This window comes from Lactuca virosa, chromosome 9 (genome assembly GCF_052849685.1).
Source record: "Lactuca virosa cultivar CGN04683 chromosome 9, Lactuca_virosa_CGN04683_v6, whole genome shotgun sequence".
In the NCBI taxonomy this organism is placed as follows: domain Eukaryota; kingdom Viridiplantae; phylum Streptophyta; class Magnoliopsida; order Asterales; family Asteraceae; genus Lactuca; species Lactuca virosa.
Genome location: NC_136434.1, coordinates 5,411,880 through 5,483,968, shown reverse-complemented (window position 1 = coordinate 5,483,968; position 72,089 = coordinate 5,411,880). Strand labels below are relative to the sequence as shown.

Genomic DNA, 72,089 nt, shown 5'->3' with positions numbered 1-72,089 from the left:
CTTTGACTCCAAAACACAAACCAAGGGATCGAATTGCATAACCAATATTATCAACATCTAATAGGGTCTAAACCCTACCCTTGAAGCCCAAGGCCTTTACTTGATCCATTTTTTGTCCAAAATCCTGAAATAAGAAACTTCTCGAAATAGGATGTTACATTAAGCGTAAAGAAAAAGTTTAAATCGGTTCTGAATATTAGGGGATGTCACATTATCACCCGAGAACAACTCCCGAACAACATTTTCGATCACGTGTGCCAAAAACCCCTCAAAATGACAAAAGACTCTCGTATTTATACTATAGGCATCTCCACGTCGTGCCCATATGTGTGTCACGTCGTGTAGATCAAGTGAAGCATGGTTTTGCCACGTGTCACACTCTCCCGCCACGTGTCTCAGTGACTCAACTCATTCCACGTCGTGGAGATTAGATTGCCACGTGTTATTCACTGGTTGACACGTGTCTCGATGACTCACTCATTGCCATGTTGTGGTAAGCATACCTCCACGTCGTGGTGGTCAAAAGTTTGACAATTGACTTGACTTCCGTTGACTTTCTCAAAATAGCAACATACTATCATCTCAATCTTCAAACGACCATAACTTTCTCATACGAACTCTGTTTCGACGATCTTCATATCTACGAAATCCTCTCAACAAGATATACAACATCCTCAATTATCATTTGCTAAATAACATTTCTCAGTTGAAAGCAACTCAAAGCTTTATTCATTTACTCACTTCTTAACATTCACATCTCGTGAAATAATACATGTTATGAAAAAACCAGGTGGTACACTTAGGCACCCCATTGGAGATGTTTTAAGTTCAAATCTTGGGTGTTTCAATCAAATGATAATAAAAGAAGTTATTTAATATATTCGCCAAAGTTGAGCCATCTTCTCCAAATCTCACAATATCGTGGAGCCGCAGTGGACATCGCCGGTGGAGAACCCATTTCCTTTCAGAAATAAGAAAATTGTGGATCATCTTAAAAAATCAGAACATTTAATAATATGAACAAAAGACATAGAACTAAAGTTATAATTAAAAACAAAAAATTTCACATTTGATTCAATTCTTAAAAACAATAGTGTAATGACTCCAAGACAACTTTGGCATAATAATTGGGCATAAAATATTAAGAACACAAAATTACGTTAATCAATAAAGCCACAAGATAACAATAACATAATCAAATATTAAAAAGTAATCATAAGTGAGTGGTCGACTTGTATGGTTGGATAGTTAGGTTACACGTAACATAAATTATGAACATTGCCATGGTATCACCAAACCATTGAATAAATAATGTTCACACCTAATAAATTCGACAGTTGTCGCGCCTATATCTTAGAATATGATATATCATAAATATGAGTATTGTAATTATGAATTTAATAAATGATTAAAACTTTTAATCTGATATTTTAGACGTATTAAAAAGGATGGTTTTGCTTACATATGCATATCTTATTTCTTGATAAAGATTTTTTTTTTGATAAAATAGGTTAATTTCATTTCGTAATTTTCTTTAAAAGAGTTAGATATTTGCCGAATGTCCAAAATAGTCATTGATTATATAGATACTAGATGTGAGACTCGTGTATTACACGGGTTTATTAAAAAAATATAAACTTGTAAACCTTAGGCAATTTAAAAAGTAATAATTTTATATGTATAAAAAGCTTTGATGAATAAGTATATAAATGAATACAAAGTAATACAAATTTATGTAAAAATAAGTTTAAATTGAAAAAAGTTAATTTTGTGTAAATAATGAAAATAAAAAAGGAAAACAAATATGTTGAGACGTAACTTTGATGGAATTTATTATAATTTATTTTAAGAATGTATTGAATTAATTAAGTCAATGATTTTCACTAAAAATAAAATAGAACCAATAAATAAATTACATGTGGCAAATTAAAGGAGAAGATGACATGTGGCAATAAAATATTTATTAGGGAGGATTGTGTGCGAAAGAAATCATCAATAGACCGAGAAAAAATCGTTTGGGCAGTGAAAAAACCTTATTTGGTGATAAATATATTTTTTTCTCTTATCTCTTCGTTGAAGAAGAAATCATCAATATACCGAGAAAATATCGTTTGGGCAGTGAAAAAACCTTATATGGCCGCAACATGATAAATATATTGTTTCTTGTATTTCTTCGTTTTCATATCAATTTTTGAGTGAAAATTGTTTAAAAAACACTATTTTACATACTTAAACGTCTTTTTAGCTATGGAAAATTGGAAATGTTTTCGAAGATTTTTAACATTATAAAATGTTTGTTTTTTACTTCATGTAGATCATATTTTAGCAGTTAAGAATTTTTGTAGATTACAGTATATACAAACTTTTCTGATTTTTTATGGTATTTTTGTAGGTTAAAGTTACAATATAAAGCCCTTCTTTATTCTTGGAAATAGTTTTCAAAGATTTAATACAAAAACGAAACATATTGACAATTTTTTAAATTACCCTTCCGTACACGATGAGGTGTAGGAAGGATCTTTCCTTGGGCAATAAAGAATTCTAAGAAGATGCTTAGAGTTCAAGCAAACCGGTTGCTTAAGGAACAAACACGTTTTATTTATGACATTTTGTAATCAAATAGGATTCTAATTGTTACCTATATATAGATGCATATGATCGAGTAGGATCATATCGGACAAGAGAGTTACATAGATTTGATTGTAGCAAAGTTTTGAGATAGTTTCGTTGTTATAATAAGTATAATTCTCATTTCCTCGTGTTCTTATTTTCGTGTTTTGCCAATTATTTACAACAATTGGTATCAGAGCTAGATAACATCATAGTGATCCGCCAATCATGACGGGACCAAATCCAGGAATGTCCAAAACAAAGGAAGGTTCATCCTTGTCGCTCCATGTTCTGATGTTGTCAGCAACAAATTACACTGTATGGGCAATCTGTATGAAGGTGATCTTAAACGTACATCAAGTTTGGGATGTCGTCGATCCAGGAGCGAATGACCCGAAGAAGAATAACATCGCTATTACAGTTCTCTTCCAAGCAATTCCCGAAGACCGTATTTTGCAAGTCGGAGCAATGAGTATGACTAAAGAAATTTGGGATGCCATTAAAACTCGTCACCTTGGCGCAAATAGGGTAAGAGAAGCACGATTACAAACTCTAATCACGGAGTTTGATAACTTGAAGATGAAGGAATCAAGCACTATTGATGAATTTGCAAGCCAACGGTCAGGCATCTCATCAAAATCTGCATCCCTTTGTGAAACCCTAAGCGAAAGAAAACTCGTCAAGAAATTCCTTATCAGTTTGCTGAGAAGATTCATTCACATCGTTGCTTCGATTAAACAAGTTCTCGATCTCAACACAGTTGGTTTCGAAGATATAGTCGATTATTTAAAAGCTTTTAAAGAACGCATTTGTAAGGTTGAACCAACAAGTGATCAAAGCAAATTGATGTTTCACAAAATCAAAACATCAAACCGGGGCTCAGAATCGAACCGAGGAGGAAGAGGTGGCCGAGGAGCAGGACGTGGTGGTCGTGGAGGTGGAGGTCGCCACAATAATTCGCATCAACAACAAAATCGTTCTGTAACACCGGTCAACGGAGACTCCGATAAATCAAAAGGTAAGACTAAAGACCAATCTAAAGTGAAATGCTATATATGTGATAAATTTGGTCATTTTGCTTCACAATGTCCCGAATGAAAAGCAAAACAAAACAAGGATCATATGGACGAAGGGAAGAACATAACCCACATTTGCTTATGCACAAGACTCTTTATGAAATTATACTCCAAAATGAAGATCGTGTGATACCAAGTAGATACAAATCAAAAGATAGTGACGGAAACATATGGTATCTAGATAATGGAGCTAATAACCATATGACGGGAAACCTATCATTTTTCACAGAAATCAACAAACGAATAGGAGGAAGAGTCAAGTTCGGTGATGATTCATTTGTCGAGATTCAAGGCAAAGGGTCTATACTCTTTGAAGGAGAAAGTGGCAAACAAAAACTACTTAACGATGTTTATTATATTCCAAAACTTAAAGTTTAGGCCAAGCAACGGAAAACAGATGTGAAGTCTCCATGAAGAACGACTATTTACTGATACTTGATAGTCGAAACTCACTCATATTCTAAGTAAAGATATCACCGAATAGGCTTTACAAAACTAAAATTACAATTGGGAAACCGGTATGTCTACATAGACGGCTTAGCAATGAAGGGTGGTTATGGCATGCTAGACTTGGGCATACCAATTTCGATACAATCACTAAAATGAGCAAAAAGGAGTTAGTCATGGGTTTACCAAATATCATGGGAAACAATCAATTATGCCTGTCATTCCTAGTTAGAAAACAAACCCGAAAACCGTTCCCCAAGAGTTCTCAGTACCGAGCTAACAAGACGCTAGAACTTATCCATGGAGATCTATGTGGACCGATCTCTCCACCAACAAATGTCAGGAATAGGTACATTTTTGTGTTAATAGATGATTACTTGCGTTTTATGTGGTGCTATTTAATGAAGGAAAAGAGCGATTCAATAAACTACTTCAAGAAATTCAAGATGAAGGTAGAAAACGAATCCGGAAATAATATGCGAGTACTCCAAACGGATAGAGGCGGTGAATTTACATCTCATGAGTTTGGTAATCTTTGTGATGGTTATGGAATGTTGAGGCACCTTACGGCTCCATACACGCAACAACAAAATGACGTTGTAGAAAGACGAAACTGCACCCTTCTCGAGATGACCCGAAGCATGTTAAAAGCAAAGAAAGTTCCTAATTATTTTTGGGGTGAAACCGTACATCACACAACATATATAATAAATCGAATTATGAAAAGAGCGTTAATATATATGACTCCATATGAGATATACTATAATAAAAAACTACCAAATATTGCACATCTATGAGTATTTGGTTGTGTTCCCTACTCAAAAATCGTAGACCCAGATATAAAGAAGCTCGATGATCACTCCAGAAAAATAGTGCAATTTGGAATGGAACTAGGAACCAAAGCATAGCGACTCTACAATCCGGTAAACAAAAAAATTAGAGTATCACGAGACGTTATTTTTGACGAAAATTCAAGTTGGAATTAGGAAGAAAAATGTGATTCTACAATGAAGCCTGGGATGTTTTGGGTGCATTGGTCAAGTCTCGTCGACACCGGAGACGGACTAGTTACTCAAACACCGGAACAAGGTGGCGTCAGATTAGGTGGTAACAACAACAGAAGTGACGGTAGTGATGTAATTCCACAACAGTATCCCACAATCAATGAATATGTCGAGCATCACGAGCTTCAAATGTTGTGAAGATCAAATCAGGTGGGTCAAACGCCATGGAGATATGATGACTGAGAGATAAACTTTTATGTTGAAAATCTCGATCTACTACTTGCACTTAATGAAGATGAGCCATCACATTACCAAGAAGCCAAAGATAATCCAATGTGGATGAAAGCAATGAAAGAAGAAATCGAGTAGATTGAAAAAATGGATTGTGGAAATTGGTTCCAAAACGGAGTCACACAACCATTATTAGATTAAAGTTGGTGTTCAAAGTCAAGAGAGATGTAAATGGATTAATAAGTAAGTACAAGGCAAAATTGTTGCAAAAGGATATCTACAACAACCAGACGTTGACTTTGAAGAGGTATTTGCACCCGTTGCACACCTCGAGACAATATGAATATTAATAGCTCTTGCAACTTCAAAAAGGTGGGAATTACATCATTTTGATGTAAAATCTGCATGTTGAATTTGTATGCCCAAGAATCATCATTGAGTAACATTGCTAATAATATATGATCCTATAGGATCACACATTTATCAAGTTGACACATTTTGTATATTTATTATTAATACGATTATTAATAAATAACTAGATTATGACTCGCGTTAAACGCGAGAGAATATAAAAAAAATACATATCGTATTAACACGCGGCATTGTATTTGGTGGAATTTTAATAAAAAAATCTTAATTAGATTCATTTTTTGAGTTTTTTAACCAAACTTATTAAATAAAAATATTTAATTTTTATATTAGAGAAATTTGTTTTTTTAGAACAATAATATTTAACACAAATGATCCACATGATCTTTGTTTTTTGTTTTATCACAACTTGATGTGACTCATTGATTAAAACATGTTGTACAGTAGCTTTATGAACTAACTTTGTTTCAAGTAACAAACCCGTATTGACGGAACATATTCCGTCTGTTGGATCTAGTAAAGATGTACAAACATATAATGAATGGAAAAGCTGGATTTTTAGAGACAAACATCTAATGCGTGACCGAATTATAAAAAAACTGATAAGAAATAAAAGAAATATAAATTAATTTGATTAAACCCCGTATGGATACATCAACACCATAGATAAAGCTTTGAATTTTGTGATATGTCTCTGAATTGACAATTCCTCTGATTTAACATTATAGAAGAATTTTCATCTACTTAAATAGATAACTATGAAAAAACAAAGATCATTATTTATGATGAGTTTAGAAAAATGAAATATAAAGAATCAACTTATTAATGACCAAAAAAAGCTTTATTGAGGAAAATGAAGAAAAATATGGAACTTTAGCGAACATGGTATATGTATAGATTTCGAATCATAATACATCTCATTTTCATCAACATGTTCATTTGAAACATCATGCCCTTTTATATATTTTCATCATGTTTCTTCTTTTTCCTTCCAACCTTTCCTAGCATCTCCCCAAAATCATACATAGATAACCATGGTTCTTTCTTTAGAAGGTCATTGAAGTTTGTTGATTTTATAACCTAATGCTTAAAAAGGACATCGATCAATGAAGAATTTGGCAAAAAAATGATAATATAGTGCTTAAAGGTCGCATATAAATGAGTATTTATTTCTTTTTATGTGGATTCAGATGAAGCATATTTCAATCTCCAAAACCACATTTTGTGTGAAAAGGGAATTTAAATCAAAACAATCACCAAGTCTAATTAGCCAATCGATGTATCATGTCGATATTCGAGTAGGAAATTACCTATTATAAAGGAAAATGATTTGTGTGATGAGGTAAAGTCTGGATATAGGTATATAACTATTAGAGTTGGCATAACATCAAATCATAAAATAAAGCTTAGAATTATACTATCAGTTTTTAATATAGAACATAGATAGTTTTTAATATTGAACATAGATGGTTTTAATTTCAATCAAAACTTTGTTTTACGATTCTAATTATACTTTTGTTAGACGGAGTGGGGCAAAAGGTCAACAATTGATAATTTTAAATTAAATAAAACACATGAATTTATGGGGACATAATATTATTTGCAAATACAAAATATTTTGTAAACACTGAATTTACCCTTTTGAGCAAGTTTAAATCAGTATAAGTCCTTTCTTTTTTATATGTTAAGAAGTTACGTATTTTTGAAAGAGATATGTTAATAATGTAAGTAAAAATGGAAATTAAAGGCTAATACGACATAATTTTTATAACTTTTTTTAATGGGAAATTAATGGCTAGTATGACATCATTTTTATAACCTTTTTTTGATTATGATAAGTACTGTGTTGTTTTATGGACACTTGGTTAAATAAGAAATAAGACTAATGATTATTTTTATTAAACAAAACCAAAAAATAAAAAAAAAAATCATAGATGATATTAAACATAAGAAAAATGATTACAGTTTGACAATGGAATGTTTGTTGTTACTCAATACACACGAGGCAATACTGTAACGCCCGCAGATTCGGGCTAATCAATTTAGAGACAATGAACGTCAAAAATGACTTTTTGATGGAAGATTATTTAGAAGGATTAATCTTAACCAAGTTATAGTATATGTCACAAGGGTTCCGTACATATAAATAACGCCGAAATCCGAGTTATAACGAAGAAGTTATGACTCGTCGAAGTTTTACGGCAAAACCGGCACGACACCGGGAATCGTAAAAAGTGAATTTACGATAAGATACTTTCTAGCCTTAGCGATCTAAACGAAAGTCGTAGTATATGTTAAACCGAGAGTGTGCATAAAAAGAACGTCCAAATCTGACTTCGTATGAGGAAGTTATGATTTTTCTAAGATTTAGCACAGCAGTGCACAGCCCGAAATTCGAATTTTAGATCGGTCGATTTTTAATCAAAACAGTCTAAACGAGAATTGAAGATCTCGTTAATAGGAGCTCAACGATAAAAAGACAGTTGAAAACAGAGCTCGTATGCGAAAGACATGGATGAAACTTAGTCCCTACTCTTCAAGCGCGGCGAATTCGATACATTTTTGTAAATCTGAGATAGAGTGAGAATTAGCCGACAGGATCTAAATGAAAGTTGTAGTACTCGTAAATACCAACGCGTGGATATAAAGAACGTCAATAATAGAGCTCGTATACGAAAGATATGGACGAAACTTAGTCCCTACTCTTCGAGCGCGATAAATTCGATACAGTTTTGCAAATCGGAGATAGAATGAGAATTAGTCAACGAGGTCTAAATGAAAGTTGTATTACTCGTAAATACCAACACGTGGATATAAAGAACGTAGCAAACGGAGCTCGTACGCGGAAGATACAGACGAAACTTAGGGCCTACTCTACGATAAAACCCCTATAAATAAGAGATGAACTCTTCATATTTTCTTCACACCATAAGCCTTTCTTTCTCTCTCTAACTTCTCTCTAGACTCCCAAAACCATTGTAAATCCCTAGTAACCTCAAGTTGCTAGAGGAAAGACCCGGAGCACCCGAAGGCTCCGAGAAAAAGAGCTTTTCGGCTCAAAAGCTTTGCTCCAGCGGAACCCGGTTTTTAGCAAAACCCGCTGTAAGTGAGATACGCCTACCCTACTTTAAATATAGATTATATTTAAATATAATATCGTTATTATGAACCTATAAATAAGATTTATCAGTGATTCAAAGTCGTTATACTGATTGATCTACTTACGGGGATGATGTCGAGGCTGTGATTTAGTGAGGTGTTTAAAGTGGGATTTCCAAACAGTATACTTTGTATACCAAACGGACCCTACCTCCGATATGATCCTACCTGGTTGTTCCTTACGTGATAGATCATGAAGTAGACTCTGAGTTAATGACGAATCTAGACTAATAATTAGTCACAATAAATATTAGACTAAAATCTAGTGGTAATAATACTAGGTTTTGTCGAAGGAAATCATATTGTTAAGAAGCGAAGCGCTGCTAGAATATCGAGTCATCACTTTAACAAGTCACTGCATAGTTACTTTCATCTTACACATAGATATGAAACATTTTATATAAATTACGTGCTATGTGTACATATTATTTGAATACTTGCTTTCTATGCTGGATGAACGATTTTATACATGTTTTAAATGATTTAAACTGTATATGTATTATATATCTATGAATATGTTGGGTAAAACATGGGTAGATGAACGATGAGAGATGAAAGATGGTATGAGTAAACATTGACAGCTATAGACTTTAGTGCCTAATAAATAACATCGGCAGTTATGGACTTAGTGCCTATTGGATAAACGCTGGTAGCTATGGACTTAGTACCTGTTAGATAAACGTTGGTAGCTATGGCCTTAGTACCTATTAGATAAACATTGGTAGCTATGGATTTAGTACCCGATGAATGGAATTTAGCAGCTATGGAATTAGTGCTTCACGAACAAGCATTGGCAGTTATGGACTTGGTGTCTGTCATATAAACCCTGAAAGCAATGGACTTCGGAATGAACGAATGCAGGATAGATGACTCTTAGGGTAGACCTTAAGAGTAAGGAAGATAATGGGGATGAGTAATTGGGTTTATTGTTTGATGATTAAACTGAGAGATTAAAGAGATGTAGATCACTAGTGTAAATGAATGTAAGTTCTGTTTATGCTTATGTTTCTGTATTGACAATGACATCCCAAATGTTTTAAAATGACAAAAAAATACATTTCTTCGGAAATGCTTTGATAACGTATTTATCATGTTTTACTGGAAACAAATTCCGCAACATTTTTATCAAAAGAAGTACTCTGATTTTTATAAAGCATAAACAAAATCGGTCTTTTCTGGCCGTGAAAATGGGGATGTCACAAATACTACCTATAAAACCACAAGCATGGTACTAATATAGTGGGGAACTGTAACGCCCGGGTTTCGGGGCTACGCATTAATAGATGATGTTATAGTCTAGGTCAACTATTGTAACTCTTTTTGAAGTAATAAAGATGAATTATTTGAGTATTATGTGAATTATGTCCATTTACGTGCTTATTACTTATTTATAAATGTATAATAAATAAAGGATAAAAATAAGCGTCAAAATTAAAGTGTGAGATAAACCCGATATCTTTACATAAAGTTGTAGTGGTCAAAACAAGGATTCCGTGCATATAAAGAACGCCAAAATCCGAGTTATAACGAATGAGTTATGACCTGTCGAAGTTTCGCGACAGAACTGGCACGACACCGGGAGGCGTAAATAGTAAATTTATGATAGAGCGACCTTTAGCTTTAGGGATCTAAACGAAAGTCGTAGAATATGTTAAACCAAGAGCGTCCATAAAAAGAACGCCCAAATCTGACTTCGTCTGAGGAAGTTTTGATTTTTCGAAGTTTCGGCATAGCAGTGTACAACCCGGAGTTCGAATATTAGATCGAGCGGTTTTTAGCCGACACAACCTAAACGAGAATCGAAGATCTCGTTAATAGTAGCGTAACGATAAAAAGACAGACGAAAACGGACTTCGGATGAAGAAGTTATGAATTTTAAACGGACCTATCATGTCTCGGTCTGTTAAAAATATAACTTTAAAATAAAGTCAAAATTAGCCGACGGAGTCTAAACGAAAGTTGTAGAGTACGTTCCCGCCTACGCGTGGGTATAAAGAACGTCACAAAACGGAGCTCGTATGCGAAAGATACGAATTTTTGAAGTCGGAATGTGAATTTGCGAAGCCTGTTGCAAGAACGATGACGTAGCCGAATCCCAGCCGTCCATTGCTGATCAGAGTACCCGCTTCGGATCGTGACACGTCGCCTTCGGTACGCCCCGCGTACGAAGCTTGGAACGCGCCGCGTACGCCAGCCTTTCCTCGGCCCAGAAGCGACCACGTCGCCCCATCGAAGCCGTGCCACCTGTCGCCCTTATCCAAGTTACGCCCCGCGTAGCCGAGGGCTACGCCCAGCGTTGTCCGAGGCTGGCGCCTATAAATACCTTGCGAGGGCTGCCGAGTTTCATGCACCAAATCCTTCTTCCTTCTCTCTCTACTTTCTCTCACTACCCCCGTAACCCCCTAAGCCTAGGTAAACCCCCTAGCACCCGAAGGAAGCCTCGAGGCTCCCGGAGTCCCGAGAAAAAGGGTCTTTCGGTTCGGAAACGCTGCTCCAAGCGAACCCGGTTTTCGAGAAAACCCGTTGTAAGTGAGCTACGCCTACGCTATTTTAATATAGCTTTTAATTAATTATAGTAACGTTATTATGACCTTATAATAATTATTTAGACTATTATTATGAGTTATATAAGTGTCGTTATAATCTCTTTTTAACCACTCGCGGTACGGGGAATCTGGTTTAAAGGGCCGCATAGGGTTGTTGGATTTCAGAAGTGCTATATGCCAAAATGGTCCTGCCCTCCGGTGTTTTATGTCTGGCCCCTGTCTGTACATAGTGGGTGAAGAGTATTGTTTAACGCTTATATAATAGTAATAGCTAGACTATTAATTAGTCTCGGTGAATGTCAGACTAAACCCTAGTGGTAATGATACTAGGTTTTGTCCGAGGGAAATTGTTTTGAGATAACGAAGTGTTGTCCGAGTACCGAGTCACCCCCTTTTCAGGTGAGTGCATAGTCACTTTCATCTTACACATAGATATGAAGTATTTAATATAAATTACGTGCTGTGTGTGCATATTGTCTGAATAGTTGTTGTCTATGCTGATGAAAGATTTTTATACATGTTTTAAATGATTTAAACTGTATATGTATTTTATATCTACAAAAATGTTGGGGTAAAACATGGGTAGATATAATAGACGATGTGTGATAAAATGATGAGAGGTCTCGATGTTGTTGTTGTTGATTCTGTCATCTAGCGGAGTATAGATGAAGACCACAGACTCTTCTAGACAGTCCAGTGGAACGCTAGCAGGCTCGCAACCTGTAGGTTTTTGTGAACGATGTGTTCACCGGTGTACTCCATCCCCATCATGGTTGCCTTTAGAACATTTATTTCTGAGGAACCCCCTTAGCAGTAGTGTCCATCCCGATGATGATCCTTAGGCTAGGTCCCTTATGATAGGTGTTTAGGGACATAAAGTGAGGATAACGGGAACGGGTAATCGGGTTATCGTTGGCTGATGAAATTAAATAACTTATTTATTGTGGGTTGAAAATCCTATGTGCTCACCAGGCTCCCAAGCCTGACCCACTCAGTTTCATGTATTACAGGTAGTGGCGCTCGAGCATAGATGTGATGTTTTGGATGAGGGATTACGGATATAGGTCTGTAGATATGAATAAATGTAGTAAGGCTTATATTGTACTGTTTATGCTTTTGATCTGTATCGAACATGACATCCCGAGGTTTTTAATGAAATACATTTCTTCGGAAATGCTTTGATAAGTCTTTATCATATTTTATTTTGGGAACAAATTCCGCAACACTTTTATTTAAAATGTTACTCTGGTTTTCAAACAAAGCATAAACAAAATCGGTCTTTTCTGGCCGTGAAAATGGGGATGTCACAGTTGGTATCAGAGCAGTAGTTTAAGCGAACTAGGAATTTGTAGGATTCCTAGACTTAAAATTAGAATGCTAAGCGATGATTGTGAGATGTGAGCACTAGCTTATTTAGGAAAGATGCCTAAAATGCTTTTATGTGCTATATGCTATTATTTGTTCGGATATATGGTCTGTTGTCGACCAGATCTGGGAACCTTATGTGTTCAGGATTCTAAACGTATGACTACGATATTAGAACTAGCATGTAAACGTTTCGGAGCGTTAAGGATGATTTAAACGTCTATCCTAAATAAAGATCTAAATTCACCTTATTCGGTGTATAGATCAAAATGGTAAGAACCCGCAGTGGAGTTGGGAATGCAAACGGGAATAGGAATCAACCCCCAGTGATTCAGCAAATACTTGTTGTAGTAGAAGTTGCACCCGAGCCAATCACCATGGCTGGAGTACAAGCCATGATTCGGGCTATGTTAGCAGAACAAAGGGAGGAAATGAGGCAGATGTTGCACGAAAATAGGGACGAACCTACCATGCCCATTGAGCAACCCGAGCTGATTCCCCAGCAATCGGAGGAAGGGAACTATAGCCGTCATGTGAGTCAAGTTGGGACTCAAGGAGAACGAAGGAATGACCCTGAGAGGGGAAATGACAAGGATGGGCGGATGTATAAGAATTTCTTGGGTGCCAAGCCACCAAGCCTTTCAGGAAGCCCAAAGCCTGTTGAGATTATGGACTGGATATCTGAAATGGAGATGGTGTTCGAGAGCTGCAGCTGTAGCAAGAAACAAAAGACTGTATTTGCAGTTAGGCAACTGAAGACCGGAGTCTTGAGCTGGTGGAAGTTATTGGCAGATACGATTCCACGAGGAGAAGCCCTGAAGATGTCATGGGAAGAGTTCTTGGAACAACTGAAGATGCAGTACTGTTCAGAGATAGATCTGATTGATCTGAACAATGAGTTCCAAAACTTGAAGAAGGGGAGAATGTGTTGGATTAGTGTCTAAGCCCATAACTATAATTGGTATGTACTTGACCCGATTTGGCATGGTCCATTTGGGTTGCATGGCATCGGAACAATTGGATAGACAAAATGAGAAAAAAAGGATACTAGTGATTTATATTAATATATTATAAGTTCTAATATATTAATATGAAATCATATTATTTAATTAATATTGATCAAGAATTAATTTAGAATTAATCTAGTGATCAAAAGGAACTAATTAAATATGGACTCTTATATACGTGGTGGGCCAAGTTCATTTAGGTTGGGCTAAGCTTTCATGGATAGTCCATGGAGTGTTTAACCCATGGATCCTATGGAAATGAAAGGTCATGGGTATTAGGGTTTACATGAATGTAACCCTAATCCTCCACACTATATAAAGATGTTCCTAGTTCATGAAATGTGCACTAGTGTGTATACACAAGAGGGCAAAAACGGATTTGGTGCATGTATCCTTATTCTCTAGTTATTCCAAGGTTTCTTGGTGTTGTGTGAACCATTTGAGGTGTCACACTTGAGGCACTAGGCTCTTAAGCTCCATGGTATCAAGCTACTACATCAAAATGTATGTCATTCTACTAGATTCTTGTAGTATAGTTACTTCTTATTATGCTAGTTAGGATGAAACCTTGGAATATTGAATATTTGCATGTATAATAGAGAAAACATAGATCCAAGGTTTATAGGGTTGCATGTACACCATAGGAGTGTTAGAATGCTCAAAACCCATCAGTGGTATCAGAGCAAGGCTTGTTTTCTTTTATACTTGATGCAAATTGCTGAAAATCGAAGTTTATATGCTGTCTGGTCAGCTGACTCGACGAGTCCATGCCTAAATTCATCCAACTCGTCGAGTTGGTTCATGCACTCAACGAGTCGGACCCCCTGACAGCATATCTTCGAGTTTTAAGGCTGGAATTGGTCTAGAATCATTACCTTAAACTGTTTTGGACTCATAAAACCCGTTTTTTGATGTGGTAATGATTATGGTAAACCAATTTCAAAGTTGTTATCAAAATTTCAAACTTTATGTGTGTTTATGTAATTCTTGAAATTGTTGATATGATTGTTCATATACTTATGAGTTTTGGTAGATCATAGGAATTATTTTCAAAATTGTTTGTTAGTTAATTTTTGATCTAAATGTGTTTTAATGGAGTCCATAATTTGTCCTCAAGTTATGGATTACCAAAAGTCATTTCTTTTAAAGATCCATTAAAATTCAAAGGTTACAAAAGTTGAAGAGTCTTTTTGTTTTATGAACTCCATAACTTGTCCTCAAATTATGGATGTTCAAGAGTCTCTTCATTAAAGGTTTTAAAACCTTAATTAAACTCATAAGTTATGAAAATCCAAAAGTTTTTGAATAGTTCAAAACTTGCCCTCAAGTTTTGGAATTTGTAAAGTTTCCCCTCATGAATACTTTAATTCCAAGTAAATCCCTTAGAATTTTAAAAGTTAAAATTCAACCCTTATACTTTATAGTATTATAAGTTAATAATATATATATGTATAAGAGTAAGCCAGTCTTAACGTTAGTAGGCCTCATTCACGAAACCGGTCTATAAGGGGGGTATAAGGTTGTTGCCTATAAAATGGCAGCTTAATGGGTGTCCACTCTCACCCACCGCTTCCTTGACTGGTGGAGGGTCGTTAGCCGAACGGGTAGGACAAGGACTATAATTTTCATTATAAGTATAATGATAAATATATAGTAACTAAACCTTTTATAAATTCCCAATCTTAGTTACTTTAGGAAAATGTGAATTTGGTGCTAACCCATGAGATTACACTTTGCACTTTGCTTAAGTCATTAGTGGAGCGTGTGTGGTTAACCGGCACGCTAACCTGGATTTAACAAGGTAGGCAAAGGGTAACTTAATGTTTATCATAGGATCGGTGGAGCGCGTGTGGTTAATCGGCACATCGATTAAGTGATAAATATTTAGGGTACCAAGTATATTTGCATGGTTATTCACACCTTGTTTTGTGATCATCGGCATCCCAGTCACAAAACTTGAGAGGGAACAATCGAGATTGAAACATGTCATTGAAATTTTCAATGAATCTCAAAAGATCTAGGAGTTTCAAATCCAATTAAAACATAATATTTCTATTTCGTTTTTCATGGTGGAAATTGGCGAATCGTCATTCGCCTACCTTCAAATATTTTATAGCTTGGATTATGGCATCCCTCTTCCAAGTTATAAAAGTATTGTGTTGGGTCCTAGCCTTAATATTTCATATTGGGTGTTATATTAAGGACTTAAATCAACTAATGTGATTTTTGGATCCGAGAAGTCCAATTCTTGGGTCATGTGGTTAACCAAGAAGGGATAATGGTTGACCCAGCAAAGATCGAAGCTGTGATGAAGTGGGAACGACCTAAAAGTCCCACGGAGATTCGAAGCTTTCTGGGATTAGCTGGATATTACCGAAGGTTTATCCAAGGCTTTTCTTCGATAGCAGCTCCATTGACAACTTTGACCCATAAAGAAGCTACTTATACATGGAGTGAGAAGCACGAAGAAGCATTCGAGAAGCTAAAGAAGAAATTATGTGAAGCACCGATTCTTTCTCTACCCGATGGAGTTGAAGACTTCGCGATTTATAGTGACGCATCTGGAGTCGGGTTGGGTTGTGTTCTGACCCAAAGAGAAAAGGTGATAACATATGCATCTCGACAATTGAAGGAGCATGAAAAGAACTACCCTACTCATAATTTGGAGTTGGCAGCGGTAGTATTTGCCCTAAAGATATGGAGGCATTACCTCTAAGGCACGAAGTGCAAACTTTTCATTGATCATAAGAGTCTCCAGTATCTCTTTAATCAGAAAGAATTGAATATGAGGCAACGACGCTGGCTAGAGTTACTCAAGGACTACGACTGTGAGATACTTTACCACCCTGGTAAAGCAAATGTTGTCGCTGATGCTCTCAGTCGGAAGGTAAACCTTGAAAAGAAAAGGCCAAGAGCGTTGAAATATAGAAGTTGTTTAGACTATTGTGGAAAATATTAAGAAAGCTCAGGAAGAAGCTTCAGAGAAAAATGACCGAAAGGAAGAACGTTTGGGCAAAACATTGGAGTTCGGTACAAACAACCAACGGTTGAAGGTATTCCAAGACAGGATTTGGATACCTAAGACGGGAGGAGTAAGAGATCTTCTGATGGAAGAAGCACACAAGACCATGTACTCGATTCATCCCGGCAGCACTAAAATGTATAGGGACCTAAAACCCTACTACTGGTGGCCGACAATGAAGCTCGATGTTGCAAAGTATGTAGCCGAGTGTGTAACCTGTGCAAGAGTTAAGGCACAACATCAGAAGCCGTATGGGAGTTTGGAACCTTTACCTGTACCCATGGGTAAATGGGAAGACATCACCATGGATTTTGTGACTAAACTGCCCACGACGAAGAACGGTCACGACATGATTTGGGTGGTCGTGGATCGTTTCACTAAGAGTGCACACTTCATAGCAGCCAACGAGAGGTGGTCTATGGATAAGCTCGCAAATGCTTACGTGAAGGAGGTAGTAAGACTTCACGGTGTCCTCTTACGATTGTATCGGATCGTGATAGCCGTTTCACGTCAAGATTCTGGAGAAGTCTACAAGAGGAATTGGGTACGAAGTTGTGTTTAAGTACAACTTACCATCCGCAGACTGATGGCCAGAGTGAAAGAACGATACAAACACTTGAAGATATGCTGAGAGCATGTACCCTGGAATTCCAACGTAACTTGGATGAGCACTTACCTTTGGTAGAGTTTTCCTACAACAGTAGTTTCCACTCGAGCATCAAGATGGCACCTTATCAAGCTTTTTACGGACAAAAGTGTCGTACGCCGTCTTGTTGGCTTGAGGCTGGAGAAAAGCAGTTCATGGGCCCCGAGATAGTCCATGAGACTGTTGAGAAGTTAAAGGTGATCAGGGAGAGGATGTTAGCAGCTCAGGATCGACAAAAGAGCTATGCTGACAAGAAAAGACGATCGATGACATTTGAAGTTGGGGATTCAGTTTTGCTTAAAGTCTCACCATGGAAGGGACTTATAAGATTCGGAAAACGAGGAAAGTTGAGTCCAAGGTTTATTGGACCGTTCAAAGTTCTTCAAAAGATTGGGAACCAAGCTTACAAGCTGGAATTGCCCGAAGAACTCGATGGTATTCATAACACCTTCCATGTGTGTTATCTGAGGAAATTCAAGGGAGAAGTTCCCGACATAATTCCAATCTCAGAGTTAAGGATGGATGAGAATAAGAGGCTGATCGAAGAGCCTGAGGCAATTGTTGACCGTAAGACTAAGAAGTTACGTCGCAAGATGGTCAACCTAGTGCTAGTCCGATGGAAACATTCGAATGGGCCGAATCTCACTTGGGAAACGGAGAGTGACATGATGAGTCGCTACCCGCATCTGTTTGTTGATGCATGATTCCGGGACAGAATCATCCTAAGGGGGAGAGAATTGTAACGCCCGGGTTTCGGGGCTAAGCATTAATAGATGATGTAATAGTCTAGGTCAACTATTGTAACTCTTTTTGAAGTAATAAAGATGAATTATTTGAGTATTATGTGAATTATATGCATTTACGTGCTTATTACTTATTTATAAATGTATAATAAATAAAGGATAAAAATAAGCGTCAAAATTAAAGTGTGAGATAAACCCGATATCTTTACATAAAGTTGTAGTGGTCGAAACAAGGATTTCGGACATATAAAGAACGCCAAAATCCGAGTTATAACGAAGGAGTTATGAATTTTTAACGGACCAATCATGTCTCGAGCATAGATGTGATGTTTTAGATGAGGGATTATGGATATAGGCCTGTAGGTATGAATAAATGTAGTAAGGCTTATATTGTACTGTTTATGCTTTTGATCTGTATCGAACATGACATCCCGAGGTTTTTAATGAAATACATTTATTCGGAAATGCTTTGATAAATCTTTATCATATTTTATTTTGGGAACAAATTCCGCAACACTTTTATTTAAAATGTTACTCTGGTTTTCAAACAAAGCATAAACAAAATCGGTCTTTTCTGGCTGTGAAAATGGGGATGTCACAGGAACCCAACTTGTCCAAGTTTAAAAGGATGCTTCTTCAAAAAAAAAACACCCATGATACACTCCATAACTGTTTACACTTTATAATAGACAACTTAATAAAAACCTATTTCCACCACCTATATCAATCTTTATTCCAAAAAAATTGACCAGAAAAGAACAGGGCCTGATGAGTTGTCTGTAAAACATATAATTTTGTTAGTATGACTTTAAAGTATTATGAAATAGTTAAAAAAAATTAAAAACATTTATATAGTTACCAGTTTTAGTTCTATAAATGTTTTATCTTTCCACATGTATGGTAAAAAAAGAATATATTTTTATATTATTAAAAACTCAAAATATTGATCCATTAGTTTTATGAAGATTCCAATAAATACACTAATTACATCTTTCAGTATTTGGTTTGATAAACAAACCAATGTAAGTGTGTCATTATTTTTATTAGGATAAATGCTAAAAATAGCAACATACTTTCAAATATTTGTCTTGTCAAAACATAACATACACAGACACAAACATGCATAAAGCCATACACACATTACTTTTAAAAGCTATCTAATATAGCAATGTAGTTTCAAAGTATGATGATTTAATAAGAAAAAAGGCAAAAAAAAATCTAGAATTTTAAAAAGGTTACAAATCAGAAATAACAATGAACATGAATCTTTTGTAAAAATACCATATTGACTGCATATTGGTCATTCTCAACCAACTTTTGACCAATTTTAACATATTTTGACAACAATTTTTTGAAAAATGTCCTCACCACAGTTTAATAGTTGTAAAGTTTTCAAAATTTTAACTATTTTGACAACTCCTAATACTAATCATTGAACTTATACATCTATTACAAAATATTAACAATAAACTTATCCTTCCAACGGAATGGAGCACTTAACGAAAATAAAATATTCAAAATATTGAAAGCAAAAGGAACGGAAAGAACTCCACAGACATTGTTTCCCTAATCGAACATACAACCCTCCAATACCAAATTTCACAATAACCACGGAAGGCTAAGTGCACATCTGTTTACTTCATCTACATAGTTATACTATTCACGATCAAAACATAATTCCTTGACATCATGAACCAATCATATAGAGGCTCTTCAGTTAAATCTCCACAAAATACAGTAGTACACAAATTCATTTTTCTAACATCAAAAACCACTTCGAGTTTTCAATAAAGCAATTCAACTATATCAAATGCACATGAATAACAATCTTACGTAGTGTATATTAATATGCATCCTTATATTTAGTAACTTACTAAATAGTTAACGATATAAAGAACTAAAAGTGAAACCACATTATTTTACTTTTTGTTCCAATCAGCATCAAAATAACTACCAAATCATAGTAGAGAAGCTGCATAAAACCAATGACATTTCATCGAACAGTTAGTGCATATATATATTATTGGTATTCAAGAATGCAACAAAAGAAAGATAGAAAATATGGTTGTACCTCAAGCAACCATTTATCATTCATTGCATCTTCCTTAACAATGGTTAGCCAATCGACATTGGTATTCTCCACATGACCTACAAAATCTTCATTTTTAACTTTTAGGTTATGAAACCTTCAAGTTGCCTTACCCCTACTTTTGCTTTTTCATATAATTCCTATGCAGTTCGAAGCTAGAAAAAACATACAATAAGAGGATGTGAATATATGATAAATTTAGAAATATAGTAAACCAAATAATAAGGACTCTGTTTAATCAACCTGATCATTCTTTTTTTAAATAATAGAAAAATCGATGTTGTGGTTTACATACCAGAAGAAATGCATGATTGAAACACGACCATAAATCTTGTGTTGCATGGTAAATTGAAATCCATATAAGAACCAAACAATCAATGGATCAGTAAAAACCATAGGAAGAAAAATAAAAAAATCGATATATTTCTCGTGAACGTAGAAATTAATATAAAAAATCAAACCCAAATATAACCAGATTTTCAATTAAAAAACCACAAACATCAGGGGAAATGGATTTTCATGGTTTAATGGTAGAACAAAAAACAATCAAAGAAGGTTTAACTATTAAAAAAAAAGGAACCAAAACCGAATAACCTCTACAAAAGGGAGAATAACAAAAGAGGGAATAATAATTATTGAAGCCTTAATCGTAAACCTCTTTTTGAGTTGTATTAGAAATTTCTTCATCAAAATTGAAAGGAACAGAAGAAGAAAAAAACATAGACGATTTAAAATATGATGTATAGGGAAAAAAAAACCTTAAAATCAAACCCACAACCGTACCTGGACTCGACGGATCCACCTTCATAACTTCAAGTTGTCGTTGGATGTCAGATGGAAGTCTAAGATGAGGTGTAGCGGTGGTGAAGCAAAGATGGTGGGTTTAGCATATGATGAAGAAGCTAGGGTTTCGACGGCTTGGATGTTAGAGGAGATATGAGAAGAAACAAAGAATCCTAATTGATTATGAATATAAATAATGGGAGGATGAGTGCCAAACAGGAGGAGTTACGTAGTGGGGAAGAAGTTAAATTGGTAAATGATAGAAGGTGGGAGTCGGATGTTAAAGGAGTGTTGCAGAAGAGAAAGAGAGAAGGTAATAATTTATGGAAAAATCAAGAAATCAACCTGCAAGATTGAGGGAATTGCCGATTTAAAATTTTAAATTGTAGAAAAAAATAAGAAGACAATGAAGAATAAAGAAGAGGCGGGATTTAGGTTTCTACTTAATTTGGTTTAATTTGGTTAAGGATGATGTCATCAAAAAGATCCAATGGTGGAAAAGATAGGAATGAAATTTAATCAAGGGTTCATACTTCTTCAGTTTAGAATTAAGGGTTCTCTTTTAATAATATTTAGAGATATCAGTTATTGTATATTTAGTTAGAGAATAATTATTGTTTTATGAAAATAATAATTATAAGATAGTATTACTAGTTATTATTTCATATAGTATGAATTAATAAGTCATCCACAACCTTTTGGACTAGTTGGATTCTTTTGTCTTTCACCCAAAGACAAAGTTTATATTTTATAAACTTTTAGTTTATAAAAATTAAAGAATTCTTCTCTTTTCAAGTGGTATGGCCGAAAACATAGTTAAAGGAGTGGAGGTTGCTTTTCAACCTCCATACCTTGTCTCTCATGCTCCTTATACTAGCCATTACTTTAGAGTATTTTAATGGTTAGGTTTTACTTTTCATGAAGTATTTAAAGAAGTGTCTTGCATGACTTTTGAGCTAGTTTTTGCTTCTTACTTCATCACGGCTGAAATCCTAAGACACTCAAGTATACAAGAAGGAACTAGCATTTCAAGTGTCTTACTCTTGATGGTGGATAAACATAGAGAAATTATACTGTTGAATTATTCTATCTTCATCAACACCCCAAAACCAAGTGGGTTCAAAGGCTTCAAAGGATGTCATTCCAAAAACTTTTTGGTTGTTTTTATTTCATTCTAACCTCTATAAATGGATCCTTGATGGTTTGGTTTTGTTATAAACTAAAAATAAACTTGTTATTTTTATAAGACTTTCGTTGCGGTTTTTATGAAAAACAAACTTATATTTTGTATCACAACCCATCAACGGTATCAGAGCCATCTTTATATGTTAGAATGATTTTTTATGTTTGATAATCTTTGGTTTATGGAAAACTGTGACATCCCCATTTTTCACGGCCAGAAAAGACCGATTTTGTTTATGCTTGTTTGAAAATCTGAGTAACATTTTAAATAAAAGTGTTGCGGAATTTGTCCCAAAACAAAATATGATAAAGATTTATCAAAAGCATTTCCAAAGAAATGTATTTCATCAAAAGACACGGGATGTCATGTTCGATACAGATCAAAAGCATAAACAGTACAACATAAGCCTTACATTATTTCGTATTTACAGGCCTATAATCCCTTATCTCTCATCCAAACATCTATGCTCATGCGCCACTTCCTGTAATACAAGAAACTGAGTGGGTCAGGCTTGGGAGCCTGGTGAGCACATAGGGTTTTCAAACTACAATAAATAAATTTATTATTTTCATCAACCAAACAAACCCGATTACCCCTTCCCGTTATCCTCACTTTACGTCCCTAGAACATCTAACACAAGGGATCTAGTCTAAGGACTTTCATCGGGGTGACAACACATGCTTCGGGGGTTCCTCAGCAATTTATGTCAAATAAGGCAACCATGTGGGGGATGGAGTACTGCTGGTGAGCACACAGTTCAAATAAACACCTACAGGTTGCGAGCCTGCTAGCGTTCCACTGGACTGTCTAGAATAGTCTGTGGTGGTCATCTATACTCCGCTAGATGACTGGATCATCAATAACATCTATAACGAGGCCTCTCATTATTTTATTTTGTCACACAGCAACTATTACATCTACCCATGTTTTACCCAACACATTTTGTAGATATAAAATACATATACAATTTAAATCATTTAAAACATGTATAAAATCGTTCATCCAGCATAGATAGCAAGTATACAGATAATATGCACACGTAGCACGTAATTTATATAAAATACTTCATATCTATGTGTAAGATGAAAGTAACTATGCACTCACCTTAACGTTCGATAGACGATTAGTGTTCTGGAATGGATGCGAGAAGGTCGAGTAGTATTTCCGTGAATACGAATCTCCGAGAAAATTTAGTTTCCTAAGGAAATATTAATATAATTAATATTTGGAGGGTAGATTGGTAATTAACCAAGGTATAGGGTCCGTTATGTTAATTAAATAACTTAGTTGGACTAAATTATAAATATAATTTCCAAATGAGGGACCAATATGGAACATATACATCATAGTTTAGAGTTTAGGATCTGATTTGTAAGAGGTTTCCAAGGAAGGACCATTCGTGAATAAATAAATGAAGGTTTAAATGAATTAGGACCAAAAATGTTAAGAATTTCGAAATAGGGTATGGGGAATTAATTTGGAAACAAAGTTTGGCCAAGATATGTGCATTAGATTTGATGAGGAGGCATCACCCCCCTATCACGTCGAACTTGGACGCAAAAACACACACATGCACAAATGGATTTGTGGAGCTCAAACCGTCCGTCGAAATGGAAAACACAAAGAATGAAAAATGTTAAGCACTGACTTGGGAGTACCTAGGAACAAACGGGGTGGCTGGAGGTGGTGTATCGCGGTGGCATCAGCTATTTTTCTGGTGAGGCAGCAAGGTGGCCAATGTTGGCTGCTTTGCTTTTCTTCTTCGTTTCTCTTGCTGATTACGATGAGGGAAAGGTAGAGAGAAGAACTGAGATTTTTTTGGTGTGTCAATTAAGGATGAGAAGCTCCTTATTTATAGTAAGCATGCATACTCACAAGCTTACAATGGCCATGCTTCACCTCCATACTTGGTACCTTTGGATAAGAGTGCACACAACTAGGAAGGGTGAGAAGAAAGAAAGAATAAAGAAAAACGTGGGAAAAAGATGGAAATGAGCTGGACATGTTGTTCTATAAGTCTAGTGGGTCCCACAAAGTAGTTTAATTACTTAACTTGTCCAAAACGCTCATAGATTGATGAATCGAGATCCCGACATCGGATTGCGTTTTCGAAAATTTCTTATGAAAGAGGGTAATTCAAGGATTCCAGAAACCCGAACGGAATAATTTTTGGAGTTACGGAACTCCGGGAAATCGCACTTAAAGTTTTGCGTCTAAACGGCTCGCGGTGTCCGTTTTCGTGACTCTTGTAAATAGTTTCGTTAAAAATATTTCGAGTATGAAATCAAATACTAGACTATATCCTGAGTCCAAAAATGCTCTTGGAAATCCCGTCGGCAAAGATAAGTACCTCAAAGGTTCGATTCGGTTTTACGCGATTAAAGAAAAACACTGTTTTACTGTCTGATTTTCTTAAAACTGTCGTATCTTTTGCATACAAATTCCGTTTTCGACGTTCTTTATATCCACGCGTAGGCGGGAGCGTACTCTACAACTTTATGTAAAGATATCGGGCTTATCTCACACTTTAATTTTGACGCTTATTTTTATTCTTTATTAATTATACATTTATAATTAAATTATAAGCACACAAATACACATAATTCACATAGTATTCAAATATTTCATCTTTATTACTTCGAAAGAGTTACAATAGTTGACCTAGACTATTACATCATTACATCATCTGATAATGCTTAGCCCCGAAACCCGGGCGTTACAAAAACAAACATGGATTTCTTTTGGTTAAGAAAAAATCCATATTTGTCTTCTTTGGCAACTTCTTGGTTAAAATTGTTTATTTTTATATATAACAATTTTTCATGCATTTTGGTTGTATAAAAGTTGTCTTAGAAAAAACAAAGAGTTGTTTTTTATAATAGTTTGTAACGTCCTAAAAACAATGATAAAATTTTCATTTCTATTTTTAATAAAAAACCGTCAATATTCATAAGAAACCAACCAAAGTATGTCAAATAAGAGTAATTATCAGAGTATAAATCAAAATCATAAAGAAAATGCAGAACACGGGTGGATGCGCTAAGATCAAGTCAGGCTCTTCCCTTTCATACCGGAAGTACCTAAAACCACAAACAAAACTATAAGCACAAAGCTTAGTGAGCTTCCCCAAAATACCACATACATCATACACATAATATAACAACATGTGGCTGTGTCAGGTCTGTATCAACCCACGGGTCCGTATCAACCCCAAATAACAATAATTAGTTGTGTTGGGTCTGTATGAACCCCTGGGTCTGTATCAACCCCGAGTCCATAATGATTCCCAACCCATATTAGCTCCATACATAAATCATGCAATCACATCAATCAAAATCATACAATAGCATACATTTTACTCATACACTATAGTGGGCCGGCCTTGGTTCCTTCGACCCACTTAAGGTGGTAAGAAAAATCACCTCTCAGATAGACGAAATAATAGCTGAACGAGACTCTACTCCGAGATCAGCTCAATCGAACACCTACTCAATGACACTTGACCAAACTCAACTATAACTCAAAATACCCTTAAGTCAAACTCGATCAAGAATTCAAAAGTCAAAAAGTCAACCCAACTTAGAACGCAGAGCGTCCAAAATAGACGCATATCGTCTAGAACACATGGCGTTCTCTAGGGAACACATCGTATTCTCCAGCTGTTCCCTTTTTCTTCCATTGAGAGCTTAATCCTTAGGCTCTTTTGCTCAAATACCAGATCTAGCCCTAAACTAACGTCCTTAACCATAAAGTTTCCAACTTTATGGTCTTGCATGGCTAATAAGTGGTTAATATCGAAAACCCTCACTTCTTAACCCAATAAAACATCCTAGTTCATGCATGGAAGGAAACTAACGACCAAGACTTCATTTTTATGACTTATCACAACTTAAAACATCTGAAAGGACAACTCAAAGATCCTGGAGTATTCCATACACACAAGGATCAAGATTTGGGACAAAAAGGTGCTAACTTTAAGCTAAACTAGATCTAAATGAAATATTCATCAAGGTTGGAGCATTTTACCTCCATAATATGCACAAGGGATAGAAGATGTTGGATCCAAATCCTTAGGCGAAATACTACAACTTCTAGATTCTTTCTTCACCACCAAGAAGCTCCGAATCTCATATGGAGTCCTCGGAACCTCCCGTCGCATCACGGCCTCGATCTTGGCCGGATCGACCAATATACCCTTCTGGTTGACGATGTGCCCCAAGAACTGCACCTCGCGCAACCAGAACTCGCATTTAGAGAATTTGGCATACAGCCTCTCCCTCCTCAGGGTCGCCAACACCTCTCACAAGTTCTCCTCATGATGCTCCTTGGTCTTGGAGTAGCCCATGATATCATCAATAAATACTATTACCGACCTATCCAGCATCGACATGTAAACCTGGTTCATGAGATCCATGAACGATGCTGATGCATTGGTGAGCCCAAATGACATCGCCACGAACTTGTAATGACCATAACAAGTTCTGAAGGGCCACCTTCTGTACATCATCGTCCCTGACCCTCATCTGATGGTAACATGATCGCAAATCAATCTTCGAATACCAAGATGCACCCTGTAACCGGTCAAATAAATCGTCGATCCTCAGAAGTGGGTAACGGTTCTTCATTGTTAGCTTATTCAACTCCCGATAGTTAATGCACATCATGTGTGAGTTGTCCTTCTTTTTCACAAACAGGATCGGTGCTCCCCAAGGAGAGCTACTCGGCCGAATAAACCCCTTGTCTAGCAGCTCCTAAAGCTGCGTAGACAACTCTTGCATCTCTGGTGGTGCCAAGCGATACGGTGCCTTGGCTATCGGAGCCACACCAGGAACCAGATCAATTAACACGCCCCTCTTTGGATTGACTTATTAATCACATGGAACCAAATAATCGCCACATGTTTATCACCACATATATGTTTAATTGGCCAAATATCAGTCTACCTTTGGGTCGGCTAATACCCGCATTAATGAACACATAAACTATAGATTTTGATAATAAGAATTGACAATATATCATGTCAATTAATAAACCCCTCTTTGGATTGACTTATTAATGACATGTAACCTAAAAATTGTCTCAAATTTATCATCAAATATGTGTTTATCCGACCAAATATTAACCTACCTTTGGGTCGATTAATATCCGCATTAATAAACACAAACCAAAAAATTAAAGTTCATTGTAAATTAATTTCCACAAAAGAGATCACTTTGGCGATATATTGTGTTAATTAATTTACCCTTAAAATAAATAATATGTCATAAATGAAATTTATCAATAACCAAAAATTAAAATGTCATACATAAGATGGTGTCAAATTAACATAACAAAACATGTTATAACTATAGTTTGTTGACAACTTGAAATATTTGTCAAACTATGTCTTACTTTAGGCCGAACTCATTTTACATAAACAATATCGTATAATACTTAATGTATTTAAAGCCAAATTGATTAAAATAATAGAGGTTACTTTGGTAACAATCTTAAATCAATCACTAACCCACAACACAATATCCATAAGCCAAAACATTCAAGTATTCAATTAAAATATATCATGTCTTATAAAACGAAAAGGGAAATCTCCAAAAAAATCCTATAATTTTACTCTAACTTATGAAAAAGTCTCAAACTAATTTTTGTTTACAGAAAAGCACAAAATACTGGCTAAAACTTTGAAAAAACCCCTTTTGCCCGGTTTCATAGATTTAGTCGGTATTCTGTCCTTTTTCGTTAGTTTGCTCAAAATATTAGGATTTTTTTTGAAAATTACCCTATAACCAAAATATTGGGACTTTTTTAAAAATTACTATGAAATTAATGGATATTATTATTAATAAATCATTTATAAACATATAATTTTTTTATTATAAACAAAGAAAATACATTTTTAGCTAATTTCTAGGAATAGAATGGTCGATTATGTACTTTTCTATTGTTTGTTGACCACTTCAAAGTAGGGATGAAAATTTCACCCGACCCGGTGGGGAACCCGGTTGACCCGCCCCAATCGGGGACGGATATTCCCCGCCAAAACGGGTACCGGGTATGGGGCCAGGTATCCCCATTATGCTAAAACCGGAGATGGGGTCGGGGACGGGTATATCAATCCCGCAACCCGCCCCGTCCCCGCTTTGATGACTATATATATATATATATATATATATATATATATATATATATATATATATATATATATATATATATATATATATATATATATAGCGATCATTTATTGAATTTGAATTAAGTCCACTAAAATGAATTGATCTATATTAGACCATCAGAGATAGAGTCTGTATATCAAATTATGTTCCCAATTGCAAGAGTTCATTAATCGTCACTTTGTTCGACAATTTGTATACCAAATCGTCACTTTTCGTTTTGATGCTTGTTAAACTTTATGATTGATGTAAACAGAATCTGATTATGGCATCTGGTTTAGATCACTTATTAAACTTGGTTTTTTTGTGTAAGTTGAGTTTATTATGTTGATAGATTGGGGATGGGTTGGGATGGGCTGGGGAAAAACCCAAAATACAAAGGGGAGGGGATTTGATTCCCCGCATCCGTCGGGGATGGGGATGAGGTTAGACACTCGGGGATGGGGACAAGGATGGTCAACCCCACCCCAAACCTGCCCCATTTCCATCCCTACTTCAAAGCCCTTATGTTCCTCCTATGTATCGTTGTGGGTGTCATAGTAAGAAATAACTTGTTAGGCGTGACCAATACAAGATTTGTTAATATTTATTAATACACAAACAATAAGTGTCTACTTGCTATCAGGCATGACGCTATATGATCACATGTTATTAGAAAATATCATTACACAACGATTATTGAACATATAGATATTTTATTATGTTCTTTAACCTAATTACCACCTAACCTTTATACATTACCCGGTAACAACCATCAAATTACACACATCTATTGAGAGTGAAAAGTAAACTTTGAATGACAACTTAAATAGATAATCACCCTTCACTTGTTTCCATATAAACTATCATTCATGGATCACTTTTCGCATGTGTTTTTCTGTAAACAAAATTTAGTTTGAGATTTTTTCATAAATTGACCTAAAATTTTAGGAATTTTCTGGAGATTTCCCAAACGAAAATTGTTAATGTTGTTTCAACCAATAACTAAATAACAATGAGAATCAACGTTATCAAACTATGAAGATTTGATGTAACAATTATATCGACAAAAAAAGTATGAAATCTCAAAAGACACCGTAAAATGCTTGAACTAAAAAAAAAGTTTCTAAAACCCAAAATTTGATCTCTCTTGGATGATAAACTGTTAATATCTCATAATTTTTATTTATTGACAACCCAAACAATAATTTGGTGATTGAGACAATAACCAAGGAAAAATTTCAAAATCTTTTGAAATCATTTATTAATTTGAATATAATTGAAATTAATGACGACCAACAGTGAAGTCTCATTAAGAATATTAAATGTTTATATATACTAAACAAAGAGCATGGTAAACAAAAAGGAAAGCGGCAATGCTTAGTCTAAACACTGTCCAAAATCAAAAGGCAATAAAATATAATATTTGTTCCCTTTGGTTAATACCATGATTTGTTTAAAAGAAAATATTTACGACTACAAGACGACTAGGAGAATTAAGATCAATTGTTATTTCTTTTCTACTTCACATCGAAAAACATGGGTGTTTCTTTATTCTAGTAACAACTTTGAAGTTTCAAGAAATCTCATGGCCTTAGAGGTATGTTTAGTTCAAAGATTAACCAAATCCAAACCAAAATAAAATTCCGAATAATAGATTCGAGAAGGCTCTGATATCAATTGTTGGTTATTTTGATAACCAAAACATAAACATGGAAACATAAACTTTGGATTTTTAATCTCGAATCTTTAAACTTTTTGGATCTTTAATCTCAAATCTGATTAAAAGAAAACTTAAACATTAAAGAATGATTACATACCTGATTTTATTATGATCTTCGGATCTGAATAACTAGGTTTGGGTTTTCCAGTTGATCTCAAGAGCTCTCTCTAAAATCCCTCAGCAAACCCTAAACGATTTTACATGTATATTTCGTGTGTATTGATTTGTTTCTCATCGCATGTATTTATAGATGGATATAAACCCTAATGTGAGAGACAGGGCTGACTCAACCAATTTGGGGGCTCTATGCGAACCAAAAAGTTGGGGCCCTTTGACATGATTATTACTTATTTGAAGATATGGGTTAACCAATTAGGAATTTAGGATTATACTTGTTGCCTTGAGATTTGATAATAGAACTTTAGAAGATAATGGAAAGCTCCAATCTGGAAAACTGAAGTCTAAAAACTCAAATTCTAAAATTCGTTCAAACCTGATTCATATATTCTCTAATCTGTTGTAATCAATGAAGAGTAGAATAAAAAATCAGATAACTAAAAAAATAGAAACTGAAAAACATTATCCCTCAGCTTTAACATTATATTCTATTAACCCTAATTAGATAATCAGTTTTGATATCTCGGATTATAAGTATGTCCGATTCCAAAAACAATTTCAACAACACTGTGTGACAATGACACACCCTAATTAGATAATCAGATTCTAAGATTCAGATGACAGATAATGAAAAAAATAAAACTAAAACGTGAAAAAATTGAACATACCGTTTTCAGTGACAGCCTTGAATGATTATTCATCAGAATTTTTTGAACAATGGAGTGGAGAAGCCAAGAATGGAAAAGTTGGGAATGGAGAAAGAAGAAGAAGAACAGAAGGTGATGTGTGTATTTCAGCGGTTCTGAATCATTAATCAGAGTCCGATTTTTGAGCCGCCCCTAAGAAGAAGATGAAAAGAAGTGTGATCGTCGCTTGTAGAAGAAGAATCGATGAATCAAATGTTTGAGGCCTGTGCACAGCAAGTCAGCGATTCGACTAATATGGATTGTATTGGACATTGGACTGTATTGGGTATTTGGGTTAAATGGGGCCCTCTAGAAGTGGGGACCCTAAGCCCTAACTTTGTTTATCTACATATAGAGTCGGCCCTGGTGAGAGATGGAAGGGATATTGAGGATCTTGAGTCAAAAACCGAGAACTCAACCCACAATGTAAGTAAATATTATATAAATCGGTTCATCAATAATTTATATTCTTACCATAATAACTATATTTAATGATAAACATTACATATATATGATGTGGTCCCATAATTATCTAACACCAAAACCAGAGTTTTTTTTGTTTTACCCTTTAAATCTTATATAAAAAAAAGGATATTCTACCCTTAAATATATTTTTTTGGTTTCGCTATTTAGGGCTGTTTACTATTCGGATAAAACCGAATTATCCAATTGGACAATTTGGATTGAACTATTTGGTTCAGATATTCGGATTTTCGGATGAGTTTTCAACAAAACCGAATTATTATTTTGGATTTCGGATTGGTTTTGGTTTATAAAATCAGAACCGAATAGTCCAAAAAAACCGAATAAACATTTATAATTTATCTATTTATAATATATATCTATAGTTATTTATTAATTTTGTAATTTATTTTTTCAAATAGGTTCAAAACGTTTCACCCGATAAAAAAAAAACATTAATATGCATTTTCTCTCAAAAGTTTTATGTCTGTAAAATATTTAACTATAATATATCTTCTTATTAGTTGTTTATAAATTTCAAATCACAACTAAATAACATGTTTTTGTTTGTTGTGTAAAGTTAGGTAATATTATAATTATATGTCGTTTTAAAATGTTTCGGTTTTGTAAACCGATTTATAAAAACTGATCCAACCGAATTGTAATTGGTTCGGATCGGATCAGATTTGAATTTAGTTTGGACTATTCGGATACATGTTTTGAAAACCGAAATCAATTTGGATTCACTTGATTAGATCGGATCAAACCGATCCATCCAAGCGAACACCCCTACCGCTATTGTTATCATATATCGAAGAACCACGGGAAAACCGTGACTGTACGTACCAACCAACAATTTGGCGAAATGCCAAGCGAAGGCATCTCAAAAGCGAAGAAGAGTCGATCAAATTTTATAACTCTAATACAATATTAGCTTCAAATGCAAAATTTATTGAGTTTCAATTTATATTAAATTGTTATCCAACTAAAATCGTGGACGAAAGGTTTTGACCCGGTTGACGTTGGGAAAAGTTAGGTCAAGATTCAATAGCAAAAAGCAGAACGGCTCTTGTTCCTGGTGATGAACCAGGTCCAGGTGTCAATGAAACACTGACTGACTGACCCTTTCAATTATTCTCTGCCACCTCATTTACAAGTTTATTAATTGTTTTTTTAAAAAAAAATTGTTTTCGGTCACTTCCTAGTTCCTCCACGCGTTTACCATGTCATCTATAAATACCAAGGCGTTTCTCTTCATTTCTCATCATAATAAACCAGGTCCTTCGTGAACAGAAACCCTAAATAGCTCTACCTAAGTTTCCGTTCTTGAAGTATCTATAGCTGCAGAGTTCAAGTTTGTCTCTTTTTCATATTGTTCATTGAAAAAATGGCTCGATCTATCTCAAACGCTAAGTTTCTGTCATCGTTCCTTGTTGATCAACTTTCCGTTGTTGCCAGGTAACTTACTATAAACTGTAGAACATTTTACAAATTCTAGTTACGTGTATAATTGGTGTATAAAAGATGTATAATTCAACGATTTTAACTTTCGTCATGCATAGCTGCTCTGGTTTTTTTTTTTTTTTTTTTTCATCTTTTATGTTATAGAGATACGTTGGCTGATTATTCTGTCGGATTATTCATTTATAGACGTGGATACGCGGCGGCGACATCAAGTGGTAGTGTATCCGGAAGCGTGAGGGGAAGTGGAGTTGCAATGATGAAGAAAGGAGGCGAGGAGTCGAAGAAATCGAGTACTCCATGGGTTCCAGATCCAGTTACAGGTTATTACAAGCCAGAGGGTCAAACGAATCAAGTTGACGCTGCGGATCTGCGTGAACTGCTCTTGAAACAGAAAACTGGAAGACACTAATTAAAGATAATTTGGATAATCGGTCAAGAAATTGAAAGATGACGACGAATTAAAACGATAAATCTCATTCATTGAATATGCATTATCATATCGTGGCATAATTTCACAACACATACATATACATTCTTCAGCAACACAAAGGATTTGATCCGCTATAGCATAAATGGACTAGCTATCTGATATTCGTTTTACTATTATTAATTACCATATTTGTATCATTCTAGAATGAAATATCACTACTTATTAATTACTTACTGGTATTCCTGTACCTTTTATCATTATCGTTATAGACTTATAGTCCTTTTCAACTTTTCCGGTATCCGCGTTTTGAGCAAAGTATATGCAAGTCTATTAGTCTAACGCTTCTCCATGTAAAGTAAAATTGAAAATAATGCATATTAAAAGTACCTCTGTTAAAATCACTATAATTCCAACTTATGACAATCTTAAAAGACCTAGTTAAAGTCGGATGAAGCATACAATGAAGCCTAACGCAAACACTTGGATCACAATAACACAATTATTAAGTTAGAGATATAATGGTGTTTGGTCGACATGTGGCGTGAGGTGGTTTGCTTGTATGGAACATGTTTTCTTTACATGTGTGAGACACCCACCATACATCGTATGTGTGTGAGCTTTGATCCTCGACAACAATAATTGGGACACTTACCCAACATTTTATCTCCCTCGAAATAAAATCTTTTTTAAAACTAGGAATAACATAAAGAGATGCCATCATTTATTTATTTATTTATTTTTACTTTTTATCATTTTGGCATTTACACTATATATATATATATATATATATATATATATATATATATATATATATATATATATATATATATATATATATAATGTAAATTTTAGACCATCTGACCATTTTTGGTTGTTTGCTAGATTTGTTCAAAATTACAATTAATCCGGTTCTTAAGACGGTTGCCCACTCCCGTTATTGTGCCTCATAACACGTGATAACGCCAATGAACACCGCCCCTCCCTCCCGTTATTACATGTTAAAGGCTTTCGCGTTACTTCCCGATACCACGATCACATTTGGTAACGGCGTTTTTTTGTTTTTTAGCCTAGTAACTCGTGTGGGCGTTGCCTACACCCACCTCTCTAACTATACCCGCATGATAAATTTGGCACTCCATGCTTTTGACCCAGTAAATATCGTCTATTTTGGCGTTTATCAGTAGTGGTAACAAACAAATCAGTTTACGAACTAATGAATCATATCTTTAATAAGGATTGGTCTGGTCACACCTACAACCAAAATGAAAACCGAGTGAATCTCGTCTCAATCATTATTTATCATGCATTCATCACGGTTTCCCCAAGATATGACAAACAACTTGCAACATGGTGTTAGTTTGTTAGTACGTTTCCAGAAACTTCAAAAAAAAAAAAAAAAAAAAAAAAAAAAAAAAAAAAACCGGCTTTTATCATTTGTTTAATTTGTCGTCAAATAGCCCATACGGTGAACATCAACATATATAATATAATAGGCAAAGTTGATAGAAGACAAGAATATGTGAATAAAATAACTAGACATAATCATTTGGGTTTAAGCCATACATTTGGTGTTTAAAAGTATAATTAGTCTGTGTGGCCCCCATGCCATTAATTTGTTAATAAGTTGGTCATCTCATCGACGATTTGGCAATTTTGTTGTTTAACTACTTATTATCTTAAAATGACAAGGCGGTCTTCTCTTTAGAACGTCATTTTCAAATTAACATATTATCTTAAAATGCCATATTATAGAAAGACTGAATTTTCATAGCTGAGCATGGAAAACTTTCAGCATGGAATCATAATGTGAAGAAAAACAGAATAGTATAAACAAAGATTACAATTTAATTGTGAACTTAACCACCCCTCCTTCTGCTGATTTTAGTACATTTATAGTGGTGTGATTTACTCCCACATGATTGGCCTGAAAAGGTTTAAAATGGGCTGTTCTCATATGATACATTTTACCATTTTTTTAAAGATGTTAAAAGAAACTCTCAAAGGGAGCAATAGCTTGATTTGTTGTACCAAAGGGATAAACACTTGGACCCACATATACGTTGTGAGTTTAAGTCACGATCTACCATAGTCCATAGTTAGATTGTGGGTTTAAGGATTGTCAAAAAGAAGACTTTAATTTGTATTATAGTTGCTTCAAAGATCATCAAAAGAATCAAGATTCAAACTACATTGTAATAGGTCTAATTTTGGGTAGTGCCATAAATCTATTGTATTCATGAAGGGGCTCATATTATTGACAACTCTATCATGGACAAGAGAGCACTGTTATGATAATCCAAAAGTTGTACGAATACCACAAGAAGCTGAACTAAAATAAAGGTTCAAACTGGCCATTCAACAAGATCGACAACCTTTTGTTCCAAAAAGAATGCGTATTTCAAATAGCATAATCAATACCATAGTCTAAAACCATAAGACTTTTAGATGCTACATTGATCCCCAATCTCACACTTAAAAAAATACAAACATATAGACACCTCTCTATGCATTCTCTAGGAAACATCATTAATCTTTGTCAAAAACATAAAAAATCAACAAAGATCCAGAATGGTAGAGGCATCAATAAGGTTATAAAACTGAGCTATTTTATGGAGAGATCATCAAGTGTACAAAATTTAACTAAAAGAACCCAACATGGATTAATGACGCATAATTCATTTGCACATAATTCGCATGGGTGCAAGAAAACATATTGGGAATTAAAACATACAATGGAAAGAGGAAAAAAAGCTAAAGAAGAATGATAGTCTGTCTCTCTACGTGTAATTGAAATTGCAGATGATCTAATCTCTAGATTGAAGAAACAAAAGGGTTTGTTCTGATCTTCGTCGATTGCTTACCTCGAGGGTCGTCAACAACGCCATTGCAATCCATACCACATCCACATTGCGGACAATCCTCAAAATTATCGATCGGAAACCCAGCTGACGCAATGCCAACAGAAAAACCAAGCTCGTCTTCTGATGTATAAACCTCGACAATGTTGAGCCAAAAGAAAAACACCTTGACGCTAACCCCAGTAAGATCCTTTAACCTACCTTTCGATATGATCCCACCAATAGTTGATTTGTATTTAAGGTCATAGGAACCTTCGAGAGAGAAGCTACAAGAACCGTTGAAGAAAGCTTTGAATTTTCCGGTGGATTTGTCGAGTTCGTAGCCGGTGACGCCTATAGGGAGAATCCCCTTCGGAAACCCATACGATTGGATGATTTCATAGGCAGTGAGGTTGTCATGGTCTCCGTCGTCCGTGGTGTCGATTAGAGATGAGACTGTAAAGGGTGAAAACAGGAGGATGAAGAAAGTGAAGATGATGATCGAAGACATCACTGAAAATCTTTTAATTCTAGGGTTTTGGTGGGCTATTTTAGTTGTTAATTTGGGGGACTTTATGTGCTGTCAATTGCCCAGCACTTAAGGACGATGAGATCGGAATGCTAGAATATGATCGGAATTTTCGTCATTCGAAAAAGGTTTTATCTTTTTAGACTATCCGCAACTTTGATCTCCCCAACCAACCTACATCAAAAAAAAATTTTGACAATTTCATATATACCCTTATTAAACATCAAAATATCTAATTTGCCCAATCTAATTCCTAAATATCATATTTATCATCCACAAACATTCAAAATATCATATTTGTCCAAATACTTATTTTTATTATTTTTTAAATATATTATAATTATTTTAAATCCTTATTTTTATTAATTGACTATTATATCCTTATTATAACTTTAACTTCAAAATATCATTAATCTTCCAAATCATCTTTCGAATCATGAATATAAACAAAAAGTTAATTTTCAAATCATATGTTCGTGATCGTTGATTATGAACTTTGAAGAACAAATTGGATTCGAAGTAAATAATTGGTCAAACAACCTATGAGTAAGACTATAAGAGATTTCAATAAAACCATATCATAAAAGCTTCGAAGACTTAATTTACCTAATCTAAAGTATTAAGTGGGTTTCAATCCCAAAATTTAGTTGATGATTGGAAATGTATATTGGGAGTTTCCCACTTCAAACATAAAAAATTGTAAAAAGAAAAAAATATAAAGGATTAAGAAAGTGAATCTTCCATGCCAATTAATTACAATCTCGATCAAAATCCAAGAATCGCTTTCTAAAGTATATTCACACATATGGTTTTTGGGAGTTATGTGGAAAGCAAGAACCCTAATTTGATTAATGTCGATTTGCCTATATAACAACAAATTGTGATTGAAAAACCCTAAATTATGGATTGAATTTGGTTTCTTTCTCGAGCGTTGGTTGTGGTTAGTATTGGTATTCTAAATTTGGTTTATAAGAGGGTATAATAGACAATTAATATAAATAGAGATTTAAAATTATTAAAAAAATATTTAAAAATATTAAAAAATAAAATTTTGATAAATATGATATTTGAAAGTTTAGAAAGGATAAATATGATATTTGGAAATTAAGTTGGATAAATATGATATTTTAATGTTTAATAAGGATATATACGAAATTCTTTTATTTTTTTTTTAAAAAAGTAAAAAAATGTAAAACTATAAATGGGCCATCTTTCGCAAATTGGCTTGTGATACCCATATAGATCAAGATGTCATATTATATTTGTTCTTTTTTCTTCAAAATTCCAATTAAAATTATAAATCATAATGCTATCTTTATCTTTTAAAATAAACAAATATATAAAATTTGTGATTATATATAATATCTTCAAATAAAAAATACCAAAAAATAATACAATCTCATTAAAAAAAAAGTAGTTGTAAATAAAATCATTTTGTAATAAAAAATTGGGCTTGAGAGTGGGCTATGATAAGAGTTTATACTATAAAACTTTTGGCCCAGCCCATTTCTGGAAACCCTCCTACGCAAATCCCAATCTCTTCACGCATCCTCTCCGTAACGGAGATCCAGTTCATCTCCGATCAAAGTTTCTGCAGAAGCGCCGATCATATTTATTTAGTTTCTGTCACGAGAAGTTAATCGTAACAATGGCTCGCTCGTTCTCGAACGCTAAGCGCCTCTCGTCTTTCTTCGGCGACCAGCTTTCCGTTGTTATTTCCAAGTAATTTTACATGATTTTGCTAATTTTTATCGTTCTATTTATGTTAAGAAAGCAGATATTTTGATGTGCGTGAGTCCTTATTACAGATCCTACTGTTTATTAAGATCGGATATATCAATCGATGATTGTGTTTGTAATTGTTTTCCAGGCGTGGACTTGCTGCTGCCCCACAGAGCGGTGCATTGGGCGGCGGGGCTGCAATGATGAAGAAAGGAGATGAAAAATCGTCAAAATCGGCTTCTAGAGTTTCGGATCCCGCTGTAACCGGGAACCTCAGGCCAGAATTCCGATCGAACCAGGTTTACTCTTTTTTGAACTACACCCATCCGTTCTCTTCTCATGTGAATGTTTACAAGTCACAGATCCCTTCGATGTTCTCCTTTTACAATAGATTCGCTACGGTTGCGGCTCCATATGTTGCGAGTCCGTCAGCTAGTCACGCTCGCCCGTTATCTCCCCATCTTTCTATCTATAAGCCGCAGTCTTCTTCGATGTTTTCCATTTCCAATAGAATCGCTGCGTGCTTTCTATCCGCTGTGTCATTGTTGTTCTATCTTATCTGTATGAAAACTGGTTTGATTTGTTTCACCTACAATAGTTTCTATCAAATCTTCTTTGGATTGGCTGGGTTCACCGAGTTGATTTGCTATTCCTCAATTCCTCTCATCCTTCTCCACATCCTCCATGCAGTGAAGCACTAAACCTACAAAGGAAAAGAAAACGAATCCTCAAATCAAAAGAGCTATACATGATGATGGATTTTCATGTGTACTTGATGGATGGTAGTATCTGTTGTTTTCTTGATTTCCTGCAAAGTAATAAGTATATGCAAACCTCTAGTACTTTTTATCTTTTCATTGGCTAAATAAGTGTATGCTATGCTTGTTTCATGCAAGTGAAGTCTATAGCAAAGTAAATGATTTGTATGGAACAAGAATTCTTTTTGCTCATCTTGCTTCTTGGTAGAAATGTAACCACTTGAATCTGTGTGATAGGAAGCTAATAGAATGTTTTGTCTAGTTTACATAAGCTAACAATTGTGTGGGATTTATTATTTTAACCCTTAGCTCAATGCTATTAATTAAGTATTGACATAATACTATCTTTTTGTAGTAGAGGAGACTTGAAGCTATGATTGCTAGGAGTGTACTAAACTTATAATGATGTTCATATACTAGCTTACTTATGCTACTTAATTTGCTTATTGTTTAAGTTAGAAATTTCAACTGATCTAAGGAGTGTTGATTATGGTTTTAGGTTTTAAAGCATCAATTACATGTTAATTGCATTCAACATTGAACTTTCAAGTGCACAAGTATGTAATGGTATGTAGCTAATTTTCCTTACAGGTGTAGGGTAGATTCAGGGCTGATCTTTTGTAGCTGCTTTGGGTATTCTTTATAATCAATAGAGTAGGTGAATCGGTAGATCTAGTTTAGGTGAGTTGGGTATATCTTATATTTGTTGTTACATTTTGCATTGTTTTGGGATTTTTAGTGAGGTTAAATGGTTTTTAGGTCATTGGTTTTATGCTGTGCTGCTGTGTTTTGCATTTTGGGTCTTTCAGATGATGTGAAGCGTTAAAATTGTGGATCTTTTTTTTCCATCGTATCAAAATATCTAGATCGTTAAAATTGTTAATACTATAAAATACTTATCCAATTCAGTTTCCAAATACGTTATTAGGTGTGTTGGTTCTAAAGACAAAATTACACGAATGGTTCTTGTGGTTTATCAAAACTTATGTGGTGAGTATAGCTATCAAAATGCATACGTGTTTTATTCCTATTGATTTCATTTTGTTGTATGATTGGTTTTTTTGATGTTAAATTTGAATATCGAGCTGTTACTTTTTTTTAAATGATAAATATGCCTTTTTTAATAGTTTTAACTATTTGTTATTATTTATAATTATTTTTACACCTAACTCCCCGTTTTGGAAACCGCCCATGTCTTCTTCATCTTCCCTCTCCCGTTGCCTCACACCCTATACCCCTTTTTTTCTGATTGACAAATAAACGTGATATCTTAGTCCTCTCGTCTATGTGAAGTGTGAACCATCATAAAAAACTAAGCTTGATATTCATAATAAGGTTGACCTTATTTTTAAGGGCTTTAATTATAATACAGTTCTTAATTCCATTCAGCTCATCAATTTAAAGATCAAAACTCAAAAAAATAGTATGAGAATCTGTTCTAAAGCGAAACTCTGATTCCAATTTCAAAGTATGAAAAAAAATCGAAAAAACAAAAAATTACAAAAATATAACTAGATACATCCATGAATTGATTGTTGGTGCTATGAGTGTCAATCTTCTTGATATAATTGATGCATAACTAGAAAGGTTACCCCCGCTACGCGGGGGCCAGAAGCTTTCAATGTTGTTTCTGAATTGATAAATATGACAGACATAGAAAGTGCAAGGATGAAAACTCCGGGCTTTGCCCCGGACAAAAAATGTAAAAGTTTTGACTGCAAGGACCAGAAGTGTGAAAATGGCTAAAGAATTAAAGGGGTAGGAATTAGCAACTTTTTAGAAAAGGATCAAAGTTGTCAAACCGTTAAAGTTTTGTGGCCAAACTTTAAATATTAAAAGGTTCCAAAAAAGTGTAAAAATATTGATTGCAATGACAAAAAGTGTGAAAATGGGTAAAGAATAATGACCAAAGTTGCCAAAAAACATCCAAATTTAATATTCCTAACTTCCAACAATAATACAGGGACAATTCTGTCAAAAAAATGGGAAGTTGAACGGAACACAAACAAAAGGACATGAATAAATTAATTAAAGAAGTACAGGGACCGAATATGTAAATCAAGGGACCAAACCTGGACAAAGTATCACAACTTTACTATTCCTTTCTTCCACAACTTTAATATATATATATAATAATATCAATCATTGTAAATATTGTTTATATGAGTTATCCCAAAAAAAACCCAGTAACATCAAAACCTCGTTTATTGGGGTTGAAAGTTTGGATCTTTCCAAAAATCTTTATGAAAATCATTTATATGTGAATGAAATCAATCTTTGTGTAAATTGCCCCATCTTCACCATCGGCAGATATGTTGGCCGAGGGTGGATGTTTTAGTGACTCGGTTAAAGATATCTTTCAAAAAAAAAAAAAAAAGAATCATCCTAAAATCTATTTATATATGGTTGGAGTCGCATAAAGGGAATGAGATGAAAAAGAGTAAGGTTGTGTAGGGGATGGAGAGGGAATGTAGGTGGGTGCAGACGTGCGGTGAGGGTGAACGATGTGTTTGCATGCAGGTAGGCGCCCGAGGTGGTTCAGTTGGTTGTAGGTAGGCACCAGGTGATTGAAAGTAACATTTGGTGTTGGAAGGTAAAAGTGATTATGAGAGGGTGACAATGCGAGGGTGAAACATTATGGTTTTTTTTGAATTTTTTCTTTTTACTTTCAAAATAATGCAATAACATAAAGACAAAATTGCAAGAATGGTCCCTGTAGTATGTCAAAACTAGCAACTTTGGTCCAAAATGGGTTTGGCTTGCAAAGATGGTCCAATAGTTTCGTTTTGTTGCGAGTTTAGTCCAATTTCCTATGAACTTTTTTATAATGACGGATTTGCCCCTTATTATTTTATTTTCCAATTTTCTTTTATTACAATAATTAAAAATAAAACAAAAATAAAATCTCTCTCTCTCTCTCTCTCTCTCTCTCTCTCTCTCTCTCTCTCTCTCTCTCTCTCTCTCTCTCTCTCTCTCTCTCTCTCTCTCTCTCTCTCTCTCTCGGGAACTAGACAATATTAACCAAAATCACCACCACCAATCTCTCCTCCTCCCTAACGTCACTACCACCGTCTCCGAGAACCAGATGCGAGAACTAAAGAGAAGAAAATGAGGAAAGAAATCGACTTTCTTTAATTTCTACAACAAAGTGAAATCCTCCCCTCTTTGTTGACCTTTCTTCTTCACCATCACAACTTCATCTGTAGTTGCTTGTACAAGTATCGCTTGTAAATAAGAGATTCTCATCTCCTATTTGGCGTCTGGAAGTGAATCGATTTATGAAATTGTTTTATCTTCTACTTTGCTTAAATTGACTTCAGGGTTCCGATTCTCGATGAGAAGCGTTTCTTCCATGGGACCATGAGATTTTGGGGAAAAGAAAACTAAAAGACTGGAATCGGTAAACAAGAACGAAGAACACCCATTGTGGATTTGGATTTGGGATGTTGGATGGTGGTGGGTCATGACAGGGGGAGGCGGAGGAGCTGCCACAGTCGACGAGTCGGAGACGAAAGGGAGGTCGAGGAAGGGATTCTGACGACATCGGTTGTGGTGGGTGGTTGGGCTGTTGCAAAACGAGGGGAGGTGTTGCCCTTTTCCGGCGATGGAGAAGAGGGTGGATTAACGACAGCGATAGGCGGTGATAGCCGAAAATTATGAAGGCATTGGAGTATTCTTGATCGTAAGTGAAGTAGGAGGAGAGAGTTTTTTTTCTGATGAGAACTAACGAGATGAAGAGATGGTATTAGAGAGAGAGAGAGAGAGAGAGAGATTCTTTTTCTTTTTTTGATTTCTATAATAAAAAAATTAAAAACGGGAAAAATACCAAGGGCAAATCCGTCATTATAAAAAGTTTTAAAATTTTTGGACTAAACTCGCAACAAAACGAAACTATTGGACCATCCTTACGAGCCAAACCCATTTTGGACCAAAGTTGCTAGTTTTGACATACCACAGGGACCATTCTTGCAATTTTGTCTAACATAAAATACAAGGTTGTAGGTATTTCAGTCATTTTACTTAGACATAGTGTCTCATTTCTAAGGGAGTTAAACAAAAAGAACAATTGTGCAAGATTTTGAAACCATGAGGACCAACCGTGTAGGTGTTTTCAGAGTTGTCTTCATCATGTCAGATTTAACAAACCACAAAGACTGCTCATGTAGTTTTGTTTATACTAAATTATCTTTTTATGAAGTACCACTACTTTGTGCCTCTACTTGACCCCTTTGCAGTTAGGTCGTTTATATTTGTAGCGGTACCATACTTGTGAAATAAGTTTGTAAGAGCAAAATAGCAAATGGAGGGGTCTTATTGAGTTAAGCCTAATGTATTTGTGATATCAATTGTTGAAACTTCAACCGAGATTGTTAGGATGAGGATTTTACGTATGATACTTTTACTTGGAAGATCGTGATCGTAAAAATCGGATCTAGTAGTTTCTTCTTTATGAGTTGTACTTTATTTGATTATAAGTCATATTCACATAACAAATTGCACATGAACTTTAAAAATGTAGAGGAACACGAATCCAAGTTTCCAATATTAAGGAATAAACACATGCAACCCTAAAAAAATTCAACTCATAATCTACATCCATGAACATGCATAAAAAAGTTTATAGAATAGTAAGAGTAAATTACACGAATGGTCCATATGGTTTATTGATAATTTGCGTGTTTGATCTCTAACTTATTGTTTTAATATCGGTTGTCCTTATAGTTTGGTTTTGTTGCGTGTTGGTCTATGAGTGATCCAAAGAGACTATTATACTCTTGTATATTTCTTTTTTAATTTTTTGTTATTGATTATTTTATTTTAATTTTTTTAAGAGTAAATTACACGAATGGTCCCTATGGTTTAGGGTAATTTGCGCGTTTAGTCTCTAACTTATTTTTTTAACTCGGAAGGTTCCTACTGTTTGTTTTTGTTACGCGTTTGGTCCCTGTCTTACCTAAAAAAACTATTTTGCCCTTAATTTTTTAATTTATTTAAATAAACACACCCCAACCACAACCCTCTCACCTTATCTTACGTACCCCACCATTTTTTCCTATTTAAATAATAGTTTTTTTAGGTAAGACGGGGACCAAGCGCGTAACAAAAACAAACAGTAGGGACCAAACGCGTAACAAAAACAAACAGTAGGGACTTTCGGAGTTAAAAAATAAGTTAGGGACCAAGCACGCAAATTACCGCAAACCATAGGGACCATTCGTGTAATTTACTCTTTTTTTAAAAAACACACACACACAATAATCCTACCCATACACCATCCCCTAGAGGTCGCCACCCTCTTCTGCCAGACGTAATCGGACGTCGCATCTGCCGCCTGACGCCGCTACACACCTCTTTTTTACCACCTATAGATTTTTGGCACCATCCTCCATTTCATTTCTGCTCCATCATCAACCAATGGCTCGATTTTTGTATGATATCTCTCTCTCTCTCTCTCTCTCGTACGTGCTCACAAACGACCGCGTTTCAACACATCTCAGACAGCGACCATCTCATACCCACAGAGAAAAGGTTGTAGGTACAGATGGGTCGAAGAAACACTTATTGTGTGATTATGTTTGGTAGCCATTTTTCTGATGAGATTTCCAACAAGAAAAAAAGCAGGTAGGTAAACTCCCAATTATTTACGAGAAAAAAAAAGTCTGTCTTTTCCTTTCTCCGGTAAGTTTCTTGTCCATGTTCCATCCATCGTCGGAGAGATTAGTGAGACCTGAAACCTTTGGTTTTTCCGATAGAGACCTAAAAACTTTGGTTTTTTGTGGAGATCTAAATTGGTGGATCTAATAGTTGTTTTTGTAGATGGCGGGGGAGATGTCGAGGGTGAGTGGTGGTGGTTGGTTGATGGTGAGTGGCGACTGTAGAGATTCTTGAGTTAGGGTTTTCACTTTTAAGAGATGAGAAAGAGATCAATTAAATTGGTAAAACCTAAATATTAACTATAGATTTTGGAAAATTAAGTAATTTAACCATTACAAATGGGGTTTTCAAATAAAATAAGCATCTTTTTTCACTTTTTTTGAAAAATAACCACTATTCTTCGGAATGCCCTTATTCCAAAGTATTGTTCAAGAGTTTTTTTTTTTTGAAATCCAAAATTTTAGTCCGGAATCCGAAATGTTGCTCCAAAATCAGTCAAAAAAATGTTTTTTCTTGGTCTGGAATACCCATTCCGGACCAAATGGTTATTTTTGCTAAAAAAAAAATTTAGTTATTTTTTTCAAATACACATTAAAAAGTTATTAGATTACTTAATTTCCAATGGTTTTTCATTAATATATAAATCTATTTAAAATGTTTTCTTGCATGAATAAATTTCATTTTATTGATGATTTTTAAACTTTTTACAATATATAAATATTTTTAACGATTATGACTTTACAATCTTATTAATGATCCAATGATTTTACCCTTAAATCTTATCTTATAGGATCATGATATTTTTTTTATGATAAAACCGTAAGATCATATAAAAACTATGATTTTAACAACATCAGTGAGTTTCTTTTTATTGTGGTTATACTTGTGGGTAGATAGGAGATCTTGTACTCCAATAATACTAATAATTTAATATTATTAATTTGTTTAATTATTTGTTGATATAATAATGATTTAATTATCCTAAACGGAGAGTTTAAAAAGATTAGAGTAAAGAACTAAAGATAACCAAAAGAAGTTTTCTTTTAAATAAACATCAAAAACTAATTATACATTCTTGTGACATGGAAGAGACTTGTCGAAATAATTAACGGGAAAACGTTTTCTTAGAAAATTTGCAAAAATGAGCTCAAGTTGATCAGAATTCCTCTTCACGTTCTTAATATTGAACCAAATCAAAGATATTTTCACCTTCACGCCACTTAATCCTTCAATTTAATTTTGGGATATGACACCTGTAATCATGGGGCTGTATTTCACCTTATATTTCCCTATATGGAAGTTACAATAACCACCGAGATTAACAGAAAACATATGAATATTGGGATCCAAATTGTAGCCAACAACACCTTGGGGAAGAACACCAATTGGAAGGTTGTAGCTCTTTATTACATCATATGCCGACGGTGGATTGTCCGTAATAACTGATGATGAAAATACAAGACAAAGAGATAAACAGATAATAATCACTCTAGTTGGCATTTTATTGGTTTGGTGATGTTTTTTTTGCTTAAAATGAAGATGTAAAAATACATCCAAAGTATATATCAGCTTTTATTACGTAAATTTTAGTGATAACTATTTATATTGTATTCTGAAAATGTGCATTTTAATTACAATAATAAACGTGGGACTAGCCCACTTGGTAGAGGGGAAAGTCTTAGATTGGAAGTCTCATGTTCAAATTCGCGTATAAACGAATAAGTAATTTGATGAATTTAACATCTAACCACTAACCAGTTGCTTAAAAAAATTACAATAATAACTCAATCCACAAGTTGTGAAATATAAATTAGATTTTCTCAAAGAATACAAACCGTTGAAAATAAGTTGGTTATGATATTTATAATGTTACAATTAGTTAAATATTATGTCTTTCATGATTGTTATCATTTTTTATGTAATTTTTAGCAACTTGTTATTTATTAGTATATCTTATATAACTATTTTTACTATTTTAACAGTTAAACACAATAGTATAAACATGAATATAATTTTGTATTTTTACATCCTAATATTATGAATTTTTGTTAGTGTTTAATTTATGTGTTCTATTATTGTGTAATACAAAAATCAAATTTATATTTGAAAACATTGTGAAGAGGCTGATAGATCTACTGCTTATACGTCCAAGAGCTTCTATTAGAGGTATCAAGTTTGAACCTTTCTCTTTTATTTGAGTAGATCTCTCATTTTGAAGATTAGGGCTTCTTTTCTTTATATTTTGGGACTTTGAGGATTTGGGGTTCATGAGGAGGCTTGAACTCCAGATCTGGACCTTAGGAGGTCCCTCGCATCTAAAGGTTCCTGCTTTATTCAGCCTTGATGGAATTTATGAGTGAAAACCCCATTTAGATCATGTTCTTGGCATTTCATGCCCAAAATGCCATGCATGGATGTAAAGTCTATGACTTTACGTGGTAAATGAGCCCTGAGAGTATGGATCTGGAGTTTGGGAAAGTATCATGCCTTAAAGTCGTCTGAATGCAAGTTGAGTCTGAATGGACTCGCCGAGTTGATGAACCGGCTCGGCGAGTAGATTAGGGTTGTCCCGATTAGCTGGATCAGGCGAGAGCTCGGCGAGTTAGGGGTTGACTCAACGGGCTGGACCTTCATGAGATTGTCGAGAATCGATGGGACTCGACGAGTCGCACGAGTGCACTCAGCGAGTCTGGTCAATTTGGACTGTTGACTGGAATTGACTTCTGTTGACTTAGGGGTTGGTCAAATGAGTGATGAGGGTCAGGAAGGGGTAAAATGGTCTTTTACCCATTTCTAAGACTAGAGTGTAAGAGAGAGAAACGTTTGGTGTAATTGATTATATGGAGAGAATTAATTAGATATATTATCCTTGTGATAGGCAGAGGCTAGATCGAGGATTCCGGGCACAAGACTTTTACTTACTAGCTTACGAGGTGAGTCTTCTCACTATACTTTACCTAGAGTTGTATGTATCTGTGACCAGAGGGTCTTATATGTTTATTTGAGTATTGTGATATTATTGCATTATGTCTGTGTGATTTATGCTATGTGTTATTCAGAGTTTACAGGGTTAGGACCGGAGGGTCCACAGAGTTAGGACCGGAAGGTCCATCAGAGTTGTGAGACTGGAGGGTCCCACTGAGATACATTGACCGGAGGGTCTTACAGAGTTATAGCCTCGAGTGGCTAATTTGTTGTATGTGGTATTTTGGGGAACTCACTAATCTTCGTGCTTACCGTGTTGAGTGTTATGTGTTTCAGGTACTTCCGATGATCGCGGGAAGGCCCCGACTTGATTGTACACACACTCGCTTTGGAGATATACTTTGGAGGATCCCGGTTTATGTGATAAACAACTTTTGATAAATAAATTGTATTAATGTGGATACTTGAGATTTTTGGGAAATATGACATGTGATTTTTATGTTTGAAATGAAAAATTCGGTTTGAAAATTTTACGTTGTTACATGAGAAAAAGAAAATCGCTAAAGAGAAAAGCATTCATAGAAAGGAAAAAAAATGACATAAGTTGGAGTTTTGAGCACCTGATAGCGTTCGGTTATATCAACAAGAAATCCCAATACATGTCCATTAGGAAGAATGGCTAAACCCAAGGATGTGACTGGTATAAGGATGTAGTTCTAGTCCCACACCCCCATGCATCAGTATCCCAAATAAAAACTTGTGTTTATTGCATCTATTATGATAGTCTAATATTTGTTATGAGAGAAAAAAAATTGAAAATCAACCCTTTTTCCTGTTCTTTCAAGTTGTTCAATAATTTCACCTCTTCAATAATATGAGGTTCCAGCCCACCAATTACCATATTCGTGAGCTTTAGTGAGATGGTAGATGAAAGTAAAATGAATAGGAATATAAGATAAAGAGTTATCGAATGTACCCCTCATCCCACCACCAAGAAGATTGAACATTTCACTTAAAGTTGCCTTGTCAAGCGTACTCTGTTCTAACTTAGGTACACCATCAAAGGATGTTATGTCTCCCACAATAGCTTTAAAATTCAGATTATATTATTAGTTTTGGACCCTGCAAAAATATATCATAGTCAGTTTATTACACCATTAATGTAAAACAGCAAAAGTACACTTACAATATTTTTTACTCTCGACCTCCCAGCGTTGGATGTTTCTTTCCCTATTTGTTTCAATTTGAATTACATCATCTACAGGTTTTGACCCTCTTACAGTAGAATAAACATCTTCTTTTTCTTTGTTCATTTGGAAACATGTAACTACTTCCATGGAAGAATCAGTGTCTAGTCTTTGAGCAGTGTGAAAATAACATCGCATCTGCATAAATTCCAAATTTAAACACAGATACACATTAGAATACAGAAAAAAAAATCAAAAGACAATCTCAATTTTTAGGAATAAAGATTATACCTTTTGATAAACAATCGAATTCCCATCTAACAACCATATTATGTTTCTGGCAAATCCATGTTGCTCAACTGAACAAAAGTTTGCAAACTGAAATATGCATATTAAAGTTTTTAAGTGCATTCATTGAGAAAAAAGAAGGTTAGTTGGAGATTGGATTTTGTAACTCAAAATCTGTGGAAAGCAAATGAGTATGTCACCTCTGACAGGTTTAGGTGGTTTGCAAACGGCCTGCTGGGTGAGTAAGTTCTCATGTCAATATAACTCCGAATATAAGTAAACTAATATCTTATGACAATTTTACCTTGTTGCTCATGAAAAGTAGTTCTTCTCTACGCCCGTTCTTCCAAGAAATAAGTTGATCAAAAAAATCTCTAAGGACCACAAGAAAATGCATAGATATCCCACAAAGTTGGCCATTTTGACCCCAACAATGCAGTAAAAAGTAAAAACAACACATCTATGTAAATTAAAGCAACTTGTATTATCAAGTACAACTTAAATAACATGTGAGACTAATATCAAGGTTGAGTATATGAATGGGAAGATGATCTTTCATAACAGTAAGTGAAAGATCAGATTAACCTAGAAAATAACTAATGAAAATTCTTCTCATAGCAGTACTTTGGTAGGTACAACAATACGATATTGCCTATCAACTTGAACCGTCATGAAGTGAAGAATTAAATAAAGCAAAAAAAAAGTAAAAACTATAAAAGTAGAGTAATTGTGTGTCAGAAAGAAAAGAATATAAATGAAGGGCATCTTAGCTTTTTAAATATTTTTCACAAACAGAGCATTAAAAGCGTAAAAGGAAAACACAAGGTATACAATCAGATATCCGTGATGTAAAGGAGATTGACCTTGGTAGATGCCTCGGTTGTCAAAACGGAACTGCAACCATCTTCATTGGTAAGGTGAAACTAAATACAATGACTATAAATCAGAAAGAATGATGTAGTATAAGAAAGATCAATCAACCATCTATAATAACAAAGTAGTTAACACATCAAATATTAAAATAACCATTAATCAGATCCTAAATTACCTAACTAAAACTTTATAATCAAAGCAAAAAGTACTGGATGCAAAGAGTCATAGAGTTGGTACATAACCATATAGATCTTCTTAACATTAATCTCAAAGCTTTAACGAATATCATTGAAACATTCAATCATCTTTTAAAGTCAATGTTAAAATTTTGTCTACACTCTAGTCTATAGTAAATGTAGTAATATTTTAAAGTCAATGCTCAAATTCCGATTAGTGTTATTATAATGGGAAGACATACCTAATTGGTAGCAGTTGACCGACTTGTATTCATAGTCATAATCACCAAGCACGGATAGGTTTGGCTAGGTTTGTTTGATTGCTTCTTCCCAAATTCTTCATCAGGTCAATATAGGTCTGATCAGAAAAAAAATGTTTTCATAGAGTCAAAGATAGTGAATTCTTTCAATATTTGGTCGTTTTAATCAAAATAAGGAAAGGAATCAAATCTACGGCGGAGTAGAAGTTAGGTTTTGACACACCACCAAAAAAAACATCATGAACACTTCTGGTTGACGTCAAATCATAAGTATAATCTCTAATAACAGAAAATCTCCATGAAAAAACTCCCATTAACAATTGAGTAGAAACAAAAGCGGTGAGGAAGAAAGGTTGGTGAGTACCAGGTTGCTGTCGTAGTTACTGTGACCCTAAAACTGAAATCAAACAATCTGGCCCCCATCGATGGTACAGCCCCAAAATCATTTTTACCTTGAACTTTAAACCCCAAAATCAAGTTCGTGGGTATTACGGAGCCGTTCACCTCAGCACTCGAAATCAACCGGTGTGGTGGAGTCGGTGTTTTCTGCTTCCCCTTTGATCTTGCGGCAAGTAAAGTCATTGATTTGATTTCGTGGAGATAAGAGAGAGAAGAAGGATTTAGGGCGTCGAAGCACCAGCCACAGAACATAGAAAGAATGAAAGAGGATAAACAAATAACCTGAAATTGTGGTTTTAAATACAAAATTAATGAGAAACACGAGACGATCGAAGCAGGAGTCACATGGAGCTGGTAGAAGGAGAGGGAAGCGCTGGTTTGTGAAAAACACTTCAAGTCGCCAGACCATCGTCTCCAACAGAAAGCAATCTACAGAAAGGGTTCGTAAAACGGGAACGCTTGCAAGAAAGAATTCCCGACATCAAATAATTGTATAAGAGGAATTATACATACCTAAAGAAGGAAAACAGAGGCGTAAGAACAGACGAACAGGGAATCGCGAGAAAGACATTAAGAGATTTAGAGAAGGATGGCATCGAAGGCGGCAATTGCAAGTGAAAAATAGAAGATAACGATAACAAAATTGTTAAGGCGGTTTGTGACATAAAAATAAAAAATAGAAGTGTCGGCCAAGTGAAAAGAAGCAAATAGTCGGTTGGCCAAATTAAAAAGCAAGCAGTGTGGCAAAAGTTGTAAACGAAGGAAAAAGTGTGGCACAAATGCAAAATGTCAAAGATTAGTGTTCACCAAGTTTTTAACAATTAATAGTATATATAATATTGAAGGGTTAATTTAAATCGAAATTTCAAAAAAACTTAAAAAAAAATCCATATATTATTTTGTAAATAAATGAAAGTAAAAAAGTATTAGAATAATTATTCTAATACTTTTTCACCTCCAAAACTACTAGATTTCTTATTTTTCACTTTTTCATTCCCACCTCACAATTATTACTTTTTCAACTTAGTGTTTCAATTTAGCATAACACGACATATTTACAAAATCTAAATTCTAAGAGTATACGGTATGGGTCACAACGATAAACGAATTGGGTGAATTGGCACACGAAAACGGCGTCACGACGCGAGGAACACAACCCCCCCCCCCCCCCCCAACTCGTTGAAGCTAGTTATGGCGAATCTCGTGGGCGTTAAGACGGATTGCAACGTATAAATTCGAACGTTTTCTTCACTCGACCGTTTGAAAACGGTCAAAATTAAATAATAATAAAAAATTACCTTTTATCCTTATTATAAATACTACTTTTAAACCATTTTTTTAAACCTTTCTCTCATTCTCTCTATATCTTATACACATATCTTTTTTAAAAATTTTAAAAAATGGAGCAAAACCCAAACACCCCCCCTCCATCATCAAACCCAAACACAACCTCGCCTCTCGGATTCGCGGGTTATGAAAATTATTTCAACCTGTTATCGTCACAAGGCTCACCACAAATCCCATACGAAGGTGCCGCTTTCAATCCCGCTTCACCGCCACTGCAATTTCCCAACTCACCTTACCTTCAACAAAATCAATTTGGTCAAACCCCAAATTTACAACAAAATATTTTCCCTACTTTTGCTTCGATGCAACAAACAAGCAACCAACCATCACCTACGACACAACAATCGGTTGAAGTGGAAGCGGGAGGTAGTAGGAGAGGGAAAGGGAAAGGAAAATCGAAAGGGAAATCGATAGCGGTAGAAACAGAAAATGCAGACGTTCCACAATGGTGGACACCGGAGGAGGAATACGCTTTGACGGCGGCTTGGTGTGCTACTTCAAAAAACGAACTTCGCGGAAATGGAATGAAAAAAGGAGCTTATTGGGGGGCGGTGCTCGACAAGTTTCACGTTATTTTAAAGAAAAATCTGTATCGCAACAATGACATATTGAGCACCAAATGGGGTCAAATAACTAAGCGGTGCAACAAATTCAATGGTATTTACAACCGGCTTGAGGCGCAACAACAAAGCGGAACCAACGACTTCGATTTGTTCAAATCTGCTAAGGAACAATATCGGGTTGAAATGGGTCATGTTTTCGACTTTGAAAAATCATAAGAATTGTTGCGAGCGGATCCAAAGTGGAATAAAACGCCTACATCGTCGGAGGTTCAACCCAAAAGGTCTTGCAATTCTAGCTCGGTCGACGTGTCGGACGCACGGACTAACATCGACCTAAACGCCGACGACGATGAGATCCCGGATGATATCCAAGAGATATCCCCACCACGACGACCGCCCGGACGCGACAAAGCGAGGCGCGCTGCAAGACATGCGGGGGAGGTAGAGACGAGAGCAAAAGAAGCGGCGGAAATGAGAGCGAAATTCAACGAGCACAATTTATTAATAAATGAAAAAAATGAGTTGAAACGTCGTCATTTGGAGTTCCTGGAAAGGCAAGCACGGGAGAAGCAGGAGCAAAAAGAAAGGGAACTAATGACACATTAGTTGTCAATTCTTCAGACAAGCGAAGAGGGTTTGGCGCCTGCTGATCTAGCGGTGCTACAAACGATGAAGGAACAAATTAGGAAGAAATATTTGGGTTAATTAGGATTGTTATGTGGTTTTAGTAGTAATTTGAATGATATTTTAGTTATGATTTTAGGTTTAAAATTATGTTTTTTTTATTGTAATCGTAAATTTAGATTTTAAATATTATGTCTTTTTTTTGTTTTTAAAATTTTATGTTTTATAAAAAATATATTAATGTTAGTGATTAAAAAAAATGCAAAAACGAAAAAAACGAAAAAGAAAAAAAAAGTAAAAAAAAAAACCCAAATTCAAAAAAAAAATAAAAATAAAACATATTTATTTTCAAAAAGTTGGTATTGCATCTTGTTGCTCATTTCCCCACTTGGTGTTATAACACCACTTGCTTACGTGGCATGTGAGGTGACACAACTTGATGTTGCACCTTGTTGCCCACACCCAATGCTCTAAACCTAAACCATACAAGATAATTAAACGGATCGGGTTAAGACGAAGATATCTCAATCCGAAACGAACATGGCACGTTTTCAACCGCTAATCAGTCTATTAAAATAAAACATCACAAAAATAATAAGACATACATATCTCAAATAGTTATCAAAATTTTGTTTGGTATTACAAGCTCGAAGAGCTCACAAATAACCTATAAGAACTACATTCCATAAAACAAGGATTAATAAAAAAAGGAAAAGAGTTGAACATTCACTTAAAGATTATATTATCATTAATTAATTCATCTTACTAATCAACTCATTGATTTGATCTTCACGATTCCCAGAGTCACCGCCATCCTTGTACACCTTCTTCTTACCATGCAACGCCTTCTCCGGTTTATTCAGATTGAATGGACACAAAAAACTGCACACCTCCTTGAAATGTGGACCCACATTTGCTATCTCCTTCACTATGTCTTCTATGCATATAATTCCATGTTCACTCATTGCCTGCAATAACCACCATTAACTCACCTCAATATTCATTTAAACATTTCCAAAAAAAAATGGCAAAAATCCTGCATACCTGTTCAATGATGTTGTTATCTGTCAATGGAAATACTTGTTTGTTGATTTTTGCCAAACCCTTCTTGTATATCAGTTCATTCACACTCTTCAGGTTAGGATACCTTTCAAAAGCATAAACAAAATGAAAATTAAAAACAATTTGTCCAAATTAAGTGCTTAACTCATTAAGCCCATTAAGTCAAAAAGACATAAAACCCCTTTGATAGACTTGCAGTGCTACTCACCCATAAGTGACAAATGGCTCGACTTTCTGTAAAATTTCCATGATTCTATCATTTGCCTTGACAAAAACACCAGTAAACATTCTCCTTAATCTCAGAGAGTACAACAGTTTTCTTGTGTGTGGATGCATGTCATTTTTACTGAAAATCAAAACCAGAAAATGTAAGCAAAAAAACAAATGATAAAACTGAAGAAATAAAATACATTGTAATAAGTATATAATGGTCACATATGACATACCCCTGTATACGTATTATAAAAAGTAGTTTTGATTGAGGAAATATTGATGCTTTTATTGGTCGTTTTCCTCGATATTTCATTTTAATGAGATCTGACTCCTGGATAAAAGCATCAAGTGAATGTTAATTATCAGAGTGTTAGTCCATTAAACATACAAACAATAGAAAAAAAAATTATTTGAAAATGTTTACTTTATCGCGGAATTCTCTGATAAACTGTTCGGGTTTCTTGATAACAAAATTGTCACTTTTAGACTTTTTCACCCTTTGCTCCAACTGCTCTTTCCTTCTATTTGCCCAGTCTTCATTGCTTTTCCTCTTCTTTAATACAATTTCTGACACATAATTTAGAGGCTTTGCTTCTTCATCAGCCATGATGGTTGATGCTATCTGATAAAGCCATGTACCCAAAAAAATATCAAAACCAAATCAGTCACAGAATCGAAACCAACTCAAAATTCAACATGTTGGTCTTATTACATCTAAAAGTTTGCACTCAAGTTTTCTTTCTATCACTTGATCCAAAAACATGGTTGAAGAAAAGAGAAAAAGGTTTTCATTTAAAACCTAAAAGAGGAGGCTTTTCACAAAAATATCCAACAACCAAATGCGTACAGAGGAATTGCACTCAAGTTTTCACTTTGTCTGGCTAATAGAAAGTAAGAAATCAATTCTTACTCGACTCTTTCTTTAGGAATAACAAACAAAACTGAAATTGGAGTTGGAATTGGAATTGCCTAAATCCCTTCTAAACATAAACCCTCTTTTTACAGCTACCGATAAGTTCTAGACGTTTTTCAGTTCTCCAACTTAATAAATGAGATATGAGCTGATCAGTACACTAACCAAGCAGACTATGCATAAACAACTTCATTAGTCAAGCAAAAAAAGTATGCTTATCGTTTCTCTTGTTCTTGTAATTTGGCATTAGGGTTTCAAACTTTCAGTATAATTGGACGGCAACACAAACACAACAGGTTCAGGATTCAAAAGGTAGAAAAACTTACCACGAGAAATCAACAGGTTGAAGATGAAGCCGTATGAGAAGCAATAACAGCCAAGCGGGGAGAAGTGAGTCCTTAGGTGGAAGCCGAAAGACGGAAAAACTTTAGGTTTTCAGTTTTTCACAATGCAGAGTGCAAACAAAGACCAATATGGTAGTATGGTATTGGACTATTGGTATGGTAGGGTAGACGGAACAAAATCAGCCCAAATTAAAACCAGCCCAATTTGACCCATTACTTAAACTGTTGGGTTTTGCATGGCCCACGAGCCACAACCAAGGCTAAAAAATAGGTCGTTCCTTCTTTTCTAGATGATTTTTGTAAGCATTAGTATTTAGTAGGGAGAATGAAACACATTATTACGGTCGAATTAAAAAAAAATTGTATGAAATCGATATATATATATATATATATATATATATATATATATATATATATATATATATATATATATATATATACTAGGTATGTTTTAGGCCCGTGCTTAGCATGGTCCATGAAGGGTAATTTGGGTATTTTCCTTAACACAATCCAAATGTACTATTAAAGTGGAATCTATAAAACTTATGCACATACCGAGAAGAAAAATGGAAGTGCAAAGTTATAATCAAATAGATTTTTTGAATGTACAAATGTAGTCAAAGAATTTGAAACAAGTTCTTGTTTTGCTTGTGATATGTACCTAATTGAAGCATTATTAAGCTTTAATTCAGACACAAAACTATTTTAAATAGATATATTTGCATTTATATACATTGGGGATCCATGTTAGCTAACTATAAATCTAGTTTTTGAAAATCTGATGGACTGTTTGCACAAGCATCCATGTGGCTGGTCTTTTCAACCTCACCCACTACTGTTGGCATGTCGTTAATACCTATTGAGACCACATCAGTATGTGTCAACACCTCTTAAGTTTATTAATTTTCTTGATTCGTTTTGGAAGAATATAAGATTCATCACTCACCAAAACAACTTTGGGAGGGTCACGGTAGCCGGTCAGAAGTGCATATACACAGTTGTCCATTATGAGAAGCCTGAAGGTAGAGAAAAAACTAAGAATCTACTAACAAAATGGCAAAAGTCAAACACGGTCATGTATTACCTTTGTGATAAGAGTATTGGGTTGAGGAACTTTCAATGACATCATCATAATTGTTCAGTTTTGACCTTTTCAAATGATCCCATTTAGGCACAATTGCACAAACACATAGCATGCTAATTAGTGTTGCTACAATAGATTTGATCCATTGTAAAACCATTTTATTAAATAGAGAAAATGCATCAGCATAATGCCCCAGAATGTGTATAAGATGAAATTAATATGTTCTAAGTAATAATTTTCTTATTTGTCTTACAAAAGAGATTCCTTATCATTGATTCTCCGGTGTTAGCATATATGTCTATGAGTGGATTTGACACAGATCTGTCATCGGCCTCTTGTGAGCATAACCAGGAAGAGACCTAAATCGGTAATTAAACCAAACAATTTGACAAAAAAATACCTCCATTTGTTTTTTGTTATGTTTTGAGCTAATGGTTGTGGCTTTCACAAAAATAAATAAATAAATAAATCACATCGATAAAATATACTTTTTACATAAATGATCAATGGAAAACAAAACTTCCAGGTCATGAACATCACAAATAACTGTGTCATAAATTAACATTGATAGCACTTGTTGGTTAAGATTATTTGTTCTTGGGCCTATGGGGCAACATCTGATGGTATATATTTCCTATAAATTAACATCACAAATAACTGTCATTAACATGTAAGTAATATGTTGTACCTTTGTATGTTATTTTAAGTAATTAAAACACAGAAAACTAATTATACCATACAAAATCACAATAAAAATTAACCAATAATTAAATTAACTTTGAAGTGGAATCATGTGAGCATGAAGCCAAAAAATGATATTCATCAAGGTCTCAAACTTATACTTAAATAGTTAAATTAAAAAAATATATATTTATGTCCACAAAAATTCTACAAATACATAGACAAGGTTATCTGACATTCCAGTTTTGTATCAGATCCATGTGTAGCTCAAAATATCAATTCACGTACTCCTGCAAACAGAAGAAACAGTGATCTTCTTTACGTGACTACCAGTTTGAGGCCTGTAATGTTGTCATTTGTATATTCGCATACCTGATTATCCCCAAAAGTTGGCTTATTACCAATGTGTTCACAGATCAAATCCGATTTCCTGAATGCTATGGAGAATATGAAGCCAACAATCTAAAAAATCATTTCTTAAATAGGAAATTAACAAAACATCAAAATCAAACCTCCAATATTTCAATTTGTTCGTCATGTGAAAAACATTACCAGTATTTCTATTGGCTTTCAAGTACCCTTCACTATAAAATGCGGATATATAACTAAAAAAGCGGATTACGGGTCAGGGAAATCAACCACAAAAACTACCAAGAATTCATCATACACAAAGGAATTAAATTAATAAATTTCAAAGAAAACAATTATTAATTTTAACTTATCTTGAAATCCAAAATCAAGAAATTCTTAGACCATCTCCAACCCATCTCCATTTTTCTCCCCATAAATGGAGTAAAAAATGGGGTAAATAGTGTTTCATCTCCAACCCTCCTCCATTTTCTACCCCATATTTTACCCCAAAAAGTATATTCCTAGAATATTCTATTTTTATAACTTATATATATTGTCAAATATACCTATCTACTAATTAGATTTTAAAAAATATATATTATATTTTTTTCATTACAAAAATATTTCAAATTATATTATAATAAATAAAATGTTTATATATAATAAATTTAAATTAATTATTACTTTATTATAAATAATTATTAAATAAATAAGATTATATTTATAATAAATATATCAAGATCACGATCGTATTTGTTTACTATATTTATAAATTATGTTACTGTGTTTCAATTTTTAATATATATTAATTTTTTATATGAATTCAATAAATAAATATTAAACTTTATTTAAGATTAATTAATATAAATTAGTATATAACATGATATTATAAATATTAAATATTGCATTTAAATTATAATTCTAATCAGGTGGCATATGGAACCAGAAGTAAAAAAAACGTAAGAAACAAAAACAAAACCCTAAAAATGACACAATCAATACCACCTTTTATCATAACGGAAAGTTGTTAATTGTTGTTGACGAACAATAGGGTTCTCACGCAGCCAATTGTTGATGCAGAAGGACAGAGATGAATGAATTACCAACCGGTCATAGACAAAGAATTGGGGTTAGGAGAATCCAACATGAAGCAGTGGCTAGTGAACTTTAAAGGAATATGGTGCCATTACAAAAGCGTCAGTACCCATCGATCGAACTGCATGAATTCACATGAACCCGACCAAATGCACTCATTTAAGAACCCTTCAAGATGGAGGTGCATTTGTCGTGGATTGATTTCAGAATGTTGAGAACACCAAATCGGTCGAAGGCGAGAAAGAGAAAGAGAGAACGGCAGGGCATTGTTGATGGAGGATGCAGTGTATTGGGAATCGATGCATCGTTTTTCTGGAAGCAGTGGGGAAAACTGTGTGGACATTAGATCGAAATATGTTGTTTTAGAAATATGTCTCACGAACTGTCCGCGCTCTAATATATATATATATATATATATATATATATATATATATATATATATATATATATATATATATAGCCCCGTGCCGTTTTTTATGAAAAAATATAAAACTTTTTACTATAAGGACCAAAAGTGTCAAAATGGCTAAATAATTAAAGGGGTTGGAATTAGCAAGTTTTTAGAAAAACAACCAAAGTTGTCAATTCCTTAAAGTTTTGTGGCCAAACTTTAAATATTAAAAGGTTCTAAAAAATGTAAAAATTTTGATTGCAATGACCGAAAGTGTCAAAATGTAAAATTTGACTGTAAGGACCAAAAGTGTCAAAATGGCTAAAGAATTAAAGGGGTTGGAATTAGCAAGTTTTTAGAAAATGGACCTAAGTTTTCAATTCCTTAAAGTTTTGTGACCAAACTTTGAATATTAAAATGTTCCTAAAAAATGAAAAAAAAATTTGATTGTAATGACCAAAAATGTCAAAATGGCTAAAGTTGAGGGGCAAAGTTGACAAAAAAACGTACAAATTTACTATTCATAAGAGAACAAAGTTTTAATATATATATATATATATATATATATATATATATATATATAAAAGGTTAGGTTTATGTAAGACGACCTAATTTTGTGAGACCGTGAGACACAATCATAGCCACTCATTGTGTAGATAGAAAAAAACATTTTTAAAATGCAAAATAATTGAAAATTTACGAAAAAAAAAATTTCAAATATTATTTTCGTCATTTATATTTTCCAAAAAAAATTTAAAAAAATACCGAAAAAAAAATAAAAAAATAAATAAGGAAAATACTCTTTTTTTTTTATATATTCTAATAGAATATTAGAATATTTTACATATGTGACAAATCTAATAGAATATTCTAACTTTCTAAAAATCACATTAGAATATTTACAGTGTAATATTCTATTAAAATACTTCACGTATTTTTCAAAAAAAAACAGTAATATTTTTTTTTATTATTTTTTATTATTTTTAGGTAATTAAATACGAAAATAATAATTAAAAAAAGAATTTTCGGATTTTTCCTTTTATTTTGCATTTTAAAATTATTTTTAGATATGGTCTCACGGTCTCACAAAATTAGCATGGTCTCAAATGAAACTGAACCTCTATATATATATATATATATATATATATATATATATATATATATATATATATATATATATATACTTGAAAGGCGTCCTCGAGTCCCCTGTCCCTGCACCCGTCATGTTCTTCTCTCTCCAATAATTTACGTTCTACAATATTGGCAAGGTTGTACCAATAACCCATCATGCCCCTCTTATTTCCATGCATTATGGTGTCAAGGTGCGTTTTTTTCATGGATTAGGGTTATAAACCTTTAATACGACGTGATGGACAGGTACATCGCTTCATAGACAATTGTTATGCAAACCACCGGTTCATCAAGTTCTATTCATATGGACATTGATTCATTACAAAATTACACTCCAAATTGGATAAATTCTTCTGTTCAGCCACCGATTCTCATTCTCTTCAAACCGTAAGAGGTTAGAATTCATTTACTTTACTTTTCATTTCATTCTTCTTTTTTACCCTATGTTTACTGTCACGTTCCCCTCTCTATTATATTGTTAATAGGAAATTCTATATATATGTAATGGAAGAAATAGAAGCCCAAACCTTCAACAAGTAGTAAAAAATCTTAAAACAACCCAGGACAATGACCAGTCAGAAAATCTTATGACCAACATCACTACTATGAGTTTCTGTATTGTACATATATGGTAGGAAATCACATAGGCAGTGTAAGGAATGTCTTTTTGTTTTCCCAGTTACCAACTACAGAATAATCTTAAGGGTGGACCATGTTAGCAATGTTTTTGACCAGAAAGGCTTCATCAGATATGTGACGAGCAAACTTGAGAATCCAAAAATGCAAATACAAAAAACTGCATTCTAATTCAAACAAAAACCTCAAATCAGAGCATGAATTCGATACTTGTGACACATGAAAAAATAGAATATAATTTAGGGCAAATTTTGTCAATATAAACCTGAACGGGTAGCAAAATCCAACTATTGGGTTAACACTAACAAATAGATAAGATCAAAATCAAATTAGGGTTTGTGAAGATAATGTACCAATAGCAAACATGGTGACAGCAGATGGAACGATTGAAGCGTTCCTCTTTGGCTCCGCATTCAACAAGATCACCGAGGATAATTTCAAACTGTGAAAATTAGGATTTTTTTGGGGGGGGTGATGTAATTTAAGTGAGAACCGAATGAAATATTACCTGTTTTGAAGATTCAAGGACTAACAATCAATCCACAATTGGCAGAAATGACTTGATGAATATTTACACAACGAATTAGGTTTTTTTTTTTAGTGGATGATGTGTCGGATTCCTTTTGTGCGTAAAATCGGACGTTTAGCGAAAGAGATGGGGGAATTGGTGGATATGTCGATGTGTAGAAGGGAGGCGTAGAAGTTGAAGAGAACAGGAGATGGATTGAATCAACGTAATGAGCTACTGATAAATTACGTCGATCGGTGAGGGTGGGTTACGTGGCGATTTTGGAATCGTGTTAATTTGCTTTTGGCGACTTCAGAATAAAAGGGTCTTTTATATATATATATATATATATATATATATATATATATATATATATATATATATATATATATATATATATATATATATATATATATGTTCAGGTTCATTTGAGACCATGCTAATTTTGTGAGACCGTGACGCAATCTAAAAATAATTTTAAAATGCAAAATAAAAGGAAAAATCCGAACTCTTTTTTTTTAATTATTATTTTTGTCACTATAATTACCTAAAAAAATTACCGTTTTTTTAAATACGTGAAAAATTCTAATAGAATATTACACTGTAAATATTCTAATGTGATTTTTAGAATGTTAGAATATTCTATTAGATTTGTCAGATATGTAAAATATTCTAATATTCTACTAGAATTTATAAAAAAACGGTATTTTTTTTATTTTTTTTTATATTTTTGGTTTTTTTTTTGAAAAATATAAATGACGAAAATAATATTTGAAAAAAAAATCGAAAAATTTCAATTATTTTGCATTTTAAAAATGTTTTTTTATCTACAAAAAAAAAATTACGTCTCACGGTCACACAAAATTAGTCTGTCTCACATGAACCTAACCCTATATATATATATATATATATATATATATATATATATATATATATATATATATATATATATATATATAGAAGGAACTAGCATTTCAAGTGTCTTAGTCTTGATGGTGAATACTTGTAGAGAAAATCATACTCTTTGATTTTTCTATCTTCATCAACATCCCAATTACAAGTGGGTTCAAAGACTCCAAAGGTTGTCATTCTAAAACACTCTATGGTTGTTTTAAATATCAATATAACCTCTATAAATGGACCCTAGATGGTTTGATTTTGTTATAAACTTTAAAATAAATCTGTTATTTTTAAAAGCTTCCGTTGCGGTTTTTATGAAAAACTAACTTACATTTTGTATCATAACCCATCATGATCTTCCAAGAATATGAAAGAAAATGATAATTTTTATGAACATTTGGATGAAACTTTATGTAGTATTTCAATTGAATCTAATGGTTTGGCTTAGGTTTGATTAGTGACTATGGGTATGTTAGGCAAGAAGCGTTTGGGAGCGTTTGAGAGTTCTATCATCTAGCGTTTGACAAAACGTTTCGTTTTGAATAGAAAGCCTTGTTTGGCAATTGCCATTACAAACTTCTAGCGTTTAGTTTAAACAAAATGCTCCAAATCCAAATGTTACTTCATATAGCGTTTGACAAAACGCTACCGGCTACAAACTACCTGCTACCCGCTATCAGCTAGTTTTGTTGAACACGCCCAATGTATAATTATAAAGCTTGTTTTATTACATATTTTGGAAATGAATGAGTTATTGGAGCTTGATATTATTTTTTAGTGCCAACTTAGGCCACTAGTTGGATTCGGTATCGATTCATGTTTAACTCGCATATTAGATGGATATAACTTGAAATCGGATCTTTGTTGATATTGATTATTTATTGTTATTTTTATTGCATGCTTTCAGTAATATAGTTTTAGGGCTAATGTCATAAAAACCCTAAGTTTTCAGGGTTTTGTTGGTTTTACCCAAAGTTGAATTTTATGTCCGTTTTTACCCTAACATTTTCGAAAAAATGTTTGGTTTTGTAATGAAAAAATTGTATATAATTTTATGTCTTACTTTATCTCATTTTGACCTGCTCAGGTCATGAAACCAAATCTTCAATTTTTCCAAAATAATGAGATTTTTTCTACAATTTTTTTTCAAAAAATTGTATATAATTTTTAAACTTATTTTTATGTATTCTCTTAGTATTTTTACATATTTTTATGTATTTATGTAATTTTTAAAGTTTTTTATATAGTTTTTTTATGTTTTTTATGTATTTTAAATGTATAAATATATTTTTTATGTAGTTTTACGTACTTGTATGTATTTTGGTACATTTTTTAACGTATTTATGTATTTTTTAAAGTTTTTTATATAGTTTTTTATATATTTTATGTATTTTGAATGTTGAAAAGACTAAAATACCCTACATAGCTAATAGTTTTGTGTCTAAGAATAATGTAATTTACTTATAATGTATGAACCAGGGTTGAAAACCACAAAAAGTTCAAAACTAATTATGGAGACTGCCCCACAATCGTGTGTACATTTTTAGCAGCTTGGGATTTGGATTTGGATGTTGATGTTATTATGTTTGATTTTCCAAAAAAACTTTGTAAGCATTTTCTTGCAATATTGTTTATTATCGAAGTGTTGTTGTAGGGGTAAATTTGTCATATTCACATCATAATTTCTTCTCAAGTTTTGTGAACAACAATCTCAACTTTAATTCGATTTAGATTTCATGTTGCAATATTTATGACATAGGATTGGAAGAACCGGTCACACGGGTGCCAGAGGTAAATTTCATCATTTTTTTGGTAAAGTTTCAAGTTAAAATTACCTATATGCCCTTATTGTATTATTTTAATCCTTACATTCTCTTAATTTAAGGGCAATGTATGGATACAACTTGTACCAAACTACATTTCATGTTGCAATATTTATGACATGTCATATTTTTTTATATTTTTTTAGGAAAAAATGGCAAGTCTAATTACGAAAAAGAACATGACTCTATCAGACTGTGTGGAAGAAGCCATGAGGAAAAACATAGATACATAAATACGTAATGATATGTATTTAGATATAAATATATGAAATAATATACCAAAATACATAAAAATGCTTAAAAATTCATATAAATACGTAAAAATATGTTTATAAATTTAAAATACATAAAAAAAACCTTAAAAAGTACAAAAATATGTAAAAGATTACGTAAAAATACTTTAAAAAATACTTATAAATAGATAAAAATATGTTTATATATTATATATAAATTTTGAGGAAATATGTAGAAAAGTCTCATTATTTTGAGAAAATTGACAATTTTGTCTCATGATCTACTAAACATGTAAACATTGACTAAAGTGAATAAATTTATCGGTTTCTTAAATTTTCTATTAAAAAATATATATTTTAGGACTTAATCCTTAATTTTCCCAAAATAAATAAACTTTTTTTTTGAGATTTCACGTATACATATTTATTGTGATAATATAAATATTTAGGTGGCATTGGGGCATATTTACTAAAGTTGCATAATCGTTGGTTGCATGTTGTTTATTTAACATTGGATTGGTTATTTAAATAGTTTTGTTAGTATATACATCAAATTTTTGACATGACACATCGGCGCCATATTATTTTTCCCTTGCCCCACAAAACTATTAAGATATGGTATCACACTCACCACACTTTTCTTTTTTATTTTTTCTTAATTAAATAAAATTTAATTATATAAAATAAATAAAAGGAAGCTACTTCATTAATTATAAATATATACATACCAAATTAAAGACATAAATAAAAATACATAATCGAAACATATTTGAATAGTACGTGACACTGATTCCCGCAACACCAACATATTTGACGAAGTAGAATACGATAAAGACGTTTTCAAATTGTGAATATGAAAGAATAAAAGTGATTGATATTTGTTTTGTGGTTTGAAATGTGAAGTGTGTGTGTATATATATATATATATATATATATATATATATATATATATATATATATATATATATATATATATATATATATATATATATAGGGTAAAGTGAATATACCTAACAACCTTATATAAGCTTAGGTACCTAACATCATCATACTGCGTCATTTGGCATTGTATTTTCATGGCAATCGACCAAGGTTCTTAAACTTCATCCCTAAGCTTGATTTACTTCAAAAATTTTGGACATTCATCATTATATTCCTCCTACATCATTTCATTTGTAGCAGTAGTATATGAAGCCCATCAGGTATTCGACAGAAAGAAGTGATGTAAAAGGAAGATAATATTGAAAGTCCAAAGATTTTGGATGTAATCAAGTTACGAGGTTGAAGTTTAAGAACTTTAGGGCAATTAAAATTTAGATATGACACAAACCGATGTAGTATTATGGAGTTAGGTACCTAAGCTTATATAAGGTTGTTAGGTATATTCACTTTACCCTATATTATATATATATATATATATAAAATAGAGAAAAAATATTTCTTTTTGAAAAATTCATGTTTAATTACGGTCACAAGCAACAACAACATCTGCGGTGAAATCTCCTACTGTGAGATACCCACCATACCACCACACAACTGGGCGGTGTCAGTGTTCACCTCACCACGACGGTGACACGTCACCTATCGCACGGTGCGGTTTGTTTCCATATCGATCGGTCTAATTGTTTAAAGTTACCAATTTGTTGACATGTTTATGTAACTTGTGATTTTATCATGATTTTAATATATAAATTGTTCTGAAAATAAACTATTGAACTCTATCATTCTTTCATGTCTAACAATTTTCCTATCGATGTGTATATGAAGAGCGAGAGACAGAACTGGTAGCATGTAAATAGTAGGTAGTGTCGCATTTTGATAATGTATATGAATGATTCACTAGCTCTAATTACAAAAGCTAAAATAAAAAATTTATGGCACAAATAATTACTCGATTAGTGGATCAATGTTCCTATGTTGGCTCAAGAAAGTGAAATTGATAAAAACAAAGTACCGATGCAAATTAATAATAACCACAACATACAAACTTACGACGAAATCTAATGAAGCATTTAAGATAATAAAATAATAATATGTTGTGTTTTGATAATAACGAGTTCATCATATTACATCAATTCATTTTTGATTCAGTTAGATCCATTGTTACATCATTATAATATTTAATAACATTGAGGACACTTGTTAAAAACAGTAATCGGAAAGTCTTTAGTTGCAAAGTTGCTAATCTTAAACTCGATTTGGTCACCATTCCTATTCACACTCTCAATATCAATCCAAAAGAATGCTATTTTAGCCTTTACACCACCTAATTCTTCTATTTTGTTTTTAGAAATCATCCCAGTGATTGTAGAACTATATCTGAGCTTATATTTTCCTGCACGAACAACACAACTGCTACTTAAATCATCTGAAAACTCACCACTCTTAGGATCCAAATTATAACCAATAACACCTTCCGGCAGAAGACCAATAGGGAGGTTGTATTTCTTTATAGCATCATAGGCCGATGGTGGACCTTCCCCAAACACCAACGAAATAAAAAGACAAAGAGATAAGCAAATAAAAACCATTTTCATTGTCTCCCTTCTTGGTTTGGCAAATTTTATTGTTTTTGTTAGGTGATGGGATTCTATATGTTAGTCTTTTAACGGAGATGATATATAAAGAGATCCAAAAAGCACAATAACATTTATTACATACGATTTAATGGTAATTATCTAATTTTTATTTCAGAACTTAGATTAATTGAAGTGCTTATTAGTAGTTATTGTATAAAATTAGAGTATAATTATTTTGATTATGTTTTAAGACATGTTATTTAATGTGGGAATCACTCAATTCACATGTTTTGAAACATAACTTAGATTACGTATTAAATTATTGATTTCTATGTTCTAACATATGCATTTTGGTTGTGAGCACTCAATTCATACCTTTTGAAACACAAGTTAGACTAATTTAGTTCAAACACCAAGTCATTTTTTTAATAGCTAGATTTTATAAAAGAAGCTAGCAAACAACTAGAAAATTACAAAGCAATAACTATAAAAGAGTTTGATAACCAATGAACCCATTTAACAGAAACTCTAAAAATAAACACCAAGTCATTTAATTAAAATATTTGATACAACATGATTATGCACACAACAAGTCATGTATGTAGTGTCAAATAATAATTACTATTACACAAGATTATAAATCACCATTAAAAATGTATATATTTTTATGTCTTTGTCCCAAAATTATCAATATATTTTGAGCAAGGAACATAAATTTTAGGATAATATCTGTAACGACCCAAAAATCAAGGGTAAAAATTTCATTTTTATTATAGTCAAAACACAGATGTCGTTTAATCCAAACATTCCAAAAACATTGCTAATTAAAAACATTTATTAGAGTTCATCCCAAAATCACATATGGCAGAAAACACGGGCGTGTGCGCTGCGATCAAGTCGGGCCTTTCCTTTCCAAACCGATGATACGTGAAACCATAAACAAAACTGTAAGCACGAAGCTTAGTGAGTTTCCCCCAAAATACTACATAGCATACAATCACAGAATAACATCCACAAAATATCATCCACAGAATATCATCCACGGTATATCATGTAACATACATATAGTTGCCATAGGCTCCCCCCATGGTCTTTACCAGGAATGTCACGGGCTCCCCCCATGGTCTTATATCCAAATGACATGGGCTCCCCCATGGTCTTATATCCAAATGTCATGGGCTCCCCCCCACCCCCCTCCCATGGTCTTATATCCAAATGCCATAGGCTCCCCCCATGGTCTTTCAGGCAAGTATCACAGAGACAACTAGCATTTCACATAACAAGTAATGGGTTGGCATTGGTGCCTTCGACCCATGGATATAGTGAGAAGACTCACCTGACACTGCCGAATCACACAGACGAACCCCGGTTGCTGGCTGACAGCTTTCCGAACTACCAATAATAAAACAACACCCAATTAACAATTGGGTTCCAATACATAACCATAAGTCCATACTTGGGGTAAAAAGACCATTTTACCCCTAACCTAGCTTAGTCCAAGACCAAGGCCCAAACTCACACTCTGAAGGCCCAAAAGCCAAACAATGAACCAAGGCCCAACATATGACCCAATTTTCCAAATTGGACCCAAACCCCTTACATGGGCCTTACCCTAAAGCCCATCCAAAAATACTAGTCCATACACTTGTTCGTACATGGTCCATTAAGAACCCAAACACCTAAGCCCAAAAGAAAAGGCCCAACTCGAGCCCAACACAATTAGGGTTTTCACATAAAATGACGATTAGAGTTAAGTAAAACACTTAACCCATTAAGGACTTAATCCATTAAGTTCATCATTCTACTAGGTCAATCATACAATATGATCGGGCATAATTCATAATTTCAATCTAACGGTCCAAAACACGGGTCCCGACAAATCCCAAACTAAAGTCTCCAAAATTAGGGTTTTTTAAACCCTAGTTAGGGTTTCCAACCCAAGCACATGGCACAAGGTCCAAAGTTAAGCTTTTAGGTCAATTAGGGTTTCACTAGGCCGGGCACTACCCACTGCCACCGGGCACTACCCACTGCCACCTCGGGAGGTGGTGGTTGACAGCGGTTCATGGCGGTAGCCACCACCTCACGGTGGTGGTGGTGGTTTTCGAGTCAAAATCCGACAACAAGCACCCAATACATTAATTTATACAGAAAGCACACACACAAACACACATTAGCTCATGCACACAACCACCCAATACGGCGGCTGGTGGCGGCAGAAAGACGGCAACAAGGTGACAGCCACCATGGTTGGTTGCCATGGTGGTTCCCCATGATTTCCGGCCAACGGAATACACCCACACCTCCGGCTAGAATAATAATACCCATACATACACGAACCCACTGAAACACGCACTGACACAGCCACCCTCGTGGCGGCAGGCGGCGGGCGGAGAACATTAGTCAAGGCGAAACAGTTGCATGGCGGCAACGACGACGACGAGACCCAACATCAACAACGAATAAGGTGAACTGGGGTTGCACCATCGACGAATAGGGACGTAACGGCTACTGAACACGTTCGACCGGTCTCCCTACGACCATAATATCGGGCTCGCACTCTCGCATTCGCCGACGATGAGAGTAGCGGTGGTGATGCATCAGCAGAAAGAAAGAGAAGAATGAGGAATGGTTGGAACAGCAACAATGACAACCACACGACCAACTATGGCTTGTCTTCAACAGAAGCGGCGCAGCGGCGGCTGGAGATGAGAAACCGGCAGCACCCGAAGGTCGCCCACTAATCCCTCGTCGGTCTCGGTATCTTCTGTCGTAGAGGAGAATGTGTTGTTAGTGGTCTTTGTTTATCGGAAAAACGAGAGAAAAGGGGTGGTGGCGGCTGGAGTACTCTAAGTGGCGGTTGACCTTAAGAAAACTAGGTTTAGGGTTTCGACTTCATGCAAGGAAACGGGAGGATGGGGCGCTAGGTTAAATCCCGTCTCCCTTAAACTTAAATCCATTATTAACACTTTAGCCCCCGCCATCAAAATCCTTTACAATTTGAATCTGATATTTACCAAACAGCCCTTGCTTCCTAAAATATTTTCATCACAAGCCCATAAGTTACCAATTAACCCCCAGAAATAAAAAAATTATAACCTTTAAACCCCATAGCGAACATCCCGATAAATTAATACAACTTTAGGGCTAGGATAAAAATAAAAATAAAGATACATCTCGAGGTTTTAGGGCTATTAATTATTTGTTATATATATATATATATATATATATATATATATATATATATATATATATATATATATATACATTCATTTAATTTTATTTATTTATTTTAAACGAAATATAACAATATCATAAGATTATTGCATTATTAGGTCAATTTCATTTGTTCTACCATGAAGATTATGGACCAATATATAAATGACTCATATAGCATGACAATTTACTTGAACTTAAATTTACAAACTCATATTGAACTATGATTGTTATATGCTTTTGAATAAATTACAATTTCCGTCTTCAAATTATATTTTATTATTTTAGGATGTCGTATAGAAAGAATTTTTTTTTTTTGGTCTTTGATGCAAATATATATATATATATATATATATATATATATATATATATATATATATATATATATATATATAGAGAGAGAGAGAGAGAGAGAGAAACAGGATCGGGTGATGACTCATTTTCAACTTGATGAAGGTATAAAGCTTTGAACTTGATCATTGGTGTCTTAGATCTACCATTTATGGGTTTTTGTTCATTTTGGTCCCAAGTATGAGATCTAGTGGTCTTGATTTCATTCCAGGAGCTTTAAGTTGCCCCTCTTAGTGTTTCTGAGGTTCAAGGTCCATAAAGTTGGCACCTTTAGAGTTTAAGACCATCTATGTTGGAGTTTGAGCCATTTCCATGAAAGTAGAATGCTATTTGGTCTTGTTGGGGCATGCAAAGTCACCAAGTCAGTGACTTTATGGGTTTAGACGTTAGTTGGGGCTCAGATCTGTGGTTAGGACTTGTTGGACCAAGCATTAAGAGCTTAATGAGGATTTGGCTTAATGGAGTAGTACGTTGGGCGTACAAGTCTGTACGCGCAGCGTACAAGCCAAAACAGCCTGTATGCTTAGCGTACAACTGAGTACGCCTTGCGTACTCAGTCAGATGGAGTTATGAGTATTGGGCTTCGGTGTGGGCCAACTATTGGGCTTGTTTGTCTTGGGCCCTGTTGGGCCATTAGGTTTTGGGCTGTTAGAGATGGTGGAAAAGGCCCCAGAAGGAGTTGGGCCCAATTTGGAAAATTGGGCCATGGTTTGGGCCACGAGTGGTTTTTTAGCATTTTGGGCTTAAGTGTTTGGATTATTATTGAACCATCATAATATAAAGTGTATTGGACTGAAAAGAAGGATTGGGCCTCATGGCAAGACCATGTAGAGGTTTGGGCCCAATTTGGAAAATTGGGCCATATGTTGGGCGTTAGTTGATTATGTGGCTTTTGGGCCTTCAGGGTGTGAGTTTGAGCCTTGGTTTTTAACCAAGCTAGGTTAGGGGTAAAATGATCCATTTACCCCAAGTTTGGATTTATGGTTATGCATTGAAACCGAAATGGTTAATTGGGTTTTTTCTTGATGATTGACAGTACGAGGATCGGTCAGCCAGCAGTCAAGGATTTATTCGCAAGACTTCAGCAGTGTGAGGTGAGTCTTCTCACCATAACAATGAGTCTAAGGCACCAAGGCCGACCCATTTAATGTTATATGGATTGATAGTTGGTTATGTAATATGTCGCT

The 72,089-nt window shown here is 34.2% G+C and overlaps 6 protein-coding genes and 1 long non-coding RNA gene across 16 annotated transcripts; 2 read left to right on the top strand and 5 right to left on the bottom strand.

Moving 5' to 3' along the window:
- The first annotated feature begins 2,838 nt into the window (after positions 1 to 2,838).
- Positions 2,839 to 5,335, top strand: LOC145138898 (uncharacterized). Its single transcript, XM_079072906.1, has 3 exons — positions 2,839 to 3,628; positions 4,503 to 4,819; positions 5,120 to 5,335. Exons 1-3 carry the CDS (start codon positions 2,839 to 2,841, stop codon positions 5,333 to 5,335), a joined length of 1,323 nt encoding a protein of 440 aa, XP_078929032.1.
- Positions 5,336 to 32,672: 27,337 nt separating this feature from the next.
- Positions 32,673 to 33,537, top strand: LOC145141421 (protein SENESCENCE-ASSOCIATED GENE 21, mitochondrial-like). Its single transcript, XM_079074717.1, has 2 exons — positions 32,673 to 32,872; positions 33,065 to 33,537. The coding sequence occupies exons 1-2, from the start codon at positions 32,802 to 32,804 to the stop codon at positions 33,285 to 33,287; spliced, it is 294 nt and encodes a 97-aa protein (XP_078930843.1). The 5' UTR covers positions 32,673 to 32,801; the 3' UTR covers positions 33,288 to 33,537.
- A 2,357-nt stretch (positions 33,538 to 35,894) lies between these two features.
- On the bottom strand, positions 35,895 to 36,836 carry LOC145136169 (uncharacterized protein At5g01610-like). Its single transcript, XM_079070351.1, has one exon. The coding sequence runs from the start codon at positions 36,654 to 36,656 to the stop codon at positions 36,120 to 36,122; it is 537 nt and encodes a 178-aa protein (XP_078926477.1). The 5' UTR covers positions 36,657 to 36,836; the 3' UTR covers positions 35,895 to 36,119.
- Positions 36,837 to 48,344: 11,508 nt separating this feature from the next.
- LOC145136066 (uncharacterized) lies at positions 48,345 to 51,611 on the bottom strand. Of its 10 annotated transcripts, none has more exons than XR_013720209.1 (9): positions 51,431 to 51,609; positions 50,883 to 51,346; positions 50,501 to 50,616; positions 50,073 to 50,145; positions 49,514 to 49,583; positions 49,410 to 49,440; positions 49,213 to 49,299; positions 48,921 to 49,119; positions 48,345 to 48,856 (listed from the first exon to the last, which is right to left on the bottom strand). XR_013720209.1 is itself a non-coding variant. In XM_079070262.1 (8 exons), exons 5-8 carry the CDS (start codon positions 49,461 to 49,463, stop codon positions 48,831 to 48,833), a joined length of 366 nt encoding a protein of 121 aa, XP_078926388.1. In that variant the 5' UTR covers positions 49,464 to 50,132; positions 50,501 to 50,616; positions 50,883 to 51,080; positions 51,200 to 51,346; positions 51,431 to 51,600; the 3' UTR covers positions 48,345 to 48,830. The 10 variants fall into 10 exon arrangements, 3 of the variants coding, with proteins under 3 accessions (XP_078926388.1, XP_078926387.1, XP_078926389.1); XR_013720208.1 differs by having other exon boundaries at positions 49,410 to 49,443; positions 50,073 to 50,132; positions 51,431 to 51,608; XR_013720207.1 differs by having other exon boundaries at positions 50,073 to 50,132; positions 51,431 to 51,608.
- Positions 51,612 to 54,034: 2,423 nt separating this feature from the next.
- Positions 54,035 to 56,094, bottom strand: LOC145141166 (large ribosomal subunit protein uL30z-like). The gene is made up of 6 exons (XM_079074493.1): positions 55,966 to 56,094; positions 55,151 to 55,348; positions 54,960 to 55,057; positions 54,722 to 54,859; positions 54,496 to 54,598; positions 54,035 to 54,419 (listed from the first exon to the last, which is right to left on the bottom strand). Exons 2-6 carry the CDS (start codon positions 55,331 to 55,333, stop codon positions 54,204 to 54,206), a joined length of 738 nt encoding a protein of 245 aa, XP_078930619.1. The 5' UTR covers positions 55,334 to 55,348; positions 55,966 to 56,094; the 3' UTR covers positions 54,035 to 54,203.
- Positions 56,095 to 61,174: 5,080 nt separating this feature from the next.
- LOC145141136 (uncharacterized) lies at positions 61,175 to 62,146 on the bottom strand. The gene is made up of 3 exons (XR_013722459.1): positions 61,861 to 62,146; positions 61,706 to 61,794; positions 61,175 to 61,519 (listed from the first exon to the last, which is right to left on the bottom strand). It is a non-coding gene; the product is annotated as an uncharacterized LOC145141136 (long non-coding RNA).
- Positions 62,147 to 66,936: 4,790 nt separating this feature from the next.
- Positions 66,937 to 67,347, bottom strand: LOC145138897 (uncharacterized protein At5g01610-like). The gene has a single exon (XM_079072905.1). It carries the CDS (start codon positions 67,345 to 67,347, stop codon positions 66,937 to 66,939), a length of 411 nt encoding a protein of 136 aa, XP_078929031.1.
- Between the last annotated feature and the right edge of the window lie 4,742 nt (positions 67,348 to 72,089).

What these genes read in the sequence shown, in the direction of transcription:
- LOC145138898 (XM_079072906.1), top strand. Translation starts at nt 2,839, where the DNA reads ATGACGGGACCAAATCCAGGAATGTCCAAAACAAAGGAAGGTTCATCC. An exon ending in AGACTCCGATAAATCAAAAG is followed by an intron (nt 3,629 to 4,502) that starts GTAAGACTAAAG and finishes TTGTGTTAATAG; the next exon opens with ATGATTACTTGCGTTTTATG. An exon ending in ATTATTTTTGGGGTGAAACC is followed by an intron (nt 4,820 to 5,119) that starts GTACATCACACA and finishes AGTTGGAATTAG; the next exon opens with GAAGAAAAATGTGATTCTAC.
- LOC145141421 (XM_079074717.1), top strand. Translation starts at nt 32,802, where the DNA reads ATGGCTCGATCTATCTCAAACGCTAAGTTTCTGTCATCGTTCCTTGTT. An exon ending in CAACTTTCCGTTGTTGCCAG is followed by an intron (nt 32,873 to 33,064) that starts GTAACTTACTAT and finishes ATTCATTTATAG; the next exon opens with ACGTGGATACGCGGCGGCGA.
- LOC145136169 (XM_079070351.1), bottom strand. Translation starts at nt 36,656, where the DNA reads ATGTCTTCGATCATCATCTTCACTTTCTTCATCCTCCTGTTTTCACCC.
- LOC145136066 (XM_079070261.1), bottom strand. Translation starts at nt 49,463, where the DNA reads ATGAGAACTTACTCACCCAGCAGGCCGTTTGCAAACCACCTAAACCTG. An exon ending in ACCACCTAAACCTGTCAGAG is followed by an intron (nt 49,300 to 49,409) that starts GTGACATACTCA and finishes TGCATATTTCAG; the next exon opens with TTTGCAAACTTTTGTTCAGT. An exon ending in ATTCGATTGTTTATCAAAAG is followed by an intron (nt 49,120 to 49,212) that starts GTATAATCTTTA and finishes GAATTTATGCAG; the next exon opens with ATGCGATGTTATTTTCACAC.
- LOC145141166 (XM_079074493.1), bottom strand. Translation starts at nt 55,333, where the DNA reads ATGGCTGATGAAGAAGCAAAGCCTCTAAATTATGTGTCAGAAATTGTA. An exon ending in GAGCCATTTGTCACTTATGG is followed by an intron (nt 54,599 to 54,721) that starts GTGAGTAGCACT and finishes TGCTTTTGAAAG; the next exon opens with GTATCCTAACCTGAAGAGTG. An exon ending in ATAACAACATCATTGAACAG is followed by an intron (nt 54,420 to 54,495) that starts GTATGCAGGATT and finishes TGGTTATTGCAG; the next exon opens with GCAATGAGTGAACATGGAAT.
- LOC145138897 (XM_079072905.1), bottom strand. Translation starts at nt 67,347, where the DNA reads ATGGTTTTTATTTGCTTATCTCTTTGTCTTTTTATTTCGTTGGTGTTT.